A 65,322-nucleotide genomic window follows, 5' to 3' on the forward strand; every position below is an offset into this window, starting at 1 on the left:
TCCAGGAATCAATTGTTTTAATGAGTAGTTCAATTACAGCAGAAGCTTAAGGCTCTTCCTTTTACCTCTCCACCTTCACTCTTTTGACTCTTTGTGATCACAAATGATGAAAGTAGTAGTTTGAAGCATTCTAACAAATACTTTCAACCTATGTTTTCAATCTTTAAGCACTGGGAATAAAAAGACTTAAACAAGTGATGCCAGCATAGTTAAAAAAAAAAAACCTCACACAAATACATGTGAAGGAAATGCAAAGAGCTGAAGCACAGAGACAAACCGACTACATTTAAATACATGGGAGACATATAACAGAGGTCTGCAAAAAGTTCATGGAAAGATTTATGTTACCTTTTAATTCTATTTTTTCATGAGCTTTTTGAAGTACCTTCACATACCTTATAATTTTGCAAAACAATAACAACAAAAACGAAACACATCAAATTATACCCAAAATAAGAGAAAAATAAAATAATAAGGATAACGGAAAATACAATAGGAAACAGAAAAACAAAACATAAAATCAGATCATCTGAAGGCTGTATTTAAAAAATCAATTCAAGTAGGCTTCTGGTCAAGATGGTGGAATAGACAGTGCCCAGTGTCACTCTCTCCTACAAATCAACCAATTTACAACTATAAAAAAGCAACGACAGCCGAGCTGGGGCTGCTAGAGCTCAGGGGAAGTGGAAGAGATATCTACAGAGTTAATGAAGGCAGGAGAAGCCACGATGAGTGGAAGAAAGAACTGCTCCATTTAGAGCCTCAGCCACTTTATGGCTGGAGCTGCTGAGTGCACAGAGTGGGAGCCATCAAAAGCTGCAGCTGTGCCCTTCAGATGAAGTTGCTTGGAAGCAGCAGGGGAGGAGAGGGCCTTGGTAGCCCCCAGACCAGCAAGACCACTAATAGGGTTCCTGTGGTCCCACATAGGAGCAAGGAACCACAGCAACTGAAAACAAGGAACCACTTAGAGGTTGGTGAGTCACTGCAAGGGACCAGTGTATGGCCCGTTCTATGGGAAGTGGTTGGAGCACAGGCAGTGGGGGAGATAGGCCCACTGGGCACAGTGAGGACACCGGGGCACAGCAAGGACAGCTGATCTGCCCCCCAAACAACAAAGGACCACTCAGTGGAGACTGGTCAGGAATACAGAACTGCAGGGGGAGCAGTTTGCTGAAAAGACTCAGGTCCAGACCAGAGTTTCTATACAATGCAGGTACACTGGATCTCGTGAGTCCTGGAAGCACTTATAAAGTCAACCATTAAAACCTGAGCTGCACAAAAAGCCTTCCCCAGGGAATCAGCAGCAAAGCAGCAATTTAGCTCAACCACAGAGCTCAAGTGCTGGTCCGTCCCCACAGGAAGTTCCCTTATTTTAGAAGTAAGCAAAGGACAACAAATTAGTTCCAGTGCAGAATTTAAATAGTGGAAACAGTGAATAATCCAACACAGAACTGAAAGAAAGAACAAGATACACACAGACCTGAGACAAAGATTGATATTAACTAGTAAAGGTCTCACTTCACCAAAGAACACCTATAAAACCTAGAAGGACCAGAAGTCCCCTGGGCTACCAAGCCAGGGATGGGGGAAGGCGGGGGGGGCCTCAGCCATGCCCCATCCCCCAACACCTGCAACCAGTCCCAAGGGAGGGGTCCGATGGCCTCAGCCAAGCCCCACGAACACCTGTGACCAGCCAGCAACAACCACTGATCCGCTGCAGGAAGTGCCCCACGCTCTCCTGAGCAGGGGTGATGGAGGGTCGAGGGCTTCAGCCAGAACTCTCGGACATCTGCACCCAGTCAGGTAATGACTGAGCTAACACTGGAAGCCCCCTGGTCTCCCCTGCAGGAATGGGGGGATGCCACAGGCCTCAACCACACCCCCCTCCTTCCTCCTTCTACCACCCTATTTCCTTCTCCTTTCCTCTCTCCCTCTTCTCTGCAATTGCTCCACAACATCATAGAATGTAGAAAAAGAAGGTAATATTAAAAAATAAACTTTTTAAAAAATGAAAAAATAAAATAAAAATAAAAATAAATTAAAGTAATATTTCTCTACCCAGACTATCCAGGAAAGTAGAGAAAAGACAAAGTTATCAATATCAGAAATATGAGAAAACATTGCTGCACATCTCACAAACATTAAGGACAGTAAGAGAATACTATGAACAAACTTATACCAGTAAATTTGACTGCCAATGCAATGGAAAAATTCATGCAAAGATACAAATTGCCTTAGTTTACTTTAATAAAAGTAAGTAACTAGAATGGCCTTATATCTACTAAGAAATTAAATTTTTTCAGTTTAAAAGTTTCTCACAAAGAAAACTCCAGGCCGAGATAGTTTTGCTGTTAAATTCCACCAAACATTTACAGAAGAAATAATACCAATTATACACAAAATTTTCTAAAAAATTAAACAAGAGAGAAAACATTGCAATTCATTGTATAAGGCAAGCAGTAACCAGACACCAAAATCGGACAAGGTAGTCACAAGAAAAGAAAACGAAAACCAATATCTCCTATAAACAAAGATGCAAAAATTATTTTTGAAATTTTAGCAAATTTAGTCATACAGTATTAAAAAAGATAATACATCATGACAAGCAAGGTTCAATCCTGGGAATGCAAGGTTGGTTTAATATCTCAATGTCAATTAGTATGATTCATCATGTAAAAAGGTAAAGTAGGAAAACAATATGATTATCTTAACACAGGAAAACATTTGACAAAACTCAAAGTTCATTTACTGTTTTTAAAAAGCTATAAATAAAAGGGAACTTTCTTAACTTGAGGAAGGACATCTACGAAAAAAAAATGTACATACTTAAAGATGAAGAGTAAATCCTTTACCTCTCAGTGGAAAAACAAGGTAAGAATTTCCACTTTCACAACTACTATTTGACATTGAACTGGAAGTGATAGTGCAATATGTCAAGAGAAAACATGAAGGTTGTAGTGCAAAGTAAAAAATAAGATAATTTCTATTATCAAATGATGTGATCATGTACATAAAAGTCCAAAAATTACAAAAAAATAATTTCACTACAAGGCATATGTGATTTTAATAAGTCACAGAATGTAAGGTCAATGTTGTTTGTTTTTGTTAAGAATAAACAATTGGAAATTAAAATTCTTAAATAGCAGTATATTCTTCAACTGCATCAAAATTTATAAAACTGTAGTTTTACATCCAATATATACTTAGAGATGTACACTATGAACTAAAAATATTAATGAAATAAATAGAAGACTTACATAAATATATACAGTATTAATAAATTGGAAGATTCAATACTCCTAAAATGTTTGTCATCTCTAAACTAATGTAAACATTTCATGCACTTATATTAAATTAAATCAAGATGTTTTGTAGAAAGACGATTGTCAAATGTATATGAAAAACCAATGGAACAAAAATAGTCTAAATAATTTTTAAAAGGAACAAAGTTGGAGCACTCACACTACCTGCTCTCAAGATGATCTATAATTCTGCAGTAATTAAGACAGTGTGATATTGGCAAAAGAATATACAAGTAAATCAATGGAATAGAATATATGGTCCAGAAATAGACCCACATATATTAGGCCAATTGATTTTGACAAAAATGCAAAGGCAATTTAATGAAAGAATTATGAACTTTTCAAACAACAAGACCGGAATAATTATATATCAATCCCAAGAAAGAAAAGGAAAAAAAAATTCAATCCCTACCTCACTCCATTAACAAATATTATCATAAAATAAATCATAGACATAAATGGAAAACATTAAAGTTTAAAACTTTCAGAAGAGAACAAAAGGGAAAAGCTTTGTGACCTAGGGTAAAACAAAGATATTAAGGTAGACTACTAAAAGTAGAGTTTGTAAAATAAGAAGTAATTAAATTAGACATTATCAAAATGAAAAATGTTTTCCCTCTGAGAACAACAATATTGAGAGAATTAAATAAAAAATCAAACACTAGAAGAATATGTCTGCAAATTATATATCTAATAAGCAATTTACATACAGAATTGATAAAAAAACAGTTCAAGACCAAGAAAACAATTAAAACAGAAACAGAACAATTAAAACAATAGCAATTAAAACAGGAAAGAAACAACTGAATAAAGAAATGAGCAAATGATGTGAACAGACACTTCACTAAAGAAAATATACGGATGAGAAAAAAATTTATGAAAAGATGTTTGACATCATTAGCATTAAGAAAAAACAAATTAAACCACAATGAGAAACCACTAAAAACCTATTAGAAAGGTTAAATTTAAATACACATACATACATACATACCTAGTGCTGATGTAAATACAGAGCAACTGAAATTTGCGTTTATCACTGGTGGGAATGAAAAATGGTACAGTCTGTTTAGAAGAGAGTTGCACAGTGTTTATAAAGTTATGACCTCCCAAGGTATTTACCTAAGTAAATGAAAACATATGTTCACACAAAAACTGTGCACTTACAGTCATATAAACCCCCTGCAACCCCTTTTCTTCATTTTGTGTGAAAAAGCTTAGGGCATTTATAAGTCTCAGTCTTTGATGTCGGTCCGATAAAGACTGTGATTTTGCCCAAAGGTAATCATTAAACTACAAAAAAAAAAAAAAAGAATCCAAACAGCACTCTCGGTTTTGATGTAATAGCAGGTAGCATCATGAAAGTTATTTTATTCTGAGCTCCTAGGTCTTAAGGGCTTGGTGTACGGCTTCCCCAGGAGTCCCTCCATAATTCAAATCCTTTAATAAAGACTTCATTATGAAATTGTTTTATACACAGGTGAAGACGGTTTTATCCCGGTGCCTTCAGAGGCTCAATATTCTACCAAAATTTCACATCAGGAATTGCACATTCCCACAGGGCAACAAGGTAGGAAACTTTGCTCTCTCGTCCTTGTTTCCTGGTGATTGTTTGACTTTTAGGTAAAGTCACCATCTCGTAGCTATTGATATTTAAAATACCTCTCAAAAATGTATTACATGCATACAGTCTCCTACACTTACGTAATTTCAACATTATGACATATGTGATCTATGACGCCTGATACTTTTAAATCTTCTACAAGAAATCACTTCCCTTTTCTTTCTACTCAGAACTAACTTTCCCTGCTCAGCTCAAATTCATCATCCCCAGTTTTTCATGTTGATAACCAAGCCCATATCCTCCCATAGTTTATTACTTACTCGTATAATTATAGGAATGAGGGTTGTGACCTTAATTTACAAAAAAAAAAATACATTTTGATGTCTTGCTATTGTCATTTAAAGTATTTCATTGAAATTTCTCCAAAATTTTATACTGTGGATGTATCATAACCTATACAAAGACTCCACATTGATAAAAATTCACTATTTTTTCCAGTTCTTCTACTGTCAAAACAAAGCTAAACTAATCATCATGATGTATATGTCTTTATATTCCAGTGCTATTATTCCAGTGAGATGTATTCCCAGAATGTTGTCATATTCCCAGAGGCAATGTATAAAACTTGTCCTTCTCTCAGCATTTCTAAATTGCATTACTCTGAATATTAATGGGCTTGAGAACCTTTTCATATATTTGTAAACCATTTTTTTAATTTTAATTTTTATTTTTTTCTAACAGCTGATCTAACTTTAACATTTATTTAATTATTTCTTATTATTTTTTTTAAGTTTTATTTTGTCGATATACATTGTGGCTGATTATTGCTCCCCATCACCAAAACCTCCCTCCCTCCTCCCTCTCCTTCCTCCCCCCCAACAATGTCCTTTCTGTTTGCTTGTCCTATCAACTTCAAGTAATTGTGGTTGTTATATCTTCTCCCCCCCCCCCGGTTTGTGTGTGTGTGTGTGTGTGTGTGTGTGTGTGTGTGTGTGTGTGAATTTATCTATTAACTTTTAGCTGCCACCAATAAGTGAGAACATGTGGTATTTCTCTTTCTGTGCGTGACTTGTTTCACTATAATTCTCTCAAGGTCCATCCATGTTGTTGCAAATGGCAGTATTTCATTCGTTTTTATAGCTGAGTAGTATTCCATTGTGTAGATATACCACATTTTCCGTATCCACTCATCCAATGATGGACATTTGGGCTGGTTCCAACTCTTGGCTATTGTAAAGAGTGCTGCGATGAACATTGGGGAACAGGTATACCTTCGACTTGATGATTTCCATTCCTCTGGGTATATTCCCAACAGTGGGATAGCTGGGTCGTATGGTAGATCTATCTGCAATTGTTTGAGGAACCTCCATACCATTTTCCATAGAGGCTGCACCATTTTGCAGTCCCACCAACAATGTATGAGAGTTCCTTTTTCTCCGCAACCTCGCCAGCATTTATCGTTCAGAGTCTTTTGGATTTTAGCCATCCTAACTGGGGTTAGGTGGTATCTCAGTGTGGTTTTGATTTGCATTTCCCGGATGCTGAGTGATGTTGAGCATTTTTTCATATGTCTGTTGGCCATTTGTATATCTTCCTTAGAGAAATGCCTGCTTAGCTCTTTTGCCCATTTTTTAATTGGGTTGCTTGTTTTCTTCTTGTAAAGTTGTTTGAGTTCCTTGTATATTCTGGATATTAATCCTTTGTCAGATGTATATTTTGCAAATATTTTCTCCCACTCTGTTGGTTGTCTTTTAACTCTGTTAATTGTTTCTTTTGCTGTGCAGAAGCTTTTTAGTTTGATATAATCCCATTTGTTTATTTTTCCTTTGGTTGCCCGTGCTTTTGGGGTCGTGTTCATGAAGTCTGTGTCCAGTCCTATTTCCTGAAGTGTTTCTCCTATGTTTTCTTTAAGAAGTTTTATTGTTTCAGGGTGTATATTTAAATCCTTAATCCATTTTGAGTTGATTTCCCAGGAATCTTCTTTAATGCCAGCCTGAAACCTCGAATCCTGAATAGGGCAGCTGGCCGCCTTCAGCGCGGCCCTGGCCTCCGGGATCCTGTCTGCATCCACAGCAGGCTTGGCGCCGTGTTCCCTGTTTCGAGACTCGCTTTTGCAGCTAAGAAACAGTTCTTTTCCTGCTCCACACTTCAAAGCTGTTGCCTGTAAATGAGGCAGCCTCTCCTGCCGGGGGCAAAGTGGCTGTCACCCCCCACGACCGGCCAGCAGCAGCAGTCCTCCCTTAAGAGATGGCGAGAGGAAGGTCCACAAGTTTCCCGGCTGCCTGAGGCCCATTGGCCGCCTTTTCCACCTCAGCTACTCCGCGCCAACCGCCGCAGCCACCGCCATCTTGAAACCTGAATCTCATTATTTATTTAAAGCTCCACAAATAATTCTAATGCAAAAAGAAAAGTAATCTGAAAACTCTAAATCAAGGAGCCACCTCCTTAAACCTCAAGGAACCTGACATCACATACCAGACCCCTGTGAGTCACTGGCAGCACTTGGCACACACCAGCTCAGCCATGATTTATTCAAATAATACTAGGGTACTTCAAAAAGTTCCTGGAAAGATGTATACTATCTTTTAATTCTATTTTTCCACATGCTTTTTGAAGTACCCACATATTAGTTGAGCACTTATGAGGTACTAGAAACTGAGAATGTAACAGTTAACAAGGTAATATCCTACCTTAGAGATCACTTACTTTAGTAAGGGACACATTTATTTTCTGGGTTGAGATGGCTAGACATTCTCCAACTGGAAACTGGCCCTTCAGTCAAATATGCATTCACTGAAGCTCATATGACATAAATATAAAACTCTCTACAACACTTAGATTATAACAGATTAGTATCAGTTTAGACACCAAAATATGTTTAAAATATATACATACTACTTATAGTTGAGCATGTCACCTTCTGAATTAATTTCTGGCAACTGTCTACAAAATTATATCCAGCTAGCTTCATAAAAATCAAAGTGGACATTTCTCCAGGGCAGTTAACCTAACTGGACTTACACTATGTAAGACTTCCTGAGAGCAGTGGGTTTTCTCCCCTGACCACACAAGAAAGGACCAGTTTTATGAAACTCCTTGAATACTAGATCATTGTCACCCACCACACTCAGGAAAGATGTTCGTATCCTACTTAGACTGATGAGAAATTATCAAGTCTTCTTTCACTCCGTTTTCTTCTCCATTGCCCTGAAGACAAGAAGTGACATGAAAACATGTTTTGTTTTCTTTTATATTTTCCTATATATTTGATTGTGATCTCTGCCTACTTGTCCTAAGGGAAAAGTGTCTGCTTCTAGCTGCACTTTATTTGGATTGAAAATCAATGTAAAATGCATTTACGAAACAATGTGACACATGCTACATAGAAAAAGGACACCAATGGCATGGAAGCCACAGAAGAATTGACTCTTACTCAGTCTTAGGGAATCAGAAAATATTCCAAGAAAGATAGGACTAATGGGGTAATAGGATAGGGAAAAGGAGGATGAAATGGGTGCAGAAAGGGGAAAAAGTATGGATCAAAGGTTAAAATTACATCAACCACAAAACAAATGTCCTGAGGTATAACAGACTATATTTCATTCTGTTCAGTTTAATTCACTAGTTACTTTCTGGTGCTTAGAATTCTGCCACATGTAAATATTTTAAGGGGGCTCCAAATCCAAATGTCATTTCAAATATGCAGAGATCACCAACACATCATGAAAATTTCTGAATGAACTTTTCTTGGAGACTAGGATGGGGTTTAGAAATTTAGCTACTAATTAAAAGCTTTTTTAAAATTTTTAATGAGAGGAGATCAGAAGGCTCTTGCTTGTGTAATGCAAGAGCAAAATAAAAATATAATTAAATCTCTGTCTCTGCAGACCTTTATAGTTTGGGAAATTTAATCCAAATATTCAAGTGAGAAAAAAAGAAAAAGAAAAACAAATATTCAAGTGAGAATTCTGTCAAAGCAATGCTTGTCTTTTCAAATTTCCTAATCACAGAGCCAGCGGTGACTGAGCTCTTGTCTTTGACCCTAATTTTACTCAATTCTTCCTGTCTAGGCTTAGCCTTTTATATTTTCTCTATTTACCATCTGCAGCAATAGCTAACAAAATGCTCATTTTCAACGTATTAATACATTGAATCATTTAGTCTGAATTCATCGCAAGTTCCCAATGTTGTGACCTATTTGAAGAAAGTTAAAACCCATGATGACTGCATTATGAGCCAACATGCAAAGACCAAAGGCCAACTGTTTATCTGCTCTACCCTCTTCTTAACTAAGTCAATCTCAACCTGACTTTCACTTTCAGACTCAGTTGGTCTCTAGGGACAAATCTTATCCAGGCAGGTGAAATATAAAATGCTCTCAACCAATGTTCTGGGACTCAATGCAGAATTTTTCACCTCTGAACTTGAATTACAGTTGGGATACTAGTTTCTAATTTAATGATTGTGTTTTATAATAGGTCTAATTATTTAAACAAAGTCTTTTCTCTTGGCCTAAATATGTCTATATTTCTGCATTCCCGAACACTTTTCATCACAGAGCTATCTAAAATAATTTCTGAAGAACTTCATTAAAAGAGGAATTTATCAAGAATGTAGAAATGGTTGATAAAGTGTAATTATATAATATGTAATGAGATTCTAAGCATAACCTAAGCATAGTTATATACAACCTGCTACCAATCTATATAAGGAGACTGTGCATTGACTTTCCATCTCTTACAGACATGGGTGGAAATTCTTCTTTGGGTGTGGGAAAGGGAACAGTCTGTACTCTGTTACCCTACATTTGCTGTACTAGTCTGTATGAGTCTGTCTTTGTGAAGCAGGCTGTTCCCACATATTTGCATATTAATCTCAGTGTTTGCTTATTGACTAGTTTAATGTTCAGTTTAAGTAGAACTCTAATCATTGCTTTATAACTTTATTTTATTGTGATATTTAGCATGAAAACACATAAAAAAGTGTATAAAATATACACTTCAGCCAATTTTTATGAGATGAACAGTTTATATTCACTATGGAAATCTGCAAATAGAACATTATTAGAACTTCAGAGCACTCCACGTGCCCCTTCTTCATTCCAGCACTACCCATTCTTCCTTCTTCACCCTGACTCTGTTGTAATCACTCTCTGGCTTTTTACCATAACTTCATCACCTAAGTAAGGCCTCATTGTCATCTGCATCCTCATTGTCATCTGCATTCTCTTTGTGCTTTTGTAGCACATGTAACATGGGAAGGGTCCACCTTGGCCCTAGAATAGTGTCCATCATGTGTAGAACTCAGTCACATGCCACAGCACACTTCAGGGAAGACTGGAAAATGTGTGTTCTGGAGGAAGAGTGAACAATAGCCATCTCTGCCACACTGGGATATTTATATTGGTGCCTACCAACTATTAATGATGTGAGAGTAAATAAAATATTGAATGTAAGAATTTAGAGCTGGTCCTGCGACTTAGTAAACACCAGTAACAATGAAAATTACTATAGGCCACCCTGATGTGTTTCCATTTATTGTACAAGTGAGAATAAAATAACATATTCAGACAGCAGAACTGTGCCTGGGGACCTCACCAGCCACAGGCAGCCCCTCCCCAGCAGTCAGCAGGAGTGCATGGAAACTCAGGAGCCAAGGACAGCATCATCCACTGCCACAAACACCATTACCACATGGGTGATCTGCCACAGCCACCACCACAGCCACTGCCACTGCCACTGCCAGGGAAGCACATCAACCAGTCAACTGCATTGACACAAGGAGAGTAGCCAGCAGAGCCCGGGGAAAGAGGTGAGAGAGTGCAGGCCTGTGACCCACTGGCCCAACCCACAGGGGGAATTATACTGCCACATGTGGTAGCACACCTGGGGGTGGGAGGTATGTGCACAGCCCATGCCACTGCCTTGATCTGGGGAGAGACACATATGGAACCTTCTGAGAGTGCAGAAACCCAGGATGCCCAAATAGAGTAAGGAAGAAAATTCCCAATCACCACCAACCCATCCCCCAACCAGAAGAAGCAAGGACCCAGGAGGAGCCTTGGCCCATAGGAAAGAGGAAAAAGAAACACCACCCAGGGTCATGCATTCAAACCGAGGAGCTTCAGAATACCCCAGTATACCCATCAAGGTTGCAGGACATTAGCTGGGATGCCAACAAGCCTACTCAGGGTCACCCACCCCAGCCAGAGAGCACAGGGCACTCAGGCATTCCTCCCAAGAACTCAAGAACTTGCCCACATCCTCAATTAACCAACACAGTGTCACTAACCTCAGCAAGGAATCACTAAGTGTCCCAGTGCCTAGGCCACAGAGGCACTCACATGCAACTCCAACACTAGATATGGCCAAAGTACCCACATGGAGACTACACTACTGCCTCTACCCAAAACTTATACTAAAACATTCTACTCAATGATCAGTATAAAACACATCTGCAGGAGGAAGTCTCACTCCTCAAAGCCCACTCCAGAGTAAAGAAGAAGCAACTGCTCTACCAGATGACCAGATATCAATGTAGAGATACTAGAAATATGAAAAACAAGAAAATATGACACCACCAAAAGAATACAATAATTCTCAGTACCAGACCCTACAGAGCAGGAAAACCTTGAAGTGACTGAAAATGAATTCAAAATGACAATCTTAAGGAAATTCAATGAGATACAAGAAAGTTCAGTTAGGTAGTAAAATGAAATGAGAAAAAGTATCGAGGATGTGAAGGAGGAAATTTACAAAGAATATAGCAGAACTCCTGAAACTGAAGGATACATTCAACAAAATAAAAAACACAACCCAGAGTTTAAGCAGCAGGTTAGAGCAAGCAGAAGAAAGAATTTCTGATCTTGAAGATGTCTTTTTGAAATAACCCAGATGGACCAAAAAAAAAAAAAAGAATAAGAAAATTTTTTAAATGAAGAAAATCTAAGAGAGCTAGAAGACAACCTTAAGCACACAAACATTAGAATCATGGGTGTTCCAGAGTGGAAGAGAAAGGAAAAGACATTGAAAACCTATTTAATGAAATAATAGTGGAAAACTTCCCAGGTATAGGGAAAGACACGGACTTTCAGTTCCAAGAGGCTCAAAGATCCCCAAAATATTCAATCTAAAAAGGTCCTCTCTGAGACACATTATAGTTAAATTGGCAAAACTCAAAAACAAAGAGAGAATCTTAAAAAACAGCAATAGAAAAGCACCAAGTCACTTATAAGGAAGTCCCCATCAGACTAACAGCAGATGTCTCAACAGAAACTAAATAGGCCAGAAGAGAATGAGGTGACATATCCAAAATACTAAAAGAAGAAAACTGCCAGCCAAGAATATTATACCCAGCATGGCTATCCTTCAGAAATGAGGGAGAAATAGTGTATTTCTTAGACAAACAAAAACTGTGGGAGTAGACCCTGATATAAAGGAATAGACCAGCCCTATAAGAAATCATTTAGGAAGTCCTCTGTCTGTGATCTGAAAAATGATAATCACTACCACGAATACACAAGAAAGAACAAAACCCACTGTAGAACAAAAATACGAATGAGAAAGAGAAACTACATCTTATCACCTTAAAAAAACAATGAACACCAAAGACAAACAATAAAAGGGGAATAAAGGAACAAAAGATACTTAAAACATCCAAACAAACATTGACAAGATGCCAGTAGTAAGACAATACCTTTCAATAACATCACTAAATGTAAATGGATTAAATTCCCTAATCAAAAGATACAGACTGACTGATTGATTAAAATGCTAAATCCAACTATACATGGTCTTCAAGCAAGAGATTCACCTCACGTGTAAAGACTAATAGTGAAGGGATGGAAAAAGACTAATAGTGAAGAGATGGAAAAAGATACACCACACAAAAGGAAACCAAAAATGAGCAACAGTAGCTATTCTTATATCAGATAAAATAGACTTTAAACAAAAACCATAAAAAGAGACAAAGAAGGCCATTATATAATAGCAAACTATGCATCCAACAAGAGATTAATAGCCAGGATATACAAGGAACTCACAACTTAACAGTAGAAAAACAAGTAACCCAATTTTAAAAATGGGCAAATAAGCTGAATAGGCATTTTCAGAGAAAGATATACAAATCGCCAACAGACACATGATAAAATGCTCACTATCACTAAGCATCAGAGAAATGCAAATCAAAACCATAATGACATGCCATCTCACCCCAGTTAGACTGGCCATTATCAAAATACAGAGAACAACAAAGGATGGCTAGGATGCAAAGAAAGGGGAACTCTCCTATAATGTTGGTGGGACTGTAAAGTAGTGCAGCCATTATGGAAAACAGTATGGAGGTTTCTCAAAAAACTACAGATGGAACTGCCATACAACCCCCCAATCCCACTGCTGGGTATATACCCAAAGGAATGGAAATCATCATGTTGAAGGGATACCTGAGCTCCCATGTTTATTGCAGCTCTATTTATGGCAGTCAAGAGTTGGAATCAACCTAAATGTCCATTAATGGACGAATGGATAAGGAAAATGTGGTATATGTACACAATGGAGTACTATTCTGTCATTAAAAAAGAATGAAATTTTGCCATTTGCAGCAACATGGATGAGCCTGGAGAAAATTATGTTAAGTGAAATAAGACAGGCACAGAAAGAGAAACACCACTGTCCTCACTCATAAGTGAGAGCAAAAAAATAAACAAATAAAAAAAGGAAAAAGAAAGATGCAACAATTACAATAATGCATTGAACTTTCAAAGGAAGAAAACAGAACTGAAGCCACCAGAGGTGGGAAAGGAAGAGGGGGAGGGGGGTTAGCAAGAACTTGGTAAAGAGCCACAAAAAAATGATTACATTGTATAATGTTGAGTATACTAATCATACTGATTTGAGCATAACATATTGCACACAGATATTCCATGCTGTACCCCACAGATATATACAATCAATTATGTTTCAATAAAAATTTTTTAAAAAATAACACATTCACACATTATAAATTGGGCAACTGAGCTTCAAAATATAAAATATGAAGAATACTTCCAAGAAATTTTTCTCATTTGAATATTTTGCTTTTATTTGTATTCTGAGGCATTTTCATTCACTATAAACATTATTTATGTTTCACTGATAGTGCAGAGAAAACAGTACAGAACACTCCGCGAAGAACAATCATAACACCTGCATATGTCTCTATATTGATGTTAAAAGTGGGTTAACTCAACTTTACATCAGAAACATTTTCCACGGTGCAGGTGATTCACCAGCCTCCCACTCACTAAGGAAGACAGAGGCTGGGCCTCACAAGGTAACACTTCCCCAAACTGAGTGATATTTTAATGTTCAAAGGTACTTATTTGGTACGAAGCACAGCATATCACCCACTTACTTCATCTGGTACTAGGCTTAATTAACAGTGAAATGTCCCAATGATAAGAAAAACAGACTGTGCCAGAGTTATGGAAAAATGCCCTATTAGTCCCTAACATGGACATTATGCCAACGTAATCAATTTTCAGAGTAATTCTAGCTATATAACCAATTTTGGAATTTATCCATATATAGTATACGTCTGCTATATTATAAAAAGATGTATCTTTCACTTACTGTGTCTTATTTAGTTTTACGACATGTAGCACATTGCCACAAGTACTTGGTTGGTACAAAATGCTTGAGGGGTGTGTGTGTGTGTGTGTGTGTGTGTGTGTGTGTGCGTGTTTGCACACACGTGCGTGTGTTTACATAATCAAATGAATGATTGAAGCGATAACCATTTCCTCTTGCTGGATTAGCAAATACTTCAGGCTCAGCCCTCCCTGTCTGGAAACAGGAACCATCTACTTGAATGTGCTTGCAAAGAGAAGAAGCAGAGTCCCATGTCATGTAATTGATGTTAGGCAGTGATCTCATAAAATGGAAGACTTGTAGACAATGTGTGTAGGTGTGCGTGTGTGTGCGTGCATGGGTTTCATGTAGAAAGTCAGTGTAAACAGTAGTACAGAGTGTGCTTCGATGAAGACTGGGTGTTGAGGAAGTAAAAAGATACAGAACCCAAACACCTCTTCCCACTGACTTGAAGCAGAGTGCGCTGGTCATGCTCATTCCAAAACCAATACTGAGCAGCAACAGCAGCTTGCTAAGAAGAAGTTTACATTAAACAAATTCAGCGTCTAATCCAGAAACTTTCTTCCTGATTCTGAGCTAGGAGGACGGACCACTTTCTGATATCACCAGAAAGTCCAAAACATCCCCTTCCTAGTACACTAGTATGGCAAATTCTATGGCTTTCCATTTTAACTCAGCTATGACTTCAATAGAACTGTATTTTCTCTCATAACTTCTTTCGTGCCATTCACATAACAACAACAACAACAAAAACTACAAGAGATAACTTTATGTAGTGCATGTAAACACCCAGACTTGATTACTCTTTTGAAAAAAATCCATATCAATACATAGAGCTTAAACTGCTAACTAAAAATCTATCTGCTCAATTGCTCCTTTTCAAACATAACTTTTACAAGCTGTATTTAAACTTTTAAATTAATTTACCAAAATAAGGTGAAAATATGAAACTTAATTTTAAAGAAAATTTGTCTTTTCTTAAAGTGAAACATTTCATTTGTATTTTGAGGGTTTTTAAATGAAAGATTAGCGATCCTGTTTCATTCACTCTTTGGCAACTTCAAATGGTGATAAAATATAGAGTGAAACACACCTCTGTGATGTCTACAAAGGGTACCAAATAACACAGATGTTATTTTCTTATTTAAATACACATTTATTCAATAAGGAAAACAATTTTATCCAAGGAGACAATAAGTAAAAGTAAAACAAAGGAAAACTCCAACCAAGTTCATCTGTTTTATTACATAAATAGAACTTCTTGAGTGAAAATCAAGCATGTTGACTGAGGAGCCATCGGATGGGGAGTGAGTGGCTATTGCCACTCAATGTTTGATAAGTGAAGAATTTAGCAGTGTTGACCACGTAAAAGCAAACAAACAAGCCAACAACACACTTATGCCAAATTTCACAATATCTAAATACTGAATGAAAATTAGAAAAATGGTAAAATAGCATGTATTGTTACAGCAATCTTAGAACATGTTCAAACTGCCACTTGATAGGTCAAATTAAGAATTTTCAGAACAAGGGCTGGCCCGTGGCTCACTCCGGAGAGTGTGGTGCTGACAACACCAAGTCAGGGGTTAAGATCCCATTACCTGTCATCTTTAAAAAAAAAAAGAATTTTCAGAATAGTCATCTTTTTGCCTATTTTCACACAAGGAAAATAATCTATCATCCTACTCTCAAATGGAGATTGTCACAATTTGTTTTATTCACTAAATGCGACTTTCAAATTATCATTGTTCTCCCAGCTGCTGTATGGGGTTTTCATACCTTAAAATTTATATGGGAGTAGCATATAAAAGCCAAGAAAAACATGAGTGATTTTGTTGTTCCCAGATCCTCCTGCCCTCTGGGTTCAACCTTTTTTTAATTCAAATCATATAAGTCTGCACCATATCCAGAGAAATTCTATGATCTTCGTATTTGTGGGGCCTACACAAAGGAGGAGTGTTATAGGTAAAAGCTTTTATTTTCACATCTTTTTACTTTCTAAATCCCTTCTCCCTAACTTGAGTTTCAATTGCCAACCACTATTGCATCTCCTGAAATTGTTGTCCTCTCTCTTCTTGGTTCCCCAAAAATATGGCCACAGCTGTTTCACCTTCATTCCCCAAAACACTATTAACATATGGTTATTGTGGATTATAAGTTTAATCAATGCTTGATGTACAGTGCAGGGTAATAACAGTACTCTACAGGATACAAATAGAGATAAAACGCTGTTTCTAAATCTTCATTGACCATGTCCCACTCAGGGACCTTTTATTTATTGGCTATGTGTCTTTCGGGATCCTGGCCTAAGACACTGTAAACATTTCAAATTCTTTTTTTTTTTTTTTTTTGCAAAAAAATTTATTTTTTTTACTCGAGTCAATCATCTTCCAACTATTCTGCCCAACAGGCCTCCTCTTTCCCAACTAAAAGAACCATCAAATTGCTTTTCTGAACAAGAAAATAATGCAACAACCACCCTTAGATAAATTCATTTATCATTCAGGAACAAATCACAGTCAACTTCCAAAGCAGAAATGCTTAGTGAAATGAAAATAATAAAATGAAGTAGACAGAAAGTACACCAGAAAGAGTAGTAGAATTGCAATCAGCAGACTGACAGTTTATTCCAGGCTTTTTCTTTAAGAAACTGTGTGACTTTAATCATTAACCTTTCTGAGCTTCAGTATTCTGTTCATGCGATAAATATATATTGATGATCAAGTATATACTAGTCTAACTGTATACAGAAGTAAATATAAGATCTCTGTCAAAAGAAATTTAATGCATAGTGTTTACAACTGCAAAGTGGGTGGTATTTCATAGACTTTAAGGAAACACCAGAATTTGAAAGAGATGTATTTCCTTCTGGTAGAGGATGGACAGACATGAGTACAGACAGATTGTCTGACTCATGCTTCATTACAAGTGACAGATAAGAACTGTCCCACCCAATGACATAATGCTAACCTAGTGTTTCTTTACTTGATCATTTGCAGAACATTCATCATTTTCCAGGAGAAATGAAGTTCATAATGACAATTTTAAAAAGAGATAAATTACTTCCTTAACGTTATTCTTAAAGAGGTAAAATGGCAAAAAGGGAAACTGTGCAAATGGTGAAGAAAGAAAACCTACTATAATAAAATTGGAAGCAAATCAAGAGAAGTCACAAATTTCCTTAGCCATGATAAGAAAAAAATAGGATAAGAAAGCTGCCACTAAAAATACTGTAACATAAAATACATAGGAACAAATTTAACTGAGGAGTTGAAAGATCTCTACACTGAAAACTACAAAACACTGATGAAAGAAATTAAAGAGGACACAAAAAATTGGAAAGACACCCCATGTTTATGGATTGGAAAAATTAATATTGTCAGAACGACCATACTACCCAAAGTGATCTACAGATTCAATGCAATCCCTATCAAAATACCAATGACATTCTTCACAGAAAAAACAAAAAACCAATCCTAAAATTCATAGGGAGCCACAAAAGACCTCAAATAGCCAAAGCAATCCCTAGAAAAAGAACAAAGCTAGAGGAATCACGCTGCCTGACTTCAAAATATATTACAAAGCTATAGAAGCCCTAGAATAAAAACGGACACATGGACTGATGGAACAGAACAGAGCACACATAAATAAATGCACATATCTACAGCCAAATGATCTTTGATAGGACACCAAGAACATACACTGGAGAAAGAACAGCCTCTTCAATAAATGGTGCTGGGAAAACTGGACAGTCACATGCAGAAGAATAAAACTAGACCACTTTCACCACATACAAAAATCACCCCAAAATGAATTAAAGACTTACATTTAAGACCTGAAACTATACAACCACTAGAAGAAAACATAGGGGAAATGCCTCAAGACATTGGTCTGAGCAAAGATATCATGGAAAAGATTTCAAAAGCACAGGCAACAAAATAAAAAACAGACAAATGGGACTACATCAAACTAAAAAGCTTCTGCACAGCAAAGAACAATTAACAGAGTGAAGAGTCAACCTTCAAAATGGGAGAAAATATTTGCAAACTAGTTACTTGGCAATGGATTAATATCCAGAATACACACAAAACTGAAACAACTCAACAGCAAAAAACCAAATAATTTGTTTTTTTTTTTAAAAAATGGGCAAATGACCTGAGTAGACATTTCTCAAAAGAAGACATACAAATGGCCAACAGGTATATGAAAAAATGCTCAACATCACTCATCATCAGTGAAGTGCAAATCAAAACCACGAGATACCATTTCACCCCAGTTAGGATGGCTATGATTAAAAAGAAAAAAAAAACTGCTGGCAAGGATGTGGAGAAGAGGAAACTCTCAAACAGTGTTGGTGGAAATGTAAATTAGTACAGTCATTATGAACATCAGTATAGAGGTTCCTCAAAAAAAAAATGAAAATAGAACTACAATATGATGCAGCAATTTCGCTACTGGGTATTTGTCCAGTGGAAAGGAAATCAGTATACTGAAGAAATGTCTGCACTCACATGTTTATTGCGGCACTATTCACAACAGCCAAGATATGGAATCAACCTAAGCATCAACAGATGGATAGAGAAAGAATATGTGGTATACGTGGTATACATACACAATGAAATACTACTCAGCAATAAAAAAGAGAAAAAAAAAGAAATCCTGTCATTCAAGGCAACATGGATGAGTCTGAAAGACATGTTAAGAGAAGTAAGTCAGGCACAGAACAATATATACCACATGTTCTCACCAATGTGTGGGAGCTGACAAAGTTGAACTCATAGAAGTAGAGAGTAGAATTGTGTTTACTAGAGGCTGGGAAGAGTAAAGGGGAGGAGGGAGTAGGGAGAGAGGTTGGTTAACTCATGCAAACTTACATGAAGAATAAGTAATAGTGTTCTATAGTGGTGCTAGGTGTCTATAATTAACAATAATTTACTTTATATATTTAAATGACTGGAGGAGAGTTCAAATGTTCTCAACATAAAGAAATGATAAATGTTTGTGGTGGTAGATATGCTAATTACACCTATTTGATCATAACACATTGTACACATGTATTGAAATATTACTCTGTACTCCATAAATATGTAAAGTTATTATGTCAATTAAAAATTTTTTAAATATTCTAATTAAACACAAAGAATCTCTCATTGCTGTGACTATCTGTAGAGAAACATACCGTGTCTAATCAGAACTTTCTCCTGCTCAGGGTTTTTCTCAGGGCAAATTTAATATCTTTATTCCTCAAGCTGTAGATTAATGGATTCATCATGGGAACCACATTGGTATAAAAAACAGAAGATATTTTTCCCTCATTCATAGACCCAGCAGAAGATGGTTTGAGATACATAAATGCACTGGATCCAAAGAACAGAGAAACAGCAATTATGTGTGAACAACATGTGCTGAAGGCTTTGGACCTGCCTTCCTTGGAGGTAATTTGGAGGATGCTGGACAGGATGTAACCATAAGAGATAGAGATGGTGAGACTGGGAACAATAATGTTGATGCCCACCACAATGAAAACCACCAGCTCATTGACATAAGTACTGGTGCAGGAGAGCTGGAGCACAGGGAGGATGTCACACAAATAGTGGTTGATGGTGTTTGCGTCACAGAAGGTTAGTCTCAGCATGCATCCAGTGTGGGCCATGGCACCAGAAAAGGCCATCAAGTATGAACCAAGCATCAGGTTGGAACACACTTCAGGGGACATGGCTATGTTATACAACAGAGGGTTACAGATGGCCACATAGCGATCATAGGCCATTGACGTCAGCACATAGCATTCAGAAATGGCAAAAAAACAGAAAAAGTAGAGCTGGGTCATGCACCCCATGTAGGAGATCATATTATTCTTTGATATGAAGTTCATCAGCATTTTGGGTGTAAACACAGAAGAATAACAGAGGTCTACGAAGGATAAGTTAAGGAGGAAAAAGTACATGGGGGTGTGAAGATGTGAATTCAGCACAGTTAGGGTTATCAAGGCCAAATTTCCTAAGACAGTGACCACATACATCACTAGAAATAGAAGGAATAGAGGAAGTTGGAGTTCTAGTTGGTCTGTTAACCCCACCAGAATGAATTCAGTCACGAAAGAGCCATTTCCAGGAGCCATTCTTCTCAAAGGGAATCTGTGGGCACAGGAGAAAAGGGGTGCATTAGAGGACAACCCACCTTTTCCTACAATAGGTTCACCCAGAAGTGTGAAGTGCATGCTGCAAACATCTGAGAATAGACCAACCTGAACACACAGAATCAGCCTTTACAGAGAAACACCGATGTACAGATATGCAAAAATGATTGCTGGAAAAAACAAAGAATGAGGGAGAAAAAGGGTGGACCAGAACAGAATCTCATCATGGCTTCACTCACTTCAGCCACCCCCTCACCAGTAAATTTGGAGGCAGATGTCTTAGCACCCTGGGCTGGCCTCTACTGCAGAGTAGACTCTGGTGGGGGGAGAGCCAAGAACATTTTTTATAATCTAAAAGTAAGGGACTAGAGTCTAGGAGAAGTTAAATTACTGTCCCTCATCACAGTGGGACATAAAAAGTCATAAATCTAGAGCAGAAAGGGATCTGTCCATGGAGAGGGAACTTACAGTTGGAGATCCTGCAGCCCCTGAGCCCACTGACGTCTCTGAACATTCTCTGCTCCCCACTCAAACACATCCTTCCCCCAGTTTCACTTGAGTCTTGGGATTGTACTAAATGGGATAAACAGTATATATTAGATTCCTGGACTCCCATTTCAAAAAGGGAGGACATTAACATAAATGTAATTCAGCAACTCACCACCCTTAGGCCAGAATACCTTGGTGCTTCCTTACCCTTGTTATTTCTCTCTGTGGCCCTGAAAGAGTAATTTCAGGCTCTGCGGTTTTGACTCCTTTCGATTCTAAGACAATGCAGTTCAGACTTTAATATTTGATATGCTCTGGAAATATTTTTGAACTACAGATCTCTATTTATGATTATGACTTTGAGTCCTCTCCAGCAACAGAGAAAAGTAAAGTCTTCATTACTATCACATTTGCCCCTGATAAGATACAGAAGATTTAATGTAAATTTAATGATATAATGCACTTGGTTATAAACAGGGTGGAAGCTTGCTCAGTCTCTTCCCCAGGGGACAGATTCTACAGTAATAGTAAAATAATGGGATTATGTTTACACCCTGAGCCATATCTGTGTTCCTTAGGGGCTCAATATTTCACTCAAGTTTTCCCTTTACTCTAAGGATTGTACATCCCTTAAAGCAGAGCTAAATGTAAACTCCTGTGTCTTCATCATCTTGATCTCTGTGGGGAAATCTACTGTTTGGGTCCTCTTTTTCTTCCTACATCTTAAATGGAAGTTTTCCACAGAGTCTACCTCCAGGCTTTCTCATGTTTTTATCTGAAAATTTCCATGGATTGTAGTAACTCACTTCAGGTGTTTTCTCTTCTAGGATATCATCAAAATAACTTTTAATGGCTTACATCCCTTCTACAGTTTTTACTTGTAAATACCAACTGGAAATGTCTACTGCAGTGTCTTGCTCAGTCCTTCAATACTAACATTTCGTTAATGAGGTCATCAATTTTTTTCTCATTATAGAAAAGTGTACAGGCTATAGCATTTGAGGGTCTATGTTTGAATCCCTCCCTCTGCTTATACTTACTCACTACAATACCCTGGACCACTAAAGTAACCTCTCTCTGCTTCAGGTTCATAATTTCTGTAATACGGATAGTAACAATAACATCTTATTCACTGGATTTTGTGACTTAAATAAGACAATAAGAGTAAAACGGTTAGAACAGTGCCTGGCACATGGTAACTGGTCAATAAATGTCAGCTGATGAAATATTTCAAATCTGATTGTGGTTATTGTTGCACAATCCTGTGAATAAACTAAAGACTATTAAAATTTACTCTTCAATTGTGTAAATGGCTTGATATGTGAATAATATCTCAATAAAGCAGTCACCAGAGATAAAACAGTAAATTCTAAAAAAAGGAAAGATAACATATAAAAGGAAACCAAACCTTTTGAGATGAATGAAAATGTAAACACAAATTATGTGTAATATATTTAAATATAGTAATCTCAGGTCAATTTATGCCACTTATGCACCTATATTGGAAAACAAGAAAGGTCTCACATCAAAGACTTAAACACCATCTTACAAAACTGCAAAAAGAATATCAAGTTAAATACAAAATAAGCAGAAAAATGAAATAATAAAGATATTAGGGGAAAAAATAGGAAATAGAAGAAAAAATATAAAATCAGTTATCCTAAAATCTGTGTTTTTGAGATGAAACAAAAGTGATAATCCACTCACCAGACTTGTGAGGCAAAAAAAGAGAAAAGACACTCATTACCAATATAATAAATATGAAAGGACATTGCTACAAATTCTACAAACACTGAAAAAGTAAGTGAATATTATAAACAAATTTATATTAATAAGTTTAACAAACAGTGAAGGATGAATTCGTTAAAGCACACAAATTGCCAAAGCCCACTTAAAAAAAAAAAAAAGTAGATAACTAGAATAGCCTTATATCTATTTCTTAAATTGATTTTTTCAGTTCAAAACTTTTCCATAAATCAAACTCCAGACCCAGGCAGCTTTGCTGTTAAAGATAACCAAACATTTGCAGACAAAATAATACCGATTCTACACAAACTCTTTGAAAAATTAAAAAGAAGGGAAAATATCACAATTCATTCCATAAGACAACCACTATCTTGATAACAAAACCAGGCAAAATAGTTATAAAAGAAAACTGTAGACCAATACCCTTCATAAATATAGACAAAAACTTTTTTGTTTTTAATTTTAGCAAATTAAACCCAACAATGTATAGAAACAAAAATACATGATGGAAAGTAAGGCTTAATCTTGGCAATGAATAGTTGGTTCAATATCTGAATATCAGTCTGTGTAATTCAACATGTTAAAAGACTAAAGAAATAAAACTGTATGATTATCTAAATAGATGCAGAAAGAGCATTAAAAACTCCAAATAGAAGGGAACATTCTCATAAAAAAGGGCAATTTCAAAAAAAGGTTAACACAAAAATATTGCCTTTTTTTAAATTAATAGCAATTACAAAAAAACGTACAGCTAACTTCAGAGTTAAAGACGAAGAGCGATCCTTTACACCTAAAAGTGAAAACAAGAAAGGAATTTCCACTCTCACTACTGCTACTGATATTTTAATAGAGGTATAGACAGTGCAATAAGGCAAGAAAAAAAAAGTAAAGTGCAGATATATTGGAAAGGAAAAAATAAGGTTATTAGCAAATGACATGATTGTTTACATTTAAAAATCAAAAAAGTCTAAATGATAATCCTACTACAATTCAAAAGGGATTTTAGCAAAGCCACAAACTATAAGGTCAATGTTATTTCTAGTTATTAGCAATGAATAATTGTAAATTGAAAAAAGCAGTACCATTTATACCAATACCATAAAACTCTAGCTATAAATTTAATAAAATACGTGTAAGATCTGTACAGTGTAAACTATAAAACACTAATGAATGAAAGAACTTGTACATATATACTACAAGTAGCTTTATTAAATATCGTCAAAATCTGAAATCAACCCAAATGTCCATCAACTACAGAATGAATAAACAAAGTATAGTGTATTCATACAATGGAATATTACTCAGCAATAACAAAGAACGAACTACTGACACACAAAACAAAATGAAATCTCAAAAATATTATGCTAAGTGAAAGAAACCAAATGCAAAATAATACATATAAGGGTACTTCAAAAATTTCATGGAAAAATAGACTTAAAAGATAATATAACTCTTTCCATGAACTATTTGAAGTAACTTCGTACTGTATAATTCCATTTCTATGAAGTTTTAGAACAGGCAGAAATGTCTCTGTAGTGATAAAAATTATATCCATGTTTGAGGTATAGAATGAGACTTTACTGAAAGGGGGCAAGAGTAAATTTTCTGGTATGATGGATCTAGTTTATATCATGTTCTTAGTGCAGATTGCATGGGCGTATAATCAAAAAGCTATCAAGCTGTATACTTAAAATTTATACATTTTCTTAAGTGTAAATAACACCTCGAAAATAAAATTTAAAGCCTGAAAATTTTGTGTCGCTCGATATATTGTTCAAAAAAATTCATTTGGCCATATTATAAAAAATTAGTGTTTGGTTTGATTTGGTAACACATCTCTAAACACTGATATTGACATCAATGGAATGTCCAAACACTTACATGCCACCATCAGAGACATAATCTCTGGGTTAGATAGGTGCTTCTGCACTGGACAGGACTCTGATATGTCCATAAAAGAAAGCCTGAATTTTATTAAATCTATTTATAAAAACTGAACAGAGCCCATGAAGTTGAGGTGGACACATAGAGGGAACAAGAACAGGAAATAAATACAATTGCAGAGATTCATCCCTTCCCATCTAACCTTCTGCTGTGAGTGGCCACCAGTTATTGCAATAAGTTTATGTTTTTCTCACCAACAGTAACAGCAGAGCATCAATCTATGTAATTTATCTACTAGAAAATTTACAAATGGGTAATTTTAATTTGAAACCATAGTAAATTTTATGTTTCAAAAAACAGAAAATTCAACTCAAAACTAGTTTAAAACCAGGCACACAAAGAAGCAGGAAAATTTAACCCATAATGAGGAAAATATCAATTTGAGGAAATATCCAGAAATGGCACATATGCTAAAATTAGTAGACACAGACAATAAAGCAGCTATTGTTAATATGTTCTATATATCTGTGAAAGCAGAGGAAAGAATTACTATGTTAAGTAAAGACATGAAAGAGATGAATAAAGTAATAAGAATTGCAAGAGATGAAAAATACCATGCTTAAAATAAAAAAATACATGATATGAGACAAACAGATTTCACACTGCCTTAAGAGATGATTAGTGAACTTGAAAGCAAAGCAAGTGTAGCACAAAGAGAAAAAAAGACTAAAAATAAATGAACAGAGCATTAGTGAACTGTAAGACAATTTCAAGTAGCCTAAGATATGTGTGATTGGAATCCCAAAAGAAGTGGGAGTCATAAAAAATATTTCAATAGCTAATGGCCAAAAGTTTTCAAAATGTGATGAAAATTATAAACCTGTAAAGTTTCCAGAATCTTAAAAAACCCTCAAGCAGGAGGGATATGGAGAAGAAATACTTCTCCAAAGTTAATCGAGTTGTTTAAAGCCAGTGATAAAGAGCACATCTTAAAAGCAATGGAGTAGGCGGAGAAGATACATTATATACAGAAAAACGAAGAGAGAATGACAACAGACTTTTCATCAAAACAAAATAAACAGGTCAACAATGGAGCCACATCTTTCAATGATTAAAGAAAAACACTGTCAACCTAGGTTTCTACACCTAGTGAATGTATCTTTCATCAATTAAGAATAAACACTTAAAAACTTATATAAAAGCTGAAAATTATAATAACTGGTTCTTATAGCATACGTGAAGTATAATGATTAGCAGAATACTAGAATTGCTTTTCTTTGCATTGTGTCAACAGTTTCAAAAATTCTAAGTTAATAAAGTCTGTCAGTGAAGTTTTATGTTGTTTAGTTATATTAAAGTTACAAATTTGAAAGAAATATAGAGAGTAGAACACAATAGTGCCTTTGATCAGCCTTGGATTAAAGTACCCAAAGGAGGTGTAACTATAAGATTTTAATTCATGATTTTATGGTTATCAATTTAAATTTGTTTATTTGAACTTTTTTTTATTGGGTATGAATATTTGTGGGATACAAAGCTGATTGTCATCACTCGTACCCAAGATGTGATGGCCAGATCCATATTGGCAGCATACCCATTACCACAAATTGAGATTAGACCCTGTGTCCCCCACGTGATTATCCCCGACCTCCCTCCCCATCCCCCTTTCCCCCCAACTCCACTTTGTATCCCTAGGTATGTTCTCCCCCTCTGCAAGTCCAACACACCACTGTGGTCTTTCTTTCCTTCCTTCTTTCTTTCTTAGCTCCCACTTATGAGTGAGTACATGCAGTATTTATCCCTCTGTGCTTTGCTTATTTCACTCAACATAAGTTTCTCCAAGCTCATCCATGTTGTTGCAAGTGGGAGAATTTCATTCTTTTTTATGGCAGAGTAGTATTCCATGGTGAATATATAACAGTTTCCTCATCCAATCATCCATCAATGGACATTTAGGTTGGTTCCATATCTTGGCTATTGTAAACAGAGCTGCGATGAACATGGGAGTGCAGGTATCCCTTCGACATGATGTGAATAAAAATTTTTGCTCTGTCATCCATTTCCAATGAAAAGATATTCTGTAAGTTTAAGCTGAATAATGCTGCATAATATAAGCAAATACCTTCACATGGGCATACATTTCATACTGATAGAACAAGTCCATTGGCATTTGGGGATAAAGTAGCTTTAGCAATTAAAAAATGTGTGCATCATTTTAAAAAAGAGTTTAAATATTTTCTTTAATTCAGGCAAAGCCTGACCCAGCAGTTCAGATGATGCAAGCAAGGCCTGGTTTCTCTTGTTCCTTTTCTAGGCTCTGTTCTGTTAAGTAGGTTCCGTTCTAGCCAGGTTTTCTTCTTATGATCACAAGATGGACATTGAAAGTTCAATCAAAGGCTGCCAGCCCCCGTCTGGCAAGGGTGAACAATTGAAAAGCTTTATCACCAAATGCCTCAGCTCTAGTGAGCCAGATTACCAAAGCTGTAAAGGACCATCTCACTCACTAAGACTCAAGGATCACCAGCGTGACTATCCTTCAAAATCAGTGGTTAACTAGAGAATTGCTTGAGTCAGAACATTAGAAATGAGAAGTCAGTGGATGAGACAATTTAAAAAGAGGAAACATTCAGTAATGAACAGAGGGATAGTTAGAGTTTATCAATAAATAGACAAGCTGAGAAGAACAATGTATTGATTTTAGGCAGATAAGATGGATCTAGCTCACACACCAAGAAAGAGAGAAACAATAAGATACCCTGAGAAAAACTGGGAAGAAAAGAATCTAAGCGCTCACGAAGCTATATAAGCTCATCAGGAGCTGAAGAAAACTCATCAGTTCCAGAAACTTGACTGTTTTAGGTTGTGTATATTTATTTTTATTTTTTATTATTTCTCCAACAGTTTCCTTTTGAAAAGTCCAACATGAAAAAGCTATTTCATAGTGAAAAATAATAACAAAAGTAGGATCCTGGACAGACAAAAAAATGTTATCAGCGTACTTTAAATGGCCAAGTATACTGGCTCATGTACAGAAATCAAAGAGAGATAAATCCAAAGGGCATGGGAAAATTCAGAGGGAGTCATGACAATCTATATGGCTATCTACTCTCATCCAAGTATTTTCTCCCTTGTGTACATTATTTACATGATTCTGTGGCATATTAAAGTCCACCAAATATTTAGTGGAAGGAAACTTACAGAGACTCACAAAACTATAATATATGGCACCTTACTTTTTCTAACTCTAAAGAATTCTGTTTACACAAATATTTCATCAACGATGAAGACATTCACCAAAAGTTGGACTATGTAATGAATGCACCCAGTCCACTTTCCCTAATTAGGCTAAATTGTTATTTACCAACTTACCTATCTCATATTGTCGGGCTAGGTTTTGGGGGGCTAAACACCTACTTGGGGAAAAATACAGTTAAAAACACTGAATTTAAAAACTCTGGCAGTATTTTATGACGTGGGTAGAAATCACACTGATTTTTTTCGTTACTTATTAAACTATAAATGAATATTTTGTGAACTTTTCAATGTGTATGATATGTTTGATGGGAAAATAAGAGAAATCAGTCTTTTCATTATATACCATATAATGTGAATTATTTAAAACTCAAAATACACTTATAATTAGAACAGAATTGTGATTATTTTATTTTTTTGTAGATAATATTTCCAAAAAAATATCTTCATAATCCTTAATGAAAATGTGTGCTTGCTTGTAGAATATATTTTTTTAATTAAACAGATACTTGTAAACACATATCGAATTCTTAATAATTATAACCATCAAATTTTTACAATCACCATCAACAAAAAATGCTGAATTTAAAAGTAACAGAATTTTAAATTGTTTTTAAAAAAACATCCACAAATTTAAAATTGAAATCATATTCAAATATTGTTAAACGTTTTTTTTTTCATCGACAAATTTTATGTTGAATTAGTTTGGAACCAATTTTACTTGTTCATTTAATATATTTCAAAATAACAAAGAAGCCCTAGTTTGCAGAAAATTGGTACATTTTTAGAGCAGCCATACTGGTTTAAATGGTACTAAAGGCTACATCAGCTGAAAATGGACGGGAGTATCTGATCTAGGGGGACAGAGATTGGACTACAGATGGCAGCACCTAAGGATGAGCACTCTGCTCCTTGGGCACCTGAAACACAGACTCCTCCAGCAGCCCCATGGACCTCTTGCCCACAATGTCATCTCTCTCCATGTTGGACAGTTGTAGCTGGTGTCCGGGTAGTGGAGCACCTCTTTGACCGAGCTTTTGAAATAGAGCAGTGAATGCTAGTTTGTCATTGTTCTTGCTCCCGCCAAAGTCATGGTGTGCTGTCACATCAGACCTCCTTATTTCTGGCCTCCCAGGAGCCCCTTTCTAGGCTATAATCTTCCAGAGCAACTAGGTTGAAACCCCAACTGTACAAGGCCAAACCTGACTGGCCTGGGCTTAATGTCTTAACTTGTAACCCATTTGCCATTCTGTCTGCTATGCAGTGATTAGAAAGCTTTGTCCTAGGCTTTATTCATGAAGGAGAAAGAATAAGAACTTTGGAGAGAAGTACCTAAAAACCTTTACAAGGTTTTTAGAACCTGATAACATTTCAATTCATTTGGGAGATGGAGCGCACTTGGTTGTTAACTGGCACCATTCTGTGAACACCAAAATATTAAGTCTCTAATTTTTCTAACTTCATGTTTTCCCTGAAAGTTAAATCTTGGGATATCACCATTTAAAATAATGTCACTTAATCTACTTAAAGTGAGTTATAATTAATGTAATTAAGCTTTTATATAAAAAAGATTTGATATGCTTTTAACATATGTTAACATGTGGTAAGTAAAAACAAAGTCTTTCCAACTCAAACTGTACAAATGGATAAACTATGAAATAATAAGAGGAAAGAAAAGTGTATGACAATATCCATGTCTTTACCAAATTACACATACAAAACTTCCAAACATTCAATAATTGTTAAATAAGGGTTTCTGGTCAAGATGGCAGAATAGACGGTCCCCAGCATCACTCTATCCCACAAATTAACAAATTTGCAACTATAAAAAAGCAACGACAGCCAAGCTGGGGCTGCTAGAGCTCAAGAGAAGAGGAGGAGAGAACTACGGAGTGTATGAAGGTGGGAGAAGCCATGATGAGAGAAAGAAAAAACCACACCAACTCTTTTGAATCCTGGCTGCTTCCAAGGTAGAGCTGCTGAGTGCACAGAGCGGGAGCTGGCAAAAGCCACAGCTGTGCCCTTCAGATAAAGTTGCTTGGAGTTGGCAGGGGAGAAGAGGGCCTTGGTGGCCCCCAGGCCAGGAAGACCACTAATAGGGTTCCTGCGGGCCCACACAGGAGTGAAGAGCCACAACAACCGAAAAAAGGAACCACTCAGAGGCTGGGGAGTCATTGCAAGGGACCAGAGCATGGCTCATACCATGGGAAGTGTTATAGACAGTGGGGGAGACAGGCCCACCAGGGAACATTGGAACACAGCAAGGACAGCTGATCTGTCCCCCAATCAGCATAAGACCACTCAGAGAAGACTAGTCAGGAATATAGAATAGCATAGGGTGCAGTTTGATGAAAAGATTCAGGCCCAGACCAGAGTTTCTACACAATCCAGGTGCGCCAGATTTCACTAGCCCTAGAAGTACCTATAAAGTCAACCAGTAAACCCTGACCTGCACAAAAAGCCTTTCCCAGGGAATCAGCAGGAAAGCAGCAATTTAGCTCAACCACAGAGCTCAAGTACTGGTCCCCACAGGAAGTTCCCACATTTTAGAAGTAAGCAAAGGACAACAAATTAGTTCCAGTGCAGAGTTTAAATGGTGGGAACAGCACATAATCCAACACAGAACTGAAAGAAACAACAAAGTACCCACAACCAGAGACAAAGTTTCATATTAACTAGTAAAGGTCTCATTTCACCAAAGAACACTTATGACACCTAGAAGGACTGGAAGTCCTCTGGGCTACCAAGCCAGAAATAGGGGAGGGCCGGGGCCTCAGCCATGCTCCCTGACACCTGCAACCAGTCCCTAGGGTGGGGGCCAAAGGCCTCAGCCACACTCCCCCAACAGGTGCACCTAGCCCAGTGACGACCATAAGCCACCACAGGAAGTACCCTGGACTCTCCTGCGCCAGGGTGGTGGGGGGCCTTGGGCCTTGGCCACATCCCCCCAACATGTGCAACCAGCCCAGTGACAACCACTGAGTTGCAGCAAGAAGGGCCCTGGGTTTCCGAGCTGGGGTGGTGGGAGGTGAGGGCTTTTGCCACATCCCCCTGACATTTGCACCCAGCCTGGCAATGACCAAGCCACCACTGGAAGCCCCTGGTCTCCCCTGTGGGAGTGAGGGGGGTGCCACAGGCCTCAATCCCACCCCTCCTCCTTCCTCCTTCTTCCATCCCATTTCCTTCCTCTTTCCCCTCTCCCCCACCCTCGTAACTGCTCTGCAACATCATAGAATGTAAAAAATAAATAAATATAATAGTAATTGTTAAATAAGCTTATATATTCCAAAACTGTTTTACATCTAATTTTCTTATTATATGAATTTTTAAAAATACCAGTCTTGAATGTAAACAATTTTATTTATAGATATTATAAAATGTGGTTTTAATTAAACAGTTAAATAAATTGTATTTGCCAGATCAATACAAGTAATTAGACCTCTAAAATAAGCCTGTTGACTTCACAGAACTGAGGCAGACTACCTGCTGATTCATTGCCCACGAGTGATTGCTGGTGACTACAATATCGTACTCAGATCCAAGATATGTGCTATGCCTGTGATTCCCAGTTTACTTTTTTAAGTACCAAGGTGTTACTGGGGGAGAGGCTCTGGGGAGGTAGGGTCACTGACCATTTGACCCTGTCCCCTACCCAGATCTTGATCTGCCACAGGAAAGAATTCAAGGGCAGAATCAGAGTAGAAAGCTAAAGAAAGTTTAACAGAAAGAGTAGCAAATACACACTTCACAGGCAAAGTACAGGATGGCTCAAGAGTGAGCAGCAGCCCCGCTCTGTCCTGGCTTCCACCTTTTATAGTTGGCTGTCTATACATACTCATGCGATCTACGAATATTTAACTAAGGGGGTAGTTCCTGGTTATGTAACTCTTATGTAACTCCTAGCCTGCACATGCTCTGCTCCTTTTGGAGCATGCTCAGTGGCCAAATTCCTGCATACACACCAAGTATACTTAAAATATACTCAGTGCGCTCTAGCACCTCCAGTGGAAGGTCATTCAAGGATAAGCTGTTTTTACTATGCATGCTGGACCACTGAAATTAATCAAACTTGCCTCCTGCAGTCTCAATCTGCTCATGTTGGTGCTGAAAAGAGGTGCAACACGCAACACTAACTCAGAGTCCAGAGGAGGGGCTTGAGACTTTGGGGAGGGGTTTGAGACTCAGGGGAGTGGCCTGAGGCCCAGCATCAGGGAAACTGAGCACCTCCTATCTCAAAGGGTTTATAGACATGGATGTTATACACCTCATTCTATGTCTTTATTAAAGCGTGTGAACTTCTAAAACATGTGCTTTAGAGCAAAATTCAAACCAAACAATTTTAAGCTCTCTAACCAGGCACTATAATGAATGTAGACAAAAAAAAAAAGTATTGAAGGAGACAGTAGGCAAGTAGATTCTGCTTGAGAAATAAACATTTTAAACATAATTAAAACTATGAGGCAAATATAATAAATATAAATCCTTGACTATCTGCTCTAATAGCAATAATTTTAATCACATTGAAGTAAAGTTCTTAACTGGCAGCATCATCTTCTAAGGCTATTCTTATATACCAATGTTTTAGAACTTTTCAAAAATCACGATATCCCTGTATAAACATAAAATTGCAGCATTAATTAACCATGTCCCCTGTCTAGGACATATCCCCTGAGGGGTATCTCGCCCTGAACCCACTCAAAGTAGTGACAGGTGGTATAGAGTTTATCTTCTGAATAGCACACAAAATAAGAAAATTTTGTAGGGTCCCAATTTTCCATTGTTTTTATTATGAATAACTCTTTTTTTGTTTTCAAATGATAACATAATAGCTAATAGGCTTGTTAAGTACACATACTATTATGGGAATTGTGACATGCTTTACAAGGAAGGCTTGACCCAAAGTCCTCAGCCTCACCATCCAGGAAATGATCACTCTTATAAAAAGATTGGGATGACATGTCGCCTTGTAGCTCACCCTGTTTACCGCACTTTCACGTCAAACTTCTGCAGGAGCATATGCAGTTTTCCAGTTGGGCACCAAAGCCTTGAAGATCATCTCCCTGTTACAGGAATCCTGGCTGAGGGCATCATGTCCATACACCCCCGCTTTAAGCCCATTCTGAAACAAATCTCCAGAAATTCTCTTTGTTTCTTCACAATTCTCCTCCTCTTTCTTCCATTTATTCATGGGATAAATAATGGATTTTAAAACTGGGCCTATATCATTAGCCTTGAGCAAGTGACATAACCATTTCCTCCATAGGAAATGGAGACTTATGTTTAATACGATTTGTAAAGAGTATGTCACACAGCATGAGCCTCAGATTTGAATTTTCATACTAAGAGACAAAAGAGAAAAATCAAATTTACACATTGAAAGAATAAATCCCAGTTGGACAGGTTTTGCGCCATATATTTTTGTTTGTTTTTTAAAAGAAGTGAATAGACCTTCCTTTGCAAAGGGGATCCTTTGTTACACATCTGGGGAAACAAAGAATCTTAACATTACGTATTTCACTCTATTCTCTGGCTGGGAATGTTATTGTGTAATTTTTAAGCACAAGCACAATCACAATCCACAGATACATGGATAAGTATGTGATAATGTCAATTCTATTTATGACAAAATATCAGTTTGTTGTAGAGAACAGACTCGGCAAGGAAGCGACCCAACGCTCAGAAGGTTGGAGAGTCAGGACTTTATGACACTAGCGGGACCAGATGAGCTCGTGCTCTGAAAATCTGGACCCCGAACCTAGGTCTGGCAAGGCTTTCTACAAGCGGACTCTTCCAGGGCTACTTTACACATTTTTTTTTCTTTTCTCAGCATTTCAGTTAGCATATGCAGTCTGTGCACATAAGCATTCATTACAGAAGCCAAACAATGATTAATTGAGCAGGCAAGTATAGTTTCAAGGACAAGATATTACTTCTAGAACAAAGCAGGCCTGTGAGAAAGTTATTTCAAACTAGTGGAGCAAGCAAATATAGTTTCAAGGACAAAACAAGCTTAAGAGAAAGTTACTTTTGCAATTTTTCCCAACAAGTTGACCAATGCATCGTCATTATTGATGGGGCTTGGGAAAGATGGTCAGAGTGGTAAACCTCATCCATCAGCAAACATCCATAAGAGTAGAACCTTAGTCCAATAAGGTATACAGTTTATTATGGACATGAGACCTAAAGCCCAGAATGTGAACAATTACTAAAAGAACCCTGAAAAGTTCTGGAAATTTTTTACAAGTTCACCATGTTCACAATTTTCGTTTGTCATCCTTTCTCTGTTTTAATGTAGTTATAAGTAACAAAACGCTTGAAACATGAAAGGGCTGTATGTAACAGTTTCAGAAAAGCAGGAGGGAAATGAAGCTGTCAGGCAATGTCCGACTCCCTGGCTTACATTGGAGGGAAGAACACATAAGAAAAAAATAGTCAAGAGAGTTATCCTTAGATAGGAAAGGATGTCAGCTCAGTGTCTCCATCTGGTATGCAGAATAGGGATCAGGCTGGGCCACCTTGGGACTGAGAATGACTCTTGAGTCCTAGAATAGGCCCAAGTGTTTCCATTGCATGGTGAGAGAGGAAAAAGTATTACAGCAGAAATCGTGCCAGGGAGACTTTAGAAAGAAAGATAAAGAGAAGGAAAAGAAGAAAGAATAAAAGGAAGGAAACAAGGAGGTCCAGGAAGAGGAGAAAAAGACCAAGCAAAGGGGGCAGAGAGCGAGGCAGCACCACTGGTTCTGCTCAGCTTGTAATTCTCTTCAGGATTTTCTTCAAAGCAAGTCTGACATCCTTGTTCCTGAGGCTATAAATGAGGGGGTTCAGCACGGGCATCATGTTGTGTAAAACATGGAGAACATTTTCTCTGTCTACAGACACAGCAGAAGACGGCTTGACATGAGTGAGCAGCCCAGCACCACAGAACAGGCCAGCAGTTACTCTGTGGGAGCCACAGGTGCTCACGGCTTTGGACCAGCCCTTAGCTGATGACACGTGAAGGATGTTGAAAAGAATCAAAGCATAAGAGATAAAGTCAATGAGGCCAGATACTATGACAACTGTGCCCACAATAACAGAAACCACCAGTTCATTGGCATAGGTGCTGCTTCAGGAGACCTGGACAAGGGGGAAGATGTCACACATATAATTGTTGACAATGTTGGAACCACATATCATACTACCTGTGTGGACCATGGCCCCAGCAAACCCCATCACGCATGATCCAGACATCAACAGAGAACAGATTCTAGGGGACATGGCCACCACGTACAGCGGGGGCTTACAGATGGTCACATAGTGGTCATAGGCCATGGCTGTCAGCACGTAGCACTCAGCATTGACAAAAAAGCAGAAGAAAAATAGCTGAGTCTTGCATCCTGTGAAGGAGATGATGTTTCTCTATGAAATAAAACTCATCAGCACTTTGGGGGTAAAGACAAACAACAGAGACCAAATGAAGGACAGATAGAAGAGGGAAAAGTACATGGGGGTGTGGAGGTGTGAATTCAGGCAAATTAGATTAATTAAGCTCAAGTTTCCCAACACAGAGACCATATAGTTCACCAAGAACAGAAAAAACAGGGGCAATTGGAGTCAGATTGGTCTGTTAATCCCGTAAGAATAAAATCCGTCATGGAAGAGTCATTTTCCACAGCCACTCACTTCACAGGTGTGATCTGGAGGGACAGGGGTAGAAGGTAACATTAACAATGGACCCTCACTCTTCGTCCCCAGAGGGAGGCTGGGGATCTGCTGGGTTTTAACCTCAGGGCTGTCTGAAGACTCACAGCAAAGCGTCCAAGGGGCAAGAATTCCTGTGGTGATTCCCGAGGATTCACATTCCCACCTTTTCCCCACCCGTGTTGTGTGTCTCTGTCCGGGGAGAATGCCGGTAGACCTCGCAATGTCTCTGCACGTGGTTTCCTCCCTCCTCCTCAGTCTTCACTAAGGATTAAGGCTCAAAAGGGCAATATGTAGACAGTGCTCCCCCAGAACCCCTGACATACACAGTTTGGGGTTTGAAAGGAAATTGTCAAGACAAAGGTGATTTCACACTCACCTCCCTTCCCTGGGGGGCTGCCTGCTGCTGCCCCTTAAGAGCCCTTACTCTCCACTGTCCTGAGGAAATCAAAGTTCCTGATGGTGAAGGAGGATGCTGTTCCTGTGCCAACAGCAGAGACCTCCGTCTTTGATGTGCTAGAGGAGGTATTCTGCGGAATATGCCATCATTCCTACTTGACTATTTTCGCAGAAGTTTCTCCTCACTTGCAAGGAGGAAAACAACAACCTTATATGAGACAGCTAAACAGTCAGCTGACTTGAAAGAGAATCTATTTCATGCCCCACAATTCTGATAAAATTGATTAGAAGCACAGAAACATAATTTCTTTGTAATTATTTCCTTCCAAATTCGATGAGCCCCTCTTGAGGGTAGAAATAACTGAGCCTGTGTTCACATTCTGTGTCACAGACCTACCACTGGATCCTTTGGGACAGAATGTTTTGTTCAGTTGATAATTTCACATCAGGAAATCCTAATCCCCAGTGCAGAGTTGTGACTGTCTCTCTTTTTCACTCATTATTCTTCATCATCCCCTGGAGTCTGTGCACAATTCTACAAGGGGAAGGTCCAGGGTCATAGTCACTTGCCATTTCTGCTACTTTTCTACAAGCCTCTGGGATTGCATTAGTAAAATATTAGGTCATAGCTTTAACACTATACATGCATGTGGATTTCACCTCAATAAAGAGATGTAGAGGTTGAAAGAATGAGAGTGGGTTCTCAAGTCAGACTGACTTTAAAATCAGACTTCTTAAGTTTCCAGCTATGAGACTGTATACAAGTGATAGAACTTCTCTGACACTTGTATCTACTATACTTGTATATTTGTATCTACCTATGTCTTTGCATGTCTACAAAATGAGGCTGATAAAAGAGCCTTTAAGAACAGGAGCTAGACAAGGAAGCCCACTCTCACCACTCCTATTCAACATAATGTTGGAAGTACTAGCCAGAGCAATCAGAGAAGAGAAGAAGATAGAGGGCATTCAGATTGGAAAAGATGAAGTCAAACAAATGGGACTTTTGCTTCTGTGAAGATGAGAAAGTGCTTCCATCTTTTGGCAAACACAAGTTAAGCATCTTTCCAAGTACTTATTTTCTATCTTCACATTTTCTTTGGTGAGATGTCTCTTCAGATCTTTGGCCTTTTTTTAAAAAATTGAATCATAATTGATTATACATATTTTGGGGATTCAATGTTGACATAGGTTGATCACATCAATATTAATAGTATGTATATTTTTACAAATTGTACTTATTCTTTATGTCCCTTGTCCAATCTCTCTCTATCCCCCTCTCCCTCCCTCCTCCCACCACTGATAACCCTAGATTTCTTTCCTCCCTCTGAAAGAGTAATGGTTACTCTCTTGATTTGTTGCCTAGATGATCCGTCCAATGCTAACAGGTGTATTCAGGTCCCCCAATGTTATCACAGAGGAGATGCTTCTTCTCTCACTCTGGAATCAGCTTTGTGGAGAGAGGCATTCTCTTCTTTTCTTTGGTCTCTGCTGGTGACTCTCCTTGTGTTAATGCACTCCAGTGGCTGGTGGCCATCTGTGTGGTGGTTGTGGCATCTAGCCACTTTCGTGGCAACCATGATTCCTGTGGTGGCTGTGGTGGGCCACCACATGGAGGTGGTGTTTTTGGCATGCTCCTTGGTGCTGGTGGTGTGCCTGGTTGTGGGCAGGGGTTCCGGTCCCTGGCCCCATGCCTCAAGTGCCCTGGTGGGCCCAAGGTGCTGGCGTGGTGTGCCTCATCCAGAACTAATTTGTTGTCCTTTGCTTACTTCTAACATTGAGGAACTTCCTGTGGGAACCAGTACTTGAGCTCTGTGGTTGAGCTAAATTGCTGCTTTGCTGCTGTTTCCCTAGGGAAGGCTTTTTGTGCAGCTCAGGGTTTACTGGTTGACCTTATAGGTAGTTCCAGCTCTCCAGGACCCAGTGCACCTGGGTTGTATAGAAACTCTAATCCAGGCCTGAGTCTTTTCATCAAACTGCACCCCATGCAATTCTGCATTCCTGACCAGTCTCCTCTGAGTGGTCCTGTGCTGATTGGGGGGCAGATCAGCTGTCCTTGCTGTGTCCCAGTGTTCTCCCAGTGGGCCTGTCTCCCCCACTCCCCATGCTCCAAACACTTCCCATGGGACAGACCCTATGCTGGTCCCTTGTGATGACTCATCAGCCTCTGAATGACTCCCCCTTTTCAGCTGTTCTGGCTCCTCACTCCTGTGTGGGTCCACAGGACACCTATTAGTGATCTTGCTGTCCTGGGGGGCACCAAGGCCCTCTTCTCCCCTGCTGCCTCCAAACAACTCCATCTGAAGGGCACAGCTGTGGCTTCTGCTGGCTCCTGCTCCATGTACTCAGCAGCTCCAGCATTAAAATGGCCGTGGCCTGAAATGCTCCAAGCAGTTTTTTCTTTCTCTCATCGTGGCTTGTCCCCCTTCATTAACTCTGTAGGTCTCTCCTCCTCTTCCCCTGAGCTCCAGTGGCCCCGTCTTGGCTGTTGTTACATTTTTATAGGTATAAATTGGTTGATCTGTGGGAGAGAGTGACGCTGGGGTCCATCTATTCTGTCATCTTGACCAGAACTCCTTTGGCCTGTTTTCTAATTGAGTCATTTTCTTTCCTTATTGTTGAGTTTTAAGGGCTCTTTGTGTATTGTGGATGCAAGTTTTTTATCAGATGCCTGTTTTGAAAATATTCTCTCTCATTTTGTGGCTTGCTTTTTATTTTCTCGATAGCAACTGCCACCAAGAAAAAGTTTTTAATTTTAATAAAATCCAACTTACTAATCTTTTTCTTTCATGATGTACTTTGTTGTTGTAGCCAAAAACTCAACACCAAACCCAGGTCACCTAAATCTTTTCTTGTGAGTTCTTCTATAAGTTTTATAGTTTTTTACAGTTTTTTTTTTATTTTGCATTTAGATCTATGATCTGTTTTTGAAGGTTTGTGAGTGTGCACGTGTGTGTGAAAGGTGTAGGGTCCATGTCTAGTTTCTTCTTTTTCTTTTTTGTATATATACATCCAATGTCCTCAGCACCATTTGTTTAAAAGACTATCGTTTCTCCATTGAGTGGCTATGCTTCTTTTCTTTTTCATATGCCAGTTTACTGTTTTGTGTGGGTTTATTTCAGGGATCTCTATTCCATTGATCTATGTAAGAGGGTACTACAAAAAGTTCAGGACAAAATAGAATGAAAAGATAATATGAATCTGTCCATGTGCTTTTAGAAGTCCCCTCATATTAATTCTTTCACCAATACCACACTCTCTGGATTAGTGTAGTTTTATACGTGGTTCTTAAGCTGGCTAATGTCAGGCCAACATTGTTGTCCTTTGTATTGTATTAGATACCCTGAGTTTTTTGTCCTTCCATATAAACTTTAGAATCATTTTGTTGATATCTACAATATAATTTTCTGGGATTTTGGTTGGGATTGCATTGAATCTATAGATCTTAACATTGACTCTTCCAATCCTTCTCATTTATTAGAATTTCATTTACTTTTCTCAGAGTTTTAACATTTTACACACATATGTATTTTATACATATTTTGTTAGATTTATACCGAGATATGTCTTTTTTTCTTTCTTTTTCTTGGTGTTAATATACATGATATTGTATTGTGGGGTTTTTTTCAAACCTTAATTTTAATTTTGTCTCTAAATGGCTTGGAGTTCACAAAGAGACATGATTTGAAACAGTTAAAATCATAGAGACAGAGGTAGAATCATGGTTGCCAGGGGCTGGACGGAGTGGGCAATGGGGAGTTATTTTTTAATGGATATAGAGTTTCACTTTTACAAGATGAAAAGAATTATGAAGATGGATAGTGATGATGGTTGCACAACATTACAAATGTATTTAATACCACTTAATTGTACACTTAAAAATGATTAAGATGGTAAATTTTATGTTACATATATTTTACAATAAAAAAATTGGAAAAAAAGAGAATGAGAGAGATGATCTCTGTTATGTGAGAATACAGCAAGAAGCTGCCCATCGGAAAAGCATGAAGTGGTTCTTGCCAGAAGCAAATTGGCTGGCACCTTGACCTTGGACTTCCCAGCCTCCAGAACTGTGAGAAATAAAGTTTAAGTCAAAAACAAAAGCAAAAAACCCATAGCAGTGTAAAAACATCTCTAAAAATTCAACTGTTTCAACTCTTTTCGAAGGGTAAGGAATGGGCTCAAAATTAGTATTTTTTGGTTTTTTTTGTTTTGTTTTTTATTAATATTATTATTTTTTTACATTCTATGATGTTGTGGAGCAGCTGGGAGGGAGGGGGAGAGCGGGAGAGGGGAAAGGGGAAGGAAATGGAATGGAAGAAGGAGGGGTGGGGTTGAGGCCTGTGGCACCCCCCTCACTCCCACAGGGGAGACCAGGGGGCTTCCAGCTGTGGCTTGGTCATTGCCAGGCTGGGTGCAGATGTCAGGGGGATGTGGCAAAAACTCTCACCCCCACCATTCCAGCTCCGGAACCCAGGAGAACCTAAGGTGCTTCCTACAGCAGCTCGGTGGTCATCGCTGGGTTGGTTGTGGGTATTGGGGGGATGTGGCCAAGGCTCTCAGCCCCCCACCAACCCAGCTCAGGAGAGCCCAGGGTGCTTCCTGCAGTGGCTTGGTGGTCATTGCTGGGCTGCTTTTATGTGTTGGGGGGTGTGACTGAGGCCCTCAGCCCCCATCCTCAGGATTGGTTGTGGGTGTCAGGGGGCATGGCTGAGGCCCCCGGCCCCCCCACTATCTGGCTTTGTAACCCAGGGGACTTCCAGTCCTTCTAGGTGTCACAGGTGTTCTTTGGTGAAATGAGACCTCTACTAGTTAATATCAAACTTTGTCTCTGGTTGTGGGTACTTTTCTTTTCTTTCAGTTCTGTGTTGGATTATTTTCTGTTCCCACCACTTAAACTCTGTGCTGGAACTAATTTTTTGTCCTTTGCTTACTTCTAAAATGGTGGAACTTCCTGTGGGGACCAGCACTTGAGCCCTGTGGTTGAGCTAAATTGCTGCTTTGCTGCTGATTCCCTGGGGAAGGCTTTTTGTGCAGCTCAGGTTTTAATGGTTGACTTCATAGGTTCTTCCAGGTCTAGTGAGATATGGTGTACCTGGGTTGTGTAGAAATTCTGGTCTGGGCCTCAGTCTTTTCATCCAACTGCACCCCCATGCAATTCTATATTCCTGACCAGTCTCCTTTGAGTGGTCCTATGTTGATTGCGGGGTAGATCAGCTTACCTTGCTGTGTCCCAGTATTCTCCTGGTGGGCCCGTCTCACCCACTGCCCATGCTCCAAACACTTCCCATGGGACAGACCGTGTTCCAGTCCCTTGCAATGACTCACTGGCCTATGAGTGGCTCCGTTTTTTCAGTTGTTGCAGCTCCTCACTTCTACGTGGGTCCATGGGAACCCTATTAGTGGTCTTCCTGACCTGGGGGCCACTGAGGCCTCCTTCTCCCCTGCCACCTCACAGCAACTTCATCCGAAAGGCACAGCTGCAGCTTTTGCCAACTCCTGCTCCATGCGCTCAGCAGCTCCAGCCTGGAAGCAGCCAGGATTCAAAATGGTAGGAGTGATCCTTCCTTTCTCTCATCGTGACTTCTCCCACCTTCATGTACTCTGTAGGTCTCTCCTCCTCTTCCCCTGAGCTCTAGTGGCCCCAGCTTGGCTTTTTTATAGTTCTAAATTGATAGATTTGTGGGACAGAGTGATGCTGGGGACCATCTATTCCACCACCTTGACCAAAGCTGTGATCTTTTGACAAACATAAAAATTGCACAGAACCTGAGCTCATTCTCCAGACTCATATGTATCCTTCAAGAGGCATTTTTTCTTGAACTAATTGAGAGATACAAATGAACAGAGAAAGTTTTTCTTTGAGTGACACACAAAACATGAAGATTTTGAAAAGATCTATTTTCTATAATTTGCATTATGAATAACTTTTTTTCTGTTTCCAAATACTAAGTGATAGCATAATATCTGTCTTAGTCCATTTTGAGCTGCTGTAATAGAATACCTCTGAGTAGGTAATTTATACTAAAAAATTTTCATTTGGCTCCCAGCTGGGGAGCCAGAAGTGCAAGAGCATGGCAACAGCATCTGGAAAGGGCCTCTGTGCTTCATCACCCCACAGCAGGAGGTAGAAGGCCAAGAGAGGGTGAAAGAGTGGGAGCCAGAGGGGAAAAGGGGTCAAACTTTCTTTCATTACAAACCCACTCTTATGGACATTCGTCCATTCATGAGGGCAGAGCCCTCATGACCTAATCACATCTTAAAGGTCCCACCTCTCAACACTGTTGCATTCGGATTACATTTTCAACACATAAACTTTGGGAGACACATTCAAACCATAGAGGGCAGCTGGAGTTCAGGTCATCTGGTAATATCACAGGACAAATTCAATCACTGAACAGTTATTTCCACAGCCGTTCACTTCATGATGTGATCTGCAGGAACAAGAGTAAAAGCTGACTTTAACAATGGGCCCTCCCTCTTTGACCCCACAGGGAGAGCTGGATCCGCTGGTTTGTCAGCTCAGGGTTGTCTGAAGACTCCCAGCAAATTGTCCAAGGAGCAAGACTTCCTAAAGAGATACCTAAGGCCTGAAAGTCCAGATTGTCCATCTTTCTTCTCTCCCTCCCCTCCTCCAGTCTGTGGGACTCTATCCAGTGGAGAATGTTGATACATCTCTTAAAGCCTCAGAATTTTCTCCCTTTGACTGGGGGCATCTCCCAGTCTCCTCTGAAGATCTGGAACGTTTCCCCAGAACCCTTGATTTGTGAGTTTGGAAGGAAATTAGCAGGACAGAGGTCATCCAGATATACTCATCATCACTTTGCCTGGACGCCCCACCCCACTAATGCTAGACAGAAAGGGCTCTTCTTTCCTACTGTACTGAGGGGGACAAAGCCTTGGATGATGAAGCAGGCAATAGCCATCAGCACAGTCCTCAGTCTCTGACATGCTAGAAGACATATTCTGGACAACCTGCCCAGGAGGTCCACTCCACAAGTGAGGAGAAAAAAAATTTATAAGCCACAAAAATAATCGTCTGGCTTTAATGAGAATTTATTTCATGTTCTGTAGTTCTAGGGAAATTGATTCAAAGCCCAAAGAATGATTCTGTCCATTATGATTTCCTCCCAAATTTGATGAGCCTCTTGAGGGTAGAAATAACTGAGCCTGTGTTTATGTCCTGTGTCCTAAACCCACCACTGGATCTTTGGGGAGTCAGTGTTCTACTCGGCTTATAATTTCACATCAGGAAATCCTAATCCCCAGTGCAGAGTAGCAGGTGGACTCCTTTGTCACTTCCTTCATTTCCCCTGGAGTCTATGCACAAATCTACAAAAGGAAGATCCAGGGGCAGAGTCATTTGCCATTTCTAGTACTTTTCTACATGCCCTTGGGATCGTGTTAGTGAAATAGTAGGTTATAGCTTTAACACTATAGGTGCTTGTGGATTTCACTTCCATTAAGAGATTTGTGGCAAAGTGGTAAGAGAGCAGGCCCTCAAGTGGGACTATCTCTATTTAAATCTAAAGGGTTTCTCCATTTCCTAACTGTGAGATGTTATGCATTATATACCATCTTTGACCCTTCATATCTTCATCTGGAGTAATTGCCAAGGATGTTAAATGATTTAGTACATGTAAACTATTACAACACTGCCTGGAACATCAAAAGAGCTGGTAAGTGTTGGTTCCCCCACTCCTCCTTCGCCACATTCATATTCACCTATACGTATAGCATGATCCTGTTCCCTACCTGCCTCCTGGACACTTCTAGTTTATGTCTACTTATGTGCCTCAAGTTCAAAGCGCAGCCAACATTTTCTTATGCTTCCCAACACTGCTCCTTCTCTGGTCATCACTTTCTGAGTTTTTTTCACCACTATCCAGGTAACAGATATACAGACTCAATCTAAACATCTCCTTCTCTTCTCACTCACCTTCTCCATCCAGGCTTCAAGTCCCAGAGAAGCTTTCTCTTTGAAATCCTGGTCCAGCCTTTCCTCTCTATTACACTGATTGAATAAGCCTCTCCTCAACTCTAATTTGGATACTTAATGGTTTCTTCATGTGGTCCCCAATGGAACATAAGAACTTGCTCTTTTTCACCTGCCTCTCATTACACATGCACACACATACACACATACGCACACACATACCCCTTCTCCTCCTTGCAATATGGTTATAATTGTAAATTATGTTAGATAAATATTCAGTAGTTTCATGACTAAGACCATTGTAAACACTACAGATAATACATCATACACTATGATCACTTTCATTTTTTTCCCTTTTTGTTTTCCCTGAAGTGAATATTTTTGGGTACTTTTATTTGCCTAATAGTCTATGATTTTCCTAATTTATCCCTAACATCTTCCTCATTTGTATAAATCTTTTCTCAGTACATTCAGCTGTAGCTGCATAATGTTAGCCAGTGTTCTACTAATTCATCTTCTTGAAGAAGTCTTTCTAGGAAACTGATGACCCACTCCAGTGTTGATAGGATGCCCACTAGCTTTGTTGAAAATCTGTTATCTTGAGATCTACCTTCATATCTTTCTGGGGATTTTCTTCACCCCTTACCTGTGTTAGGTACCCTGTTTCCTGGATCCTATGTCTTCCTACTCCTTGGTTTCTCTTCTCATTTTTAAGTAAATTTTAGTTTTTAGAACAGTTTTAGATTTGTTGAAAAATTGAGATCAAGTTCCCATAAACCCCACACGCAGTTTCCCCTATTATTAACATCTTATATTAGTATGGTGCATCTATTACAATTAATAAACCAATATTGTTACATCATCATTAACAAAAGTTCATAGTTTTTGTTCATATTTCCTTAGAATTTACCTAATGTCATTTTTCTGTTTCAGGATCATGTCTACATTACCCCATTACAATTAATTGTCACATCTCCTTACACTCCTCCTGACTGTAACAGTATTCTTCCTCATTTTAATGGAGTAAATACCCCATTAACTACCTGGAAAGAGCATATGAAATACAAATTTTACACACATTGCATGTCTGAAATTGTCTTTATTTTTCCTTTCTCCTTAATTGGCTTCTAATTTAAACGTTAGTTTTTCTTAGAATTTTGAACAGTGATCTAATGTGTTTATTTGGATTGCATTAAATCTATAGATCAGTTTTGGGGAAATGGACATGTTAACAACATTGACTCTTTCAATCCATGAACTTGGTATCCCTCATTTATTCATATCTTCTGCTTCTCACAGCAAAGTTTTGAAAACTTCAGTTTAGAAGTTTGCATATCTTTCATTAAATTTATTCCTAATTATTTCAGTTTGAGATGCTATTATAAATGGCATTTTTATTTATTTTATTTTCCAAATTGTTCTTGCTAGTATATAGAAATCCAGTTGATTTATGTTTAATGACTTTGTATCCTGGGACCTTGCTAAATTCACCTTTTAGTTCTAGTATTTTTGTTCTCTGATTTTTTAGTACTTTCCACATATGCAATCATGTTTTCTATGAGTGATACTTATTTGTCTTTTTCTTTTTCAATCTCTTGGCATTTTATCTCATTTTTCTGTCTTATTTCAATAAGCTAGGCTCTTCACCAAATATACAGGGCAGAGGAAAATCTTAGCTTGTTTCCAGTCTTCTGAGGAAACCTTCAATCTTTAACCATTGCCTATGATGTTAGATGTAGGTCTTTTATAAACTCCCTTTGCTGAATGAAGAAAATTCTGTTCCTATTTTTCTTACATTTTTATCATAAGTGGATCTTTTTGAGGCTTCAGTGAAAGTAATAAAGGTGGAGATACATGTTCATGAAGAACCAGGTGGGGTCTTCTTGTTTATGCACAGAGAAAGCCTGTCTAAGAAAAAGCCAAGTAGAACCAAGCACATTCAACAGACTGAGAGGCACAACTCCTATGACCCCTTGCATCCAGCCAAATCTGAAGCAGAATGTGTCCCTGGCCTTTCCAGTTAAACTTTTTTGTTTAAACTGGTTTGGCTCAGGTCTGTTTCACCTGAATTACTGAAAGTAATTACTGAAAAGTACTTATAATGAAAAGGCTCTTAATACATGGCTACTGTGCCTTGTACAAACTTCTATGATTGCACCTACTCCCAATTTTATGCACAGCGTTGTAATGGAAATGAATTTTACATTAAGAAAAATCTGTGTTTGATTCCTGGCTCTGTCATTAGCTGTTGTGACTTTGGCAAAATCACTTAAGCTCATTTCTGTCTATGTAAAACAGAGATACTTGTAGAGATTAAAAGGGGTAAGTCAATAGAAGATTCACACTGTAGCCAGCACCCGCTATCTGTAAATTGTACAATTCTCAGTTTTGTTTTCATTGCTTCTCTAATTAGTCTGAGAGATGTAAGAGGCAGGTCTGCATCTGATTCCTCTTTATGTTCAAGGTGGCTTGTCAGTCAAATCTTCTAGACATGTCTATTGTATGTACTGAATGAGTAAAAGTTTTAAAAGAATCAGATAACTTGTTTGTGGAGCTTAAATCTTAGGGACAGTTCCTTTCTCCAAGTAGAGATATATCAGCTTGAGATATGGGTACTTTTTTGCTAATAGATGGAATTATGCAGGCTTTGTGTGCTCACAGACATCGCCTTAGAAATTCAGCCAGAGGACTTCTGGTTATAGAAAACAAATCGAACCCATGCATTTTAACCACTCCTACTTTTTGAAAGCCCCCTAAAAAGATAATAAAGGCATTAAAAGGCAGGTATATTACATTAACCCATGGAATGTTACGTTAACAACACATTCACAAATATGAGGCACAGCTCACCTCTGTAACTAGGGGTGGTGATGGGGATAACAACAGGAGGGCTACTTGAAAGTAGGTTAAAGAAGGAGTCAGATCCCCAGATTCTCTCTTCCACTTGGTGCATCCAGGGAAAAGCTTCCCCTGAACCTCATCAGAAGACTGGAGGTTTGTTCTGTAGAGATATATATTGGAGGATCTCTGGGATGGAAGCCATTTGAGTGTAGAGATACAAAATGAGGGAAATAATGCAAGTCCACATACTGAATATTCTTATACTATTTAAATATGGGTATAAGATAAAGACGCTTTTAGACCTGCAAGGTCTGGACAGACTAGCTATCCAATAAACTCATTCTATCTTCTTCCTGGTCATAAAACTAGACCATATTTCCCAACATCGCTTTTGGTTAACTCAGTCATGTGACTGAGTTCTAGTCAATAGAGTATAAGTAAGATTTAGGCATGTCAGTTGCAAACCCACAAAAACTTCACTTTCATAGTCTCTCCTGGTGTTTCCTCTTTGGCCAGCTTGATACATAAGAGCATGTGTTGGAGATGACAGCTACATGAAGATGAATGTGGTTCCCAGTTCATTTTTTTTAGGAAGCTGCCTATCATTTAGAAAAACATATTTTGGACTTTACATAAGTGAGATGAAACTTTTACTGTATTTGAATAATGTATATTTGTTTTGGACCATTTAAAGTTTTTGTATGCACTGAAAGATGATTTAAACACCTGGGGAGGGTATTGGGATTAATTAATGATAAGTACATAGAAAATTGAACAAACAAAAAACCAAGACCATTATTTCAAAGGTTATGAAGGAAAAGTATTCATAGAATATTTAACCACTTAGATATGCAAAGCATTTACATCCTCATAATCATGTAAGCACTGAATATTAATCCAACTAAAAAAGTAAACTGTATGGGGAGGATGAAGAGAAAAAGAAGTATATGTGTGGTGACAGGAGGTAAAAAAGGGCTTAGTTCTCATTTCCCAAACTAAAAGTCAACTGCTGAGGCCTAACACTGAAAAATCAAGAAGCGACTGCATGGTATTTAGAGATATGGAGATAGAGACCAGGGTGGGGAGAGCTGAAATCTTTTAATAGGACCATAGATGATAATAAATAAGATTGAATTCTTGTCCCCCAGGAATTTACAATCTAAATGTAATGAAGACGGACGGGTGACACATCGTATATAAGCACGATGATGGGAGTGGGCACAAGATGGTCACATCACAGAGAGAAGGCACCTCAGGTGCTGGCAGGGGGCAGGTGAAGCAGTCACAGTAGATGCTCTGTCAGAAATGATGACAAAACTGAGTCGTGAGGAGTGACAAGTGGTATCTGAGTGAAGAATAAGGGAGAAGGTATTCCCAGCAGGTGAAACGACGTGGAGACAAGAAATCATCAGAATGTGTGAGAGGAACTTTGGGCTCTTCAGTATTATTGGAGAGTAAAACTCAATGAGTGGAGACTTGGGAGATAGGGCTGTGGACACAGAAAGTTGGGGAGCAGTCCCTATAAGGCTTCGTGTGCTAGGTTGAGGGGTTTGCACTTGTGTTGCAGAAGATGCTGAAGGGTTTTAAGCAAAGGAATACTGCATTCTCTATAGGTAATTCTATATAAAATGGGAGAATACACTTCCAGAGAAGATGGATGTGGTAAGCAGAAATCTAAAAAATGATCTCCCCTCCATGACCCTTTCCCTTACATGATCTACTCTCCTTTGAGCATGCATGTAACTTGTGAACATGATGAGATGTCACTCAAGTGATTATGCTATTTCATATGGTACAGTTGACCTTAAAACAGGGAGATTATCAGGGCAGGCCTATTCTAATCACACGAGCATTTTAAAAGCAGGTCACCTCAGGCTGGTGGCAGATGGGGAAGTCAGAGAGATTTAACGCACAAGAAAGATACAACATTCCATTTCTGGATTGAAGATGAGAGGGTCACATGACAAGGAATACAGGAAGCCTCTGGAAGCTGACAGTGGCCTCCAGGTGACAGCCAGTAAGGAAATGGTGATCTCAGTCCTGCAGCCACAGGGGAACTGCATTCCGCCAACACCTGAATGAGCTTGGAAAAGATTCTTCCCCAGGGTCTCCAGAAAGGAATGCAGCCCTGCCACACCTTGATTTGGGCCTGAGAAGAGAATCCCGCCATGCCATCTCTTCTGACTTACAGAACTGTGACCAATAAATGGGTGTTCTTATAAGCTGCTAGGTTTATGGTAGTTTGTCACACATCAACAAAAAGCTAATAGGTGATGGATGAACCCCAGGTTCAGAAGCTTTTAGAGTATTCCAGACATAAGGTAAGAGAGCTTTATCAAAGGCTGTACAATGAAGAGGAAAAGTGGGAAACCAAGGATTTTAAAAAGATAGAGTCATTCAAACTTTGAAGATCGGTTAATGGCTAATGAGGAGGAGCCCTAAATGGCAACCTGCTTCTAGAATAGCCAGCTAGGTAGAGAATTACACCTTTAACTTAAAAAAAGATGATGAGCAAAAAAACAGCTCCGGACCCACAGGGAGATGCTGAATTCAATTTAAGTGGGGCTGTCACAGTCGGGTACAGAAGTGGGAGCTTAGTAAAGAGGCCCATGCTACAGATAAAGATAAGGATAAAGGGGGAGGAAATCTAATACTTTCTTAGCACTTCCTATATGCCAAGCGGTGCTCTAAATGCCCTAGAGGTTATAAGAAATTTAATCCTCAAAGCAATCTTATGAAATAGGAACTATCATTAAACTCATGATGTAGAGGATGCAAAAAGGCTCAGAGAGATTAAGTGACTTGTCCAAGATCACACATGTGATCTTGAATTTAAATTCAAATTCAATTCAAATTCTTTTTTTTATTATTATTATACATACATGTGGGGTACAATGTTGATTTTCAATAATTGTGTAGAATGTGTGGTGGTTAGATCACTACAGTTAGCTTATCCATCATTACAATACGCAATCATTCTTTGTGTCCATTGACTGATTCCTTATTATCCCCCCTCTCCTGCCCCTCCCGTTTTCCACCTCTAGTTTTCTAAAAGTTCAATGTATTACTGTCATTGTTGTTTCTTTCTTTCTCTCTGTCTCTCTTTATTGTTCATTTGCTTGTTTATGGATTCAGCTTCGAGTTATGAGTGAGAACATGTGGTATTTCTTTCTGTACCTGGGTTGTTTCATTTAGGATAACTTTCTCCAGGCTCATCCATGTTGTTGCAAATGGCAGTATTTCATTCTTTTTTATGGCTGAGTAGTATTCCATTGTGTAGATGTACCACCATTTCCTTATCCAGTCATCCACCGAAGGACATTTAGGCTGGTTCCATTGCCTAGCTATTGTAAATAGAGCTGCAATAAACACGGGAGTGCTGGTATCCCTTCGACCTGATGTTTTCCAATCCTCTGGATATATCCCCAGGAGTGGGATTGCTGGATCATACTGAAGTTCTATGTGTAGTTGTTTAAGGAACCTTCATAGTGTTCTCCATAATGGCTGTACTAATTTACAGTCCCACCAACAGTACAGGAGGGTTCCTCTTCACATCATCACCAGCTTTGTTATTCTCTGTCTTTTTTACAATAGCCAGTCTGATTGTGATGAGATGATATCTCAGCGTGGTTTTGATATGCATTTCCCTGATGATTTGCGATGCTGGGCATCTTTTCATGTACCTGTTAGCCACTTGGATGTCTTCCTTTGAGAAATGTCTATTCAGCTCCTTTGCCCATTTATAATTGGATTATTCATTTTTTTGCTGTAAAGTTATCTGAGCTCTTTGTATATTCTGGATAATAATCCCTTGTCAGATACATTTTTTTTGCAAATATTTTCTCCCATTCTGTAAAATGTCTTTTCACTCTATTGATTGTTTCTTTTGCTGTACAGAAACTTTTTAGTTTGACATAATCCCATTTGTTTATTTTTCTTTTGTTGCCTGTGCTTTTAGGGTGTTATTCCTAAGGTCATTGCCCAGTCCTAAATCCTGGAGCATTTGCCCTACATCTTCTTCTAGGAGTTTTAAAGTTTCAGAAGGCCTTATATTTAAGTCTCTAATCCATTTTGAGTTGATTTTGGTATATGGTAAAAGGTACAGATCAAGATTCATTTTTCTACAAATGGATATCCAGTTTTCCCAGCACCATTTATTGAAGAGGCAGTCTTTTCCCAATGCATGTTCTTGGTACCTTTGTCAAAGATCAGTTGGTTGTAAATATGTGGGTTGATTTCTGAGTTCTCTATTCTGTTCTATTGGTCCACATGTCTGTTTTTATGCCAGTACCATGCTGTTTTTGTTAATACAGATTTGTAATTTAGTTTCAAGTCAGAAAGTGTAATGCCTCTAGCTCTATTTTTTTTGCTCAGGATTGCTTTGGCTATTCGGGGTTGTATTAATCTGTTTTGTGTTGCTATAACAGAAATGCCTGAGACTGGGTAATTTATAAAGAAGAAAGGTTTATTAGGCTTATGATTCTGGCACAGCTGCATCTGGCACAGCCCTCAGACTGCTTCTACTCATGGTGGAAAGTGGCAGGGAGCCGGCAGGTACAAGCAGATCACATGGCAACAGGAAGCAAGAGAGAGAGAGAAGGTGCCAGGGTCTTTTTAAGCAACAAGCTCTCGTGGGAACTAAGAGAGCAGGGAGAGCATTAATCCATTCATAAGGGATCCACCCCCATGACTCAATCAGTTTCTAACACTGCCACATTGGAGATCAAATTTCCACATGAGTTTTGGAGGGGACAACACATCCAAACTCCATCATTCCACCCCTGGCCCTCCCAAACTCATGTCACTCTCACATACAAAATTCAATCATTCTATCCCAACAGTCCCAAAAGTCTTAGCTTGCTCCAGCACCAACTTAAAAGTCCAAAGTCCAAAGTCTCATCTGAGACCAAAAGCAAAAATCCTTCTAGCTGTGAACCTGGAAAACAAAACCAAATTTATCTACTGCCTAAATACAATGGCAGAACAGGCATTGGGTATACATTTCCATTCCAAAAGAGAGGAATAGGCCAGAAGAAAGGAAAAACAGACCCCAAATAAGTCCGAAACCCAGCAGGGCAGACATTATGTCTTAAACCTCCAACATAATCTTCTTTGACTCGAAGTCCTGCATCCTGGGCACAATTGGGCTCTGGGCCCCTAAAGCCTCAGGCAGCCTCACTCCCACATCTCTGCCAGGCACAGCCCATTGGGCTGCACTGGTGCCTGCAGCTTTTCCAGGCCGGTGTTGCACATTACCAGTGGCCCTGCAGTTCCAGGGTCCTGGAGGCAGCCCTGCTGCCTTGGCTCTACTAGACAGTTCCCTGGCGGGGGCTCTTTGTGGGGGCTCTGACCCCACTTTCCTGCTCGGCATTGCTCTAGTTGATGGCCTCAGTGGTGGCTCCACTCCAGTGGCAGGTCTCTGCCTGGGCCCCCGGGCTTTTCCATACATCCTCTGGAATCCGGGTGGAGGCTGCCACACTTCCACTCCTCTCGCATCCTGACAGCCTGCAGACTTAACACAACGTGGATGCCACCAAGGTTTCAGGCCTCTTCGCTTCAGGGCTGCTGCACAAACTACACTTGGGGCTGCTCCAGCCAGAGCAGCTGGGATGCAGGGAGCAGGATCTTGAGGGCAGCTGCACCCCAGGTCTGTCCTCTGGGACAACTCAGTCCTTCTAAGCCTCAGGGCCTGTGATGGGTGAGGCACCCTTCCAGACTTCTGAAATGCCTGCAGGGCTTTCCTCTCATTTTCTCTGCTATTATCATCTGGCTGCCTCACCGCCAAGATAATGTCTTTAGCAACCAGTTTATCCGCTTTACTCTTGCATTGTTCTCCGGCTCTCTGCTTCTTTACTGCATGTCCAGGCTGCAAAGTTTCCAAATCTTTACACTCTGATTCCCTTTTAAATTCTGGCTTTACATCATAATTTTATCTCCATAACTCAGAGTAGGCTCTTAAAAGCAACCATGCAGCTTCCTTAATGCTTTGCTGCTTAGAAAGTTCTTTGGCCAAATGCTCTGGTTCACAACTCTTAAGTTCCAACTTCCATAAAGTCCAAGGGCATGGACACAATGCAGCCAAATTCCTTGCTATGGTGTAGCAAGGGTGATCTTTTGTCCAATTCGTGATAAGTTCCTCATTCCTATCTGAGACCTCATCATCTGCATGGCCTTTACTGTCCACATTTCTATCACCATTCTGCTCACCACCACATAAGTCTCTAAGACATTCCAAACTTTCCCTCATCTTTTTCTCTTCTTCTTAGTCCTCCAAACTCCTCCAATCTTTGCACATTACCCAGTACCAAAGTTGCATCCACATTTTCAGGTATCTGTTTAGCAACACCCCACTCCTCGGTAACAATTTTCTGTTTTAGTTTGTTTTGTGTTGCTGTAACAGAAATACCTGAGACTGGGTAATTTATAAAGAAGAGAGGTTTATTAGGCTTACGATTCTGGGACAGCTACATCTGGCACGAGCCTCAGACTGCTTCTACTCATGGTGGAAAGTGGCAGGGAGCCAGGGGGGTACAAGCAGATCACATGGCAAGAGGAAGCAAGAGAGAGGAAGCAAGAGAGAGAGAGAAGGTGCCAGGGTCTTTTTAAGCAATGAGCTCTCGCAGGAACTAATAGAGTGAGAACTCACTCATTAATCCCCCTCCCCCAGGGAGAGCATTAATCCATTCATAAGGGATCTGCCCTATGACTCAATCAGTTTCCAATACTGCCACATTGGAGATCAAATTTCCACATGAGTTTTGGAGGGGACAACACATCCAAACTCCATCAGGGGTCTTTTGTTGTTCCATATGAATGTTAGGATTGCTTTTTCTATTTCTGTGAAGAAGGTCATTGGTATTTTGATGGGAATTGCATTGAATCTGGAGATGGCTTTCGGTAGTATGGACATTTTTACTACGTTGATTCTTCCGATCCACAAACAAGGAATGTCTTTCTATCTCCTAGTGTCTTCTTTAATTTCTTTCAGTAGTGATTTGTAGTTCTCATTGTAGAGATCTTTCACCTCTTTGGTTAGACTTACTCTTAGGTATTTTATTTTTGGGGGGACTTTTGTAAATGGGCTTGCTTTCTTGATCTATTTTTCTTCTAGTTTGTTGTTGGAGTGTAAAAACACTACTGATTTTGTGTGTTGATTTTGTATCCTGCAACCTTACTGAATTCATTTATCAACTCTGAGAGTTTTTTGGTAGAGTTTTTTGGGTTTTCTGTATATAGAGTCATGTCATCTGTGAACAGGGACAATTTGATTTCTTCTTTACCTATTTGGATGCCCTTTATTTCTTTCTCTTGTCTAATTGCTCTGGCAAGTACTTCCAATACTATGTTAAAAAGGAGTGGAGACAGCGGGCATCCTTGTCTTGTTCCTGATCTTAAGGGGAAAGCCTTCAGTTTTTCCCCATTCAGGATGATACTGGCAGTGGATTTATCATATATGGCTTTTATTATGTTGAGATACCTTCCTTCTATACGTAATTTGTTGAGAGTCTTTATCATGAAGGACTGTTGAATTTTGTCAAATGCTTTTTCTGCATCTATTGAGACGATCATATGGTTTTTGTTCTTCACTTTGTTGATGTGGTGTATCACACAATTCCCACTCCAAGAGGTGTGAATCACTGGACAGCAGACCCAGAAGTCTTCTCCCAGCTGAAGTCTACATGGAATCAAAACTGAACCATCCTACCCAATAGCCAACAAAAAACAAACCTTCAGGAGAGATTCTTTCTCTCCAAAAGAAACTCAAGTAACTGAAGAAGCAACTGCTTCACCAGATGACCAAACATCAATGTAGAGATACCAGAAATATGAAAAAAACAAGAAACTAGGATATATGCAAAGGAATGTAATAACACTCAAACACAAGATCCCATTCTAGAAGAAGCCCTTGAATTGTCTGAAAAAGAATTCCAGGCAACAATCATAAGGAAACTCAGTGAGATACAAGAAGAGACACATAGGCAAAACAATGAAATGAGAAAAATAATCCAAGATATGAAGGAGGAAATCTACCAAGAGATTAATGCCATAAAAAAGGATGTGGCAGAACTCTTGGAACTGAAAGACTCACTCAACAAAATAAAAACTACATTTGAGACCTTTAGCAGCATACTAGAGCAAGCAGAAGAAAGAATTTCTGACCTTGAAGACGTTGTTTTCAAAATAACCTAATCAGACAAAAAAGAGAAAAAAGAATTTTAAAAAATGAACAAAATCTCTGAGAACTATCAGACAGCCTCAAGCATACAAACTTCTGAGTTATGGGTGTTCCAGAAGAGATAGAAAAAGAAAAAGGCATTGAGAACCTATGACATAATACCATTTTGATTTCTTCTTTGACCTATTTGCTGTTTAGGAATATGTTGTTTAATTTCCATGTATGTGTACAGTTTCTAGTGTCCCTTTTTGCTGTTGGTTTCTAGTTTTATTCCATTGTGGTCAGACAAGGTAGTTGATATGATTTCAATATTTTTAATTTGGTGAGGCTTGTTTTGTGACCTAACATATGGTGTATTATAGATAATGTTTCATGTGCTCCTGAGAAGAATGTGTATTCTGCAGCTGTTGGATGAAATGTTCTATATATGTCTTTTAGGACCAATTGGCCTAGAATAGAGATTAGTTCTGATGTTTCCTGATTAATATTCTCTTTGCATGATCTGTCCTTTGCTGAAAGTGGAGTGTTAAAGTCCCAACTATTATTTTGTTATAGTCTATTTCTCTCATTGTCTAATAGTAATTGTTTTATATAACTGGGTACTCCAGAATTGGGTGGGTATATATTTAGAACTGCTATATCATCTTGTTGAATTGATCCCTTTACCACTATATAATGACCTACCTTTATCTTCTTTTACTCTTCTGTGTTGGCTTTGGCAGTACATATACTATTTTGTTAACTCTCCTTGTCTTGAAGTCTGTTTTATCTGATATAAGTATAGCTACTCCTCCTCTTTTCTGGTTTCCATTTGTATGAAATATGATTTTCATCCCTTCATTTTCAGTCAGTGTGTGTCTTTATAGGTGAAGTGAGTTTCTTGTAAGCAGGATATTGTTGGCTCTTGTTTTATAATCCATTCATCCACTCTGTCTTTTAATTGGGGCATTTAATCCATTTACATGTAAAGTTATCATTGATATATTGGGACTTGTTACTGCCATTTTGTTCCTTTTTTCTGGTTGTTTTGGTTGGTGCTTTTTTCCTTTTTTTCTGGTCTTATATTCTTTTCTCATTGAGTGGTTTTCTCTAGCAGTGTATTTTGATTTCTCACTGTTTATTTTTAGTAACTCTCATAAGTTTTTGTGTTATAATAATCATGAGGCTTACAAAAAACATTTTATAGTTACAACAGATTATTTTATACTAAAAGCAATGCAACTTTGATATCTAAGAAAAAAGAACGAACCAAAGCCAATCCTACACTTTGTTGTCATTCCCGCCCTCCCTGCCACATACTTTTTGATATTTTGTTGTTTCAAGTTACATCTTTTAATATTGCCTATTTGTTGTTGTCTTGTTAGGGCTGTCCTTTAGTCTTCATCCTAAGGACATAAGTTGTTGATTCACTCCCCTTACAACATTGGAGCATTCTGAGGTTGCATGTGAACTTACTTTACTAATGAGTTATGTATTTTCAAGTGTTTTCTTGCTGCTCCTTAGCATCAACTTCTTTCAAACGGAAGAATTCCCTTTAGCATTTCTTGTGATGCAGGCCCAGTGTTGGTGAATTCTCACAGCTTTTGTTTGTCTGGGAAAGACTTTATTTCTCCTTCATATTTGAAGGTTAGTTTTGCTAGATAGAGAATTCTTGGCTGACAGTCTTTTTCCTCTAGCACTCTGAATTTATCATCCTATTCTTCTTCGGTCTGTACTGAGAAATCCGCTGAGAAGTTTGGGGCTCCATTGAATATTATGTGTTTCTTTTCTGTTGCTGGGCACCTGGAGCCAGATATCTCACTGTTCCTCTATGGTGTCCTAAAGCAGGGACCATGTTCAAAAAAGACCCCTGTGGGTGCAGACATGGGGAGGAGATGGTCTCTGGCTATTTGTATTTGTAGTTGATTTTGTGCGGATCTGCCCAGGTGGAAGGAATGATGGGCAGGAAGTATCCCTTCTTTCCTCTCAGAGCACAGCACTTGTGTGACCCCTGAGGCCTGAGAGGAGCTGAGTCATAAGATCTCTCTATAGATCCTGCTTACGAGTCTTTCATTGATGTGATATTTGCCAATATTTCTTCCAGCCTGTGGCTTGTTTTTTCATTCTTTCCACAGGGTCTTTCAAAGAGCACAAGTTCTTCATTTCAATAAAGTCCAATATGTCAGTTTTTTTCTTTTTTGCACTGTGCTTTTGATGTTTATCTGAGAAATCTTTGTCTAATCTAAATTTACACTGATATCATTCTTTTTTTTCCTCTTTTTTTTTCTTACAAATTTTACAGTTTGGGGTCTTGTCATAAACATTTTGGTTTATGATAAATTTTGAATGTGTGCATATGATGCCACATATGGATTGAAGTGTTTTCTCATATGTGTTTTTAATTGTTCCCATACCATTTGTTGCTAAGATTGTCTTTTCTATTCTGAATTGAGTTTACCCTTTTGCGAAAATCAATTGAATAGATTGGGTTTATTTCCAGATTCTCTATTCTGTTCTACTCATCTATGAGTCTACTTTATCACCAATACCACACTGTCTTGATTTCTGGGGTTTTATAATACATCTTGAGTAGGTATTGTAAGCCCTTTCACTTGATTATTCTTTTTCAGAGCTCTTTTGGCTATTCTAGGTCACTTCATTGTCACACAGAAACACGTGCCCATGGGCATGCATCACTGGGCAAAACAGATGTAAATATATGCACATCCTGACCAGGTGAAATGTATCCCAGGAATACAAGGCTTGTTTAATATTAAAAATGAGCCAATGTCTACTTACTGATATTGTCTTGTAAAAAAATAAAATAAAATAAATTTTAAAATAAACCAAGTTTATTAAAAGACAAAAAACTCATCCTTATTTCAGTCGATTTGAAGAAAGCATTAGACAAAATTCAACAACCTTATACAAAATTCTAGCCAGGTAGGAATGGACGGAATTTTCTTCAAACTGATAAAAGTACAAAAAAACTATACTTGATATTTAGTGAATATTATATTAAATGGTGAAAGAGTCAATGCTTTCTTTCAAGATGAGAAACAAAATAAAAATGTTGGCTCTCACCTCTTCTATCCAGCATCATACTAGAGAGTCCAGCGGAGCAAAGGCCTTCAACTTGTGGCATAGGACCAGATTTCCATCTGTATTGGTATTCTCCTGCTTGAAAAACATTCTGTAACATTACTCATCCTGCATCTCTTGGTGTTTTCTTTCACCTTTTGGATATCTGACAACCTCTTTATTTTGTTTACTTATTGGAAAATATTTTGACTGTATAAAGAATTCTAAATTGACTTTTTCCCCCAAGACTTTAATGAATTTTCTATACTGGCACACAACTTGCATCTTCCCGGTAAGAAATCTGCTTCGTCCCTACCTTCGCTTCTCTGTGCATATGTGTAATTTTCATCTCTGGCTGCTAGTAGGAGGACTCAGTTTGCTGGGCCTAGACATGTATTTATAAAGATGTAGTAACTGCACTGAGTGTGGTGTTGTCCAAGGGTAGACTAACAGACCAATGGAACAGAACAGTGAGCCCAGAGACAGGCCCACACAAATCCAAAGATGACTTATAACCAAGGTGCAGAGCAACGAGGGACCATATTTGTTATAAATGTGCTGGGACCATTGGAATAACCACCAGCTAAGTTGGTCAAATGGCCTTTTGGCTTAGGCTGAAGCAGGGTAATAATGTAACCTACTTCATAGGCTTGTTAAAATTACCCAGCTTAATACTCACAAAGTGATCAGAGCAGTATTGACAGATAGGAAATCCTCCATAAACATTTGCTACTGTTATTGTGGTTAAGGCCATTTTTCCTCTCACTTTGCATGCAGAGCCTTATCACTGCGCAGACTCATGCACTCCCTGGTGGCACAGGAGGCTAACAGGGTGTGATGGTTCCTCCTGGGAACAGCTACACTCAGGGGGGAGCAGGTCAGTGCTGACTACCTGCTGATCCCTCTCCAGGCTGGTGCAGGCTACAGTCCTGCTCCACTGGAGGGGGAAGGGCTGATGGTTGAGAATGATCTATTTAGAAAGCCCACCCAGATTCAGAGAGCAATTTGCTTACTCTGAGAGCACACATGGGTGATGAAGCATCAGAAGAGCATGTTTACCCTGCACTTTAGAACATCCAGCATGTTTGCCTGATATGGTTTCCCTGAAGCTTCACAGCCTGTGCTGTGGGAAGTCCCTGCATTTTGCAGAGGAATGGAGCTGCCATGGATACCATGGTCTCCAGCTCCAAGGCTGGAGTCTCCCTAGAATTGCATGCTAAGGATCCCTCCTTCCTTCCTTCCACTCCTCCATCTCATTCATCAGGGCTCTCTGGAGAACAATCTTTATTTTTTAAAAATTTTTTATTTATTTACTTTTTCGTGTGACCCGTAGGGGATCGCCACCCTCAACATGGTGTCGTCTGCACCACGCTCAGCCAGTGAGTGCACCAGCCATCCACATAGAGGATCCGAACCCGTGGCCTCGGCGCTACCAGCGCCGCACTCTCCCGAGTGAGCCATGGGGTCGGCCCCCTGGAGAACAATCTTTAGAAACTCCCTGTGCCTCTTCTGGGGGAAGGCAGCCAAGTAGTAGCCAGCAGGGTGAGCCACACTGACCACGCTGCACAGCAGCAACAGGAGGTCAAAGACAAGGGTCAGAAGGTCTTGTTCTGGCAGGCCCACAGTGACAACCAAGGGCAGGCCCCAAAGGAGGAAGGCGATGGCCACGATGCTGATGGTGCAGTAGATCTTGGTGAGTGAACATCACTCAGAGTGGTACAGGCCCCACACAGTCAGTGTCAGGGTGGACAAGCACATCTCCAAGCCAATGAGCATATGAAACATCTCAAAGCCTTCAGGAAATGGATCCCACACCAAGCCCTTCTCCCAGCAGTCACAGACCTCATTTACCATGTGAAAATAAAGGGCCAGGAAAAGCTTAGCATGCTCACCATGCAGAGGTGTGCTTCAGGCGGCAGCACCAGGTGGGTAGAGGATGCTCAGAGAGCTCTTGGTGTTCATGGTTGCCAGGAGTCAGATACCCACCAAGTCAGAGAAGCAGAAGATGTCCTCCAGGACAGGGCCATGTGCAATGTCACCTCTAGGTGCAGCACAGGGAGGTTCTCCAACAGGATCCCAGCTATGCAGGAGAGGTGAGAATAGCAGCAGCAGCCACGTTAAGGGCTTGGGCCACATAGGGGTTGCTCTGGATATGGAAGCAGAGAAGCCAGCAGACAGTGCCATTGCCCCATAGAATGTCATGGCTCTATATGGGGAGGATGACGTGCTTGTCCCCTGACCAATTTCTACCTGTATCATTCAGTTTTATGTGTCGTGGCATCTCAGTCTCATTGTCTGAATCCAGCTTCCAGGAGAGGGTTGGGGAAGCAGGGCCATGGCCGACTGGCTTTGCTGCTTGGGCACACCCTGTGAAAACAAAGACTTGGCAAGTGACCAGGTTTGGGAAGGAGAGTCAGGATTGCCTTCTATCCTCAGAAGTCCTGCTGGGGCTCAGGGACTGGTAGGATCCTATGAGCAGAGTCAAGAAGAGGCATGAGCATTCTGTGGAGATCCCTTACTGCCTTCCCAGACCCTCAGCTGCTGTAGGCCCTTTCCCCAAGTGTCCCTCACCTGTGCCCTACCACGATCAGGTATCCCTGATGCTTCATGCTGTTCCCAAGGCAGGGTGTTTATCTGTGCATGCAGATCTCTATGTGGCTGCAAGAAAAGTTGCATTTCTTTACCTTCTGTAACATGGAGTGGTCCCCAACCTCTCCCATAGATGCAGACAGTTTTCATGATGTGGTTTCAGATGTTAATTTCATATAAATAATTAATTATGTTCGTACATTCTGAATATGGTTCCATAAAAAAATTAACTTTAGAGACTCAATATTCATTAGGTAACACAGTCAAAAATAGAGTAATAAGTTAGGAGAAAGTAAACTGAGGCATCAGGGAGGAAACAATGAAGATAAGACTAGAAACCAGTAGAAAAACAAAATCATGTTTGTTTTCTACCTCGGAGAGTAAACACCTTGATGACAGGGCCTGTGTCTAATTCATTTTTTGTGTCTCTCACAACACCTAGCTTATTGTTTGACACATAGTAAGAACTTGGTGTTTTCAGAAAATGAAAATAAATGACCAAATGATCCATCAATTCCACTCCTGGATATATGTACACAAGCAAAGAAATATCTGCACTCCTATGTCCATTGCAGAATTGTTCTCAATGACAAAGATATAGAAATAACTCTAATGTCCATCATTTGAATATTAAGAAAAAGCAGTATACACATACAATTTAATATTATTCAGCTTTTTAAAAAAAGGAAACCTTAGTATCATTTGAGATAATGTGGGTGAATTCGGAAGACATTATGCTAAGTAAAATAAGTCAGTCACAAAAAAACAAATACTGCATGATTCTACTTATATGAGATATTTTATATGCACTTGTTTGAGATAGTCAAACTTATGGGAGCGGAAAATAGAGTTGGGATAGGGTGAGCGGGAAATGGAGAGTTGCTATTCAATGAATATAAAGTTACAGTCACACAAGATGAATAAGTTCTAGAAATCTGCTCTACACCATAGTGCTTGTAGTTAACATTACAGTGCTTTACACTTAAATATTTAATAGCGTAGATCTCAGGTTAAGAGTTGGTCACACACACACACACACACACACACACACACACACACACACACCCCAAAAGCAAAGGGATACAAGGAATCTTCTGTAGGTAATAGATATGGTTATAACTTGGAGGGTGGTGATGGAATTGTGTGTATGCATATGTCCAAACTTATCAAATTGTATTCATTAAATATGTGGGTTTTTTGTATACCAATTATACCTTAGTAAAGCAGAAAGAAAAAAAAAAGACCGAGTTGAGTTTCATTAAAACTAAACTACTGCACATGGCTTTCAAAGTACAAAGTAATTTCACTGACATCAAAGTCCTACCCACCTAGTGACACTAACTTTATCTCTTACTATTTTTTAAGAAAAATGCATTATTTGCCTCAGAAAAGCCTTAATATCTCACAAACACCCTGCTTTGTCTCATGTTCTATTCATATTCATTCTACTCCCCTCATCTAGAAGCACCATTTTTATTTATAGTTGATATCACGTTTTTTCACATAACCTTCCCTGACTTCTAAAGCACATAATGAATGCTTCTATGGACTGTCTCTCAAATTCTGGCTCATTTGCACACTGTAATGCATTGCTTACTCTTTTATGAGACGTTTTAGTGTGGCTTTCTAACTGATGTCCACGAAGGCAGGGACCATAACTGGCTCATACAACTTTCTACATCCCTTCAATACAAATCTCATTTTAGTTGCTTAAGAGAAATTATTTGATTGAATAATTGTATGATTTCTCTATTAGTCCATTTCTATTGCTTATAACAAACATACCTGGAACTGGGTGATTTATAAAGAAAACAAAATTTATTGCTTACAGTTTCTGAGGCTGGGAGGTCCAACGTCCAGGGAACACATCTGATGAGGGTCTTGGTGGTGGCAACAGTGACAGCAGAGTACCACATTGTGAAAATGCTGGAGCGGAGAGAGAGACTAACCTCCTCATTCAGTCTCCTTTTAAAGCCCTCTGACCACGCCCCTGACCATGCCCCTGACCATCATTATTAATCCATTCGCTACAGCACGGTCCGGTCCTACCATCTAATCACCTCTTCAAGGCCCAACCCCTGAACTACCATAATAGGAATTCCCACCCTCAACAGTGACAGTGGGGATTAAGCCTCAATGAGATTGGGGGGGACATCCAATCTACAGCAATTTCTATAGGTAGAGAAGCTTAAAGTGACATAATCAGAGATAAAGAATAATTTTATAGCAAGAGTTCCCCGTATTCATATTGTAATGTATATTTCAATGAATGAATGCAACGCTTTTCAGAGCTCTAGTTACTGTCATCAACTTGAGTTCTTTTTAGAGAGATAGATGATAGAGAGATAGAGAGCAAATGTCTTGGATTAAAATTAGCAAGATGAGTGTAATGAAGGAATGTCTGCAGAAAAAGTATGAGAGCCATTGTGTGAGCAACAAACTGCTGTCAGCTTCATTCCCTGAGCTGAGGTTATTTACTTGTTAGCTTCCTATCATGCTTGAGGTACTGGGAAGTGGTGGTGGTTTTCAGGCAATGTTCAGATGCAAAGAATTGAAATCAAGTGATGGAAGAACTGAAAGAGTAGTTTAATTTAAAAGGGGGGAGAGAGACTAGAGTCTGAAACATAGGAAGGAGGGATTATAGAAAGATATAAAGGTATGGAGGCAAAAAATGCATAGAAATTTTTTAGAATTTCTTTTGTAGAAAGCAGGCAGGATTTTGGCCCTTAAATAAGCTTTTCATTTTAGAATTATTTGACATTTACAGAAAAATTGCAAGAATATTACTGAGATTTCCCATGTACCTTACACCCAGGTTTTCCTATTGTTACCATTATAATGGTACATTTGTCACAACCAATACTGATGCATTATTATCTAAAGTCCATACTTTATTTTAATTTTCTTAGTTTTTACCTTATGTCCCTTTTCTGTTCTTGGATTGCATCCTGGATGTAACATTAGAGTTCGTTTTCATGCTTTCTTAGGCTCTTCTATACTGGCACAATGTCTCAGATTTTTCTTGTTTGTGATGATTTTGACAGTTTTGAGGACACTTATGAGGTGTGTTGTTGAATGTCCCTCAACTTGGATCTCCCTGATGTGTTTAATCATAGTTAGATGAAGGTTATATAAGCAAAGTGCCATTCTCCTCACGTCATATCAAGGGGCACTGTGTGCAGCCCACACTTAAGTGGTGAGTGATCGTGCCCCACTTACTTGAGAGAAGAGTGTCTTCATAAATTATTTGGAATTCTTTTGGGTTGAAGAATTGTTGCTTCTCCTCTATTTGTTTGCTTGTTTATTCATTTGTTTATTTATTCCTTCATTTAAGTCAGTGTGGACACTTGGATTTTTATTTTATGTTTCGATTTGTATTCCAATACTAGTGTATTTATTTTTCTGCTCAATTTATTCCAGAGTTGGCCATTGGAAGCCCTTTCGTTTGGCTTCTGTGTCCCTTTGACGTACTCCCATTAGATTGTTTTAACACAGCCTTGCTGTCTTGCACTAAAAGGTGCTCCAAACATCTTGTATATTTTTTGCCCAGTTTAAGATTAGCCATTTCTCCAAAAAGCTTTGGTTTTCTAAATTGAAGAATATTATTAGAAACCCATCACACCCCTGGGAGCTGGGTGTGCTCACTGCTAGCTGGGTGTTGTTGCTTCTGGTTCTCTCAGCAGACTGAACTAGTAAATATACATGTATATACTAACCCACTTACACAAACATATCCGTAATAATATATCTATAATTATATATACTCATGTATGTGTGTGTCTATAAAGAGCTAAACATCCATTCATATTGATGTTTCCTACTCTCAGTACCATATGGTTCACTCTAGAAATGCCTCTTTGCTTATTAGCTATGACCTTCCACTTCAAGAAACCTGGCTGCCATTATCCAATACCCATTTATTTATTTGTTCCTTTCTAGTATACAATTACGGTGGTTTCAGAATTGTCAACCTGCACTCCCACAGGAAACAACATTATCAACCACTTTATCAATCAGACTGCAGAGTTTATGCACAGCTCATTTTGGCTTTAATCCTGCAATCTCCACTCACTTCCAAAGTTACTTAGGTAAACATGCCCACCACCTCCTTCACTGAGGTGATGCCACAAAGTGTCTTAAAAACTATAAAAAGCACATTAAAGAGCAACTTTTACCAATAATTACATATAATCAAATATTTTTCCAAGCCTTAAATACATTGAAAAGATTAAAATTATGTCTTTAAATATTTCAGAAATTATCCTCAGCCAGGAAGTTCTTGTCATGAATACCTCCTAGAACCCTGTCTGCTAGGCTTCAATTTCTAGCCCTAACCTAGTGAGTGCTATTATTTCAACACTGAGAGAGACTATTATACACAAGGGACCTAACAGGAGTGTCATGCAGAGGATGAAAAAAACAATTTTTAATTGCTCTTACATCCCAATAGCTCATCCCATGAAAGGAAATCTTGAGGGAGCTTTCAGCTATGCTTGAGATGACACCTCTTATATATCAAAACCCTAGAAAAAAATAGTGTCACTTTGGCAAGTGCCTTGGATGTCATTATGAGGAAGACACAAGAGGGACTCATGGCTTTTGATTCATTATATCCATGTGAGCTACTCAGAAACTGATCTGC

General features: G+C 38.8%; 1 protein-coding gene and 1 pseudogene across 1 annotated transcript; both read right to left on the bottom strand.

The window, feature by feature from the left end:
• Positions 1 to 19,677: 19,677 nt before the first annotated feature.
• LOC134387198 (olfactory receptor 8B3-like) lies at positions 19,678 to 20,613 on the bottom strand. The gene has a single exon (XM_063109587.1). It carries the CDS (start codon positions 20,608 to 20,610, stop codon positions 19,678 to 19,680), a length of 933 nt encoding a protein of 310 aa, XP_062965657.1. The 5' UTR covers positions 20,611 to 20,613.
• A 14,130-nt stretch (positions 20,614 to 34,743) lies between these two features.
• LOC134387325 (olfactory receptor 143-like) lies at positions 34,744 to 60,700 on the bottom strand (annotated as a pseudogene).
• Between the last annotated feature and the right edge of the window lie 4,622 nt (positions 60,701 to 65,322).

The sequence above is a fragment of the Cynocephalus volans genome, chromosome 10 (genome assembly GCF_027409185.1).
Source record: "Cynocephalus volans isolate mCynVol1 chromosome 10, mCynVol1.pri, whole genome shotgun sequence".
Lineage (NCBI taxonomy): Eukaryota > Metazoa > Chordata > Mammalia > Dermoptera > Cynocephalidae > Cynocephalus > Cynocephalus volans.

Coding starts and splice junctions, on each gene's coding strand:
- LOC134387198 (XM_063109587.1), bottom strand. CDS start 20,610: ATGGCTCCTGGAAATGGCTCTTTCGTGACTGAATTCATTCTGGTGGGG.